We start from the raw sequence: 72,089 nt of genomic DNA, 5'->3' as shown, positions 1-72,089 counted from the left end.
CTTTTCTCAGATTCCCAGGGGCTGCTGACAGTGTGGAGTATGTGTAGAAAGCATGTTCATGATCTAGTTGGATACTTTTTTTTAATCATATGTGTACAGCCCTGAATTTTAGACTCCCTTAAACAATGGTAATTCTTTTTTTAAATATAAATTTATTTATTTTATTGGAGGATAATTACTTTACAATATTGTATTGGTTTTGCCATACATCAACATGAATCCACCACGGGTATACACGTGTTCCCCATCGTGAACCCCCCCTCCCACCTCCCTCCCTGTACCATCCCTCTGGGTCATCCCAGTGCACCAGCCCCAAGCATCCTGTATCCTGCACTGAACCTGGACTGGCGATTTGTTTTATATATGATATTATACATGTTTCAGTGCCATTCTTCCAAATCATTCCACTCTCTCCCTCTCCCACAGAGTCCAAAGACTTCTATACATCAGTGTCTCTTTTGCTGTCTCCATACAGGGTTATCATTACCATCTTTCTAAATTCCATATATATGCATTAGTATACTGTATTGGTGCTTTTCTTTCTGGCTTACTTCACTCTGTATACTAGGCTACAGTTTCATCCACCTCATTAGAACTGATTCAAATGTATTCTTTTTAATGGCTGAGTAATACTCCATGTGTATATGTACCACTGCTTTCTTATCCATTCATCTGCTGATGGACATCTAGGTTGCTTCCATGTCCTGGCTATTATAAACAGTGCTGTGATAAACATTGGGGTACATGTGTCTCTTTCCATTCTGGTTTCCTTGGTGTGTATGCCAAGCAGTGGGATTGCTGGGTCATAAGGCAGTTCTATTTCCAGGTTTTAAGGAATCTCCACACTGTTCTCCATAGTGGCTGTACTAGTTTACATTCCCACCAACAGTATAAGAGGGTTCCCTTTTCTCCACATCCTCTCCAGCATTTATTATTTGTAGACTTTTGGATTGCAGCCATTCTGACTGGCATGAAATAGTACCTCATTGTGGTTTTGATTTGCATTTCTCTGATACTGAGTAATGTTGAGCATCTTTTCATGTGTTTGTTAGCCATCTGTATGTCTTCTTTGGAGAAATGTCTGTTTAGTTCTTTGGCCCATTTTTTGATTGGGTCTTTTAGTTTTCTAGAATTGAGCTGCAGGAGTTGCTTGTATATTTTTGAGATTAGTTCTTTGTCAGTTGCTTCAATTGCTATTATTTTTTCCCATTCTGAAGGCTGTCTTTTCACCTTGCTTATAGTTTCTTTTGTTGTGCAGAAGCTTTTAATTTTAATTAGGTCCCATTTGTTTATTTTTGCTTTTATTTTCAATATTCTGGGACGTGGTTCATAGAGGATCCTGCTGTGATTTATGTTGGAGAGTGTTTTTCCTATGTTCTCCTCTAGGAGTTTTATATCTGGTCTTACATTTAGATCTTTAATCCGTTTTGAGTTTATTTTTGTGTATGGTGTTAGAAAGTGTTCTACTTTCATTCTTTTATAAGTGGTTGACCAGTTTTCCCAGCACCACTTGTTAAAGAGATTGTCTTTTCTCCATTGTGTATTCTTGCCTCCTTTGTCAAAGATAAGGTGTCCATAGGTGCATGGATTTATCTCTTGGCTTTCTATTTTGTTCCATTGATCTATATTTCTGTCTTTGTGCCAGTACCATACTGTCTTGATGACTGTGGCTTTGTAGTAGAGCCTGGAGTCAGGCAGGTTGATTCCTCCAGTTCCATTCTTTTTTCTCAAGATTGCTTTGGCTATTCGAGATTTTTTGTATTTCCATACAAATTGTGAAATTATTTGTTCTAGCTCTGTGAAAAATACCGTTGGTAGCTTGATAGGGATTGCATTGAATCTATAGATTGCTTTGGGTAGTATACTCATTTTTACTATATTGATTCTTCTGACCCATGAACCTGGTATATTTCTCCATCTATTAGTGTCCTCTTTGATTTCTTTCACTAGTGTTTTATAGTTTTCTATGTATAGGTCTTTAGTTTCTTTAGGTAGATATATTCCTAAGTATTTTATTCTTTTTGTTGCAATGGTGAATGGAATTGTTTTCTTAATTTCTCTATTTTTTCATTATTAGTGTTAGGAATGCAAGGGATTTCTGTGTGTTGATTTTATATCCTGCAACTTTACTATATTCATTGATTAGTTCTAGTAATTTTCTGGTGGAATCTTTATGGTTTTCTATGTAGAGGATCATGTCATCTGCAGACAGTGAGAGTTTTACTTCTTTTCCAATTTGGATTCCTTTTATTTCTTTTTCTGCTCTGATTTCTGTGGCCAAAACTTCCAAAACTATGTTGAATAGTAGTGGTGAAAGTGGGCACCCTTGTCTTGTTCCTGACTTTAGGGGAAATGCTTTCAATTTTTCACCATTGAGGAAAATGTTTGCTGTGGGTTTGTCATTTATAGCTTTTATTATGTTGAGGTATGTTCCTTCTATTCCTGCTCTCTGGAGAGTTTTTTATCATAAATGGATGTTGAATTTTGTCAAAGGCTTTCTCTGCATCTATTGAGATAATCATATGGCTTTTATTTTTCTATTTGTTAATGTGGTGTATTACATTGATTGATTTGCGGATATTGATGAATCCTTGCATCCCTGGGATAAAGTCCACTTGGTCATGGTGTATGATCTTTTCAATGTGCTGTTGGATTCTGATTGCTAGAATTTTGTTAAGGATTTTTGCATCTATATTCATCAGTGATATTGGCCTGTAGTTTTCTTTTTTTGTGGCATCTTTGTCAGGTTTTGGTATTAGGGTGATGGTGGCCTCACAGAATGAGTTTGGAAGTTTACCTTCCTCTGCAATTTTCTGGAAGAGTTTGAGCAGGATAGGTGTTACCTCTTCTCTAAATTTTTGGTACAATTCAGCTGTGAAGCCATCTGAACCTGGGCTTTTGTTTGCTGGAAGATTTTTGATTACAGTTTCAATTTCTGTGCTTGTGATGGGTCTGTTAAGATTTTCTATTTCTTCCTGGTTCAGTTTTGGAAAGTTGTACTTTTCTAAGAATTTGTCCATTTCTTCCAAGATGTCCATTTTATTGGCATATAGTTGCTGATAGTAGTCTCTTATGATCCTTTGTATTTCTGTGTTGTCTGTTGTGATCTCTCCATTTTCATTTCTAATGTTATTGATTTGATTTTTCTCCCTTTGTTTCTTGATGAGTCTGGCTAATGGTTTGTCAATTTTATTTATCCTCTCAAAGAACCAGCTTTTGGCTTTGTTGATTTTTGCTGTGGTAGCTTGTTTCTTTTGTGTTTATTTCTGCCCTAATTTTTAAGATTTCTTTCCTTCTACTAACCCTGGGGTTCTTCATTTCTTCCTTTTCTTGTTGCTTTAGGTGTAGAGGTAGGTTGTTTATTTGACTTTTTTCTTGCTTCTTGAGGTATGTCTGTATTGGTATGAACCTTCCCCTTAGCACTGCTTTTACAGTGTCCCACAGGTTTTGGGTTGTTGTGTTTTCATTTTCATTCATTTCTACGCATATTTTGATTTCTTTTTTGATTTCTTCTGTGATTTGTTGGCTATTAAGCAGCATGTTGTTCAGCCTCCATATGTTGGACTTTTTAATAGTTTTTCTCCTGTAATTGAGATCTAATCTTACACACTGTGGTCAGAAAAGATGCTTGGAATGATTTCAGTTTTTCTGAATTTACCAAGGCTAGATTTATGACCCACGATGTGACCTATCCTGGAGAAGGTTCCGTGTGCACTTGAGAAAAAGGTGAAATTCATTGTTTTGGGGTGAAATGTCCTATAGACATCAATTAGGTCTAACAGATCTATTGTGTCATTTAAGGTTTGTGTTTCCTTGTTAATTTTCTCTTTAGTTGATCTATCCATAGGTGTGAGTGGGGTATTAAAGTCTCCCACTATTATTGTGTTATTGTTAATTTCCCCTTTCATACTTGTTAGCATTTGCCTTACATATTGTGGTGCTCCTATGTTGGGTGCATATATATTTATAATTCTTATGTCTTCTTCTTGGATTGATCCTTTGATCATTATGTAGTGTCCTTCTTTGTATCTTTTCACAGCCTTTGTTTTAAAGTTTATTTTATCTGATATGAGTATTGCTACTTCTGCTTTCTTTTGGTCTCTATTTTCATGGAATATCTTTTTCCAGCCCTTCACTTTCAGTCTGTATGTGTCCCCTGTTTTGAGGTGGGTCGCCTGTAGACAACATATATAGGGGTCTTGTTTTTGTATCCATTCAGCCAGTCTTTGTCTTTGGTTGGGGCATTCAACCCATTTATGTTTAAGGTAATTATTGATAAGTATGATCCCATTGCCATTTACTTTATTGTTTTGGGTTCAAGTTTATACACCCTTTTTGTGTTTCCTGTCTAGAGAAGATGCTTTAGCATTTGTTGGAGAGTTGGTTTGGTGGTGCTGAATTCTCTCAGCTTTTGCTTTTGATTTCTCCTTCATATTTGAATGAGATCCTTGCTGGGTACAGTAATCTGGGCTGTAGGTTATTTTCTTTCATCACTTTAAGTATGTCCTGCCATTCCCTCCTGGCCTGAAGAGTTTTTATTGAAAGATCAGCTGTTATCCTTTAGGGAATCCCCTTGTGCGTTATTTGTTGTTTTTCCCTTGCTGCTTTTAATATTTGTTCTTTGTGTTTGATCTTTGTTAATTTGATTAATATGTGTCTTGGGGTGTTTCACCTTCGGTTTGTCCTGTTTGGGACTCTCTGGGTTTCTTGGACTTACTATTATCTCCTCAAGTGTTTTCTCATGGTCTTTCTTTTTGTCTTCTTCTTCTGGGACTCCTATGATTCGAATGTTGGGGCGTTTAACTTTGTCCTGGAGGTCTCTGATATTGTCCTCATTTCTTTTAATTTGTTTTTCCTTTTTCCTCTCTGATTCATTTATTTCTATTGTTCTATCTTCTACTTCACTAATCCTATCTTCTGCCTCCGTTATTCTACTATTTGTTCCCTCCAGAGTGTTTTTGATCTCATTTATTGCATTATTCATTATATACTGACTCTTTTTTATTTCTTCTAGGTCCTTGTTAAACCTTTTTGCATCTTCTCAATCCTTGTCTCCAAGGTATTTATCTGTGATTCCATTTTGATTTCAAGATTTTGAATTATTTTCACTATCTTTATTTGGAATTCTTTATCAGGTAGATTCCCTATCTCTTCCTCTTTTGTTTGGTTTGGTGGGCATTTATCCTGTTCCTTTACCTGCTGGGTATTCCTCTGTCTCTTCATCCTGTTTATATTGCTGTTTTGGGGGTGGCCTTTCTGTATTCTGGCAGTTTGTGGAGTTCTCTTTATTGTGGAGTTTCCTCTCTGTGGGTGGAGTTACACAGGTGGCTTGTGAAGGTTTCCTGGTTAGGGAAGCTTGTGTCAGTGTTCTGGTGGGTGGAGCTGGATTTCTTCTCTCTGGAGTGCAATGAAGTGTCCAGTAATGAGTTATGAGATGTCAGTGGGTTTGGAGTGACTTTGGGCAGCCTGTATATTGAAGCTCAGGGATGTGTTCCTGTGTTGCTGGAGAATTTGCATGGTATGTCTTGCTCTGGAACTTGTTGGCCCTTGGGTGGTGCTTGGTTTCAGTGTAGGTATGGAGGCATTTTATGAGCTCCTGTCGATTAATGTTCCCTGGAGTCAGGAGTTCTCTGGTGTTCTCAGGATTTGGACTTAAGCCTCCTGCTTCTGGTTTTCAGTCTTATTTTTACAGTAGCCTCAAGACTTCTCCATCTATACAGCACTGTTGATAAAACATCTAGGTTAAAGATGAAAAGTTTCTCCACAGTGAGGGACACCCAGAGAAGTTCCCAGAGTTACATGGAGAAGAGAAGAGGGAGGAGGGAGTTAGAGGTGACCCGAAACAGATGAAGTGGAATCCAAAGAGGAGAGTGCAAGCTAGTCAGTAATCACTTCCTTATGTGCATTCCACAGTCTGGACCAGTCAGAGATGTTCACGGAGTTATACAGAGAAAAGAAGAGGGAGCAAGGAGACAGAGGTGGTCAGGAGGATAAAGGGGTGGGGGGAATCAAAAGGAAAGAGACAGATCCAGTCAGTAATCAGTTCCTTAAGTGTTCTCCATTCTCCAGAACACACAAAGAGATTCACAGAGAAGAGCAGAGAGGAGAAGGGGGAGGGAGGAGATAGAGGTGACCTGGTGGAGAAAAAGGAGAGTCCAAAGGGGGAGAGAGCAGTCAAGCCAGTAATCTTGCTCCCAAGTAAAAATGGGTACTGAAGATCGGGTTCTTAAAGGTACAAAATTGATAACAAATACCAAAAAGCAAAGAATAAAAATCCAGAGTAGAGGTTGGATTTCCAAAAATACAATATTAAAGGAAAGAAAAAAGGAAAAAAAGTCACAAAAATTATATATATATATATATATATATATATATATATGAAGTTTGCTTTAAAAAATAAGGTCTTTTTCTTTTTTTTTTGCAAAGTAATACTAGGTTATAAAAATGAAAATTAACGGAGTAATAGAGGACTTAAAATTTTAAAAAATTTAAAAAAAATGATAGTAAAAATAGTAAAAATATATCTAGGACTTTCTCTGGTGTTGTTGTGGGCAGTGTGGGGTCAGTTCATTTTCGGCTAGTTCCTTGGTCTGGCTTATATTTGTCAACATCTATAGGCCCCTTCCTATGTAGTCGGTACTAACTACAGGGTTTTAATCTATTGCACCTGTCACTTCCAAGATGGTTCCCTCTGTTTTAGCTGCTTCTGTTTGCTGGTCTCTTCAGTGTCTGATTTCTGCCCTGACACAAGGGACGGTGGTGGACACTTTTTTAGGCTCACTTGTTCAGTCGCGCTGTGGGGAGGGAGGGACGCTGCAAACAAATAACACTGGCGTGTGCTCACAGTGTCTCAGCCACACTGGGCCTGCCCCTGCTCAGGGCACATGTGCCCTCCCTGCCCACACTGCTCAGGCTCTAGGTTGCTCCACCGGGAACCATCCGAGGCCGGCTCTGGGCTGCATGCACCTCCCAGGTCTAAGCCGCTCAGGTTCAGGTACTCAGGTAGTCCTCAGAGCCTCAGACTCCATTGGGCCTGCGTTTTGTGCCCTTCCCAGGTCTGAGCAGCTCAGGTGATGAGGTGTTTGGGTATTGCCTCTCCCATCCCTGCTGCTCGGTTTTCGGGGTGTACAACTGGTGCACCTTCTCAGGCGGATGTTAACCATCCAGAACCCCAAGAAGTCTTAGTTAGCAAAGAAGCCTGCTTGCAGTTTGCTAGATAATGCCTCTCTGGGGCTGTGATTGCCCCCTTTTGGTTCTGGCTGCCTGTGACCAGAGGGGGATGGTCTGCAGCCGGCTATCTCTGTTCAGTCCTTTGTTCTGTGAGCGGGTCTGATGGTATCTTAGGTTAGGGCTTTTTGTGTGGTAGCTACCCCACAGTCTGGTTTGCTAGCCCAAGTTAGTTTCCTCAGATTGCCCTCGGGGCATTCAGGCCCGGTCCTTACTCTAAGCAATGCAGCCCGTGCCTCCCTGCCCAGCCCCCACTTACTAGTGGCAGATGCAGGCATCTGTGCTGCTTCTCCGCTGGGGGAGTTACCGTTGGACACGTAATCTGTGGGTTTTAATTATTTATTTATTCTTTCTCCCAGTTATGTTGCCCTCTGTGGTTCCAAGGCTCGCCACAGACTCGGCAGTGAGAGTGTTTCCTGGTGTTTGGAAACTTCTGTATTCTTAAAACTCCTTTCCCGGGATGGAGCTCCATCCCTACCTCTTTTGTCTCTCTTTTTGTCTTTTATATTTTTTCCTACCTCCTTTCAAAGACAATGGACTGCTTTTCTCAGTGCCTGATGTCCTCTGCTGGCACTCAGAAGTTGTTTTGTGGAATTTACTCAGTGTTTAAATGTTCTTTTGATGAATTTGTGGGGGAGAAAGTGGTCTCCCCGTCCTATTCCTCCGCCATCTTAGGACCGCCTCCAACAACGGTAATTCTTAAATGTAATTGGAAAGAACAAAAGTATCTGGCATTGTAATATTCAGACTTCTCCAGCAATGTAGAAATACAGAATACATACATGTGTAATAAGTATAAATACATTCATAAACACAGAATATATGTATACACACATAAATACATAATATATAATTATATGTTTATTTAGTATATATTCTGGAGAAGGACATGGCAACCCACTCCAGTACTCTTGCCTGGAAAACCCCATGGATGCAGGGGCCTGGTAGACTACAGTCCATGGGGTCACGAAGAGTAGGACACAACTAAGCAACTTCACTTTCACGTTCATGCATTGGAGAAGGAAATGGCAACCCACTCCAGTATTCTTGCCTGGAGAATCCCAGGGACAGAGGAGCCTGGTGGGCTGCCGTCTATGGGGTCACACAGAGTTGGACACGACTGACACAACTTAGCAGCAGCAGTATATATTCTGTAGATACTAGATAAGAGTTTTACCAGTAAACCGTTTCTTGTGATCCTGGTGTCTGGTGTGTCTGATATTCAGAGGAAGGCTTTGATAATACAGTATTGAGGCAATATTTGCTTCCCTGGGAAACCTGTTTTGGGTCTTTAATTCTTCACTGGATTGAACAAGTTACTGTAACCTTCTTTAAGTTGGGGGTTGTACATGTGAGTCATGACCACCTTTTCTTTCCGTGTTGTTAATTTCCCTGACCACATCCAAGTCCAGCGGTTCACTCTGATGGCTCGGGAGACAGACGCCCAACTCTGAACCTATGGCTCTTAATCAGCAGCCCTGTGACTCTAGGCAAATTTCTCTCCCTCTGCACAGCAGAGCTGGACCGGGATGTTGGCCTGTTTCCTCAGCACTCGGCTAATCACTCGGGGAATCAGGCGTCCCCTCAACCTTCCTTCCCCTGAGTCGCCTGCCCACACGTAGCTCCTCATCAACTCCCACCCCGGACTCTTCTCACATTGCAGGAGGTTCTCGAAGCTTTCCAGCCTTCACTCTCAGTGGCCTCCAGTCCCACCCTGCTCCTGGGGCCCTGGGCACTACCAGGATCCGCCCCCTTGCCTCTGAAAAATCCAGAAAGTGAACCGGCGCCTGTGCAAGGCCCTGCCTACCCCAGCCCCACAGCTGCCTGGTGCAGCTGCACATGTTCCCGAGGTCCCATCCCAGTCTGTGCCTCTCTGCCCCCCAGCAGGCTGTGCACTACCCTGGAACGGGCTGGAAAGTCACCACCCACCCCTAGTCCTTCGTGGGTGAGGACTTACAGGTGGTGCACAGGGATCCGGTGATGCACGGTGCCCACTCTGCTCACGCACAGAGCTGCCCTTCCACCCCTCCAGCCTGGATGCTAGGTCTTGTCTCTCAGTCTCATCCTAACACCTCCCGGTGGCCGCCCTCTGCAAACACGCGAGGCAGGTTGGGCCCACGGCTGCAGCCAGGGAGGTTCTCCTGACAAACCCGATACCAAGGGCATGGCTTTAGCACTTTGTGTGCACCTTCCCCTTCCTCTTGGCCTTCTGATCGGTGAGTGAAGATGATCTTGGCTCAATGCGCTTCCATCATTGTGGTTAGAGCATAGTCACACCAAGGGCTGCATGCGAATGCGGGTTTTAGAACTGCCCCAAAGGGTAAACTGCTTTTTACTAAGTGTTCAAGACACATCCAGGTATTGTTCCACATGTTTTGATTTCACAGCGTGGTTCTCAGTAAGGGTCAGAGCACGTGATGACTTACCAGCTGTTCTCCCCAGAAGTAATACCTGGAGAGCCTTTCACAGGGCTGGGAGAATGGAGGAGCTGGGCTTATACCCTGAGTAATATTTCACTGAAGATGCTGAAGCATCATAGCATGTCTCAGGGTTTGGGCTGGGATGGATGGGATAGGGTGAGGGAACACGTCAGGGGTTACTTAAACTGAAACTCGAAAGCCCCCATGACAGTGAAGACACAGACATGAGGAGAGAAGGGGTACGAGTTTCCTGCTGTGACACTGAGCAAAAACTACTTCCTGTTAAAAAGAGAACACGTGAACACCCGTGGCGGATTCATGTTGATGTATGGCAAAACCAATACAATATTGTAAAGTAGTTAGCCTCCAATTAAAATAAATACATTTAAATTAAAAATGAAAGAAATGAACCATCAAAAAAAAAAAAAAGGGAGAGAAATAGCTAAAAATATAAGGAATTGGTTGCTTTGTGGTGTTTTCATGGTGCTATCCAGTGCAATGTTCTGTTCCCCTCATTGGTCCAGCGCTCTCTGAACACAATCCCGTGCTTACTTTCCTGGCTCTTACAGCAACTTAACTCTCCATTAGTCAACTCAGACCATCCCCAGTAAGGATGGGTGCCTGATCATGGGCCGGTCAGGTTCAGAGGGGTTGGGGAATTTGAGATCCTCAACTATATCTATCGAGGTATTCCCATCCAATTTTAGGGATTTCACTGACTATTAGGATTCTAACTTTGGCACAGAAGACTTGTTGAAGAATCCAGGCTTTTCTGAAATAGACCCACCTGTACAACAATTCTGCCTTCCTGCAGGAGACTGGGCTTAATCAGGGGATGCCAGAGGCCCCATGACTTTCATGTTCTGCCTGCACTGACCAACAGTTGCCCTTCAGTTCAGTTCAGTCGCTCAGTCGTGTCTGACTCTTTGCAACTCCATGAGCTTCAGCATGCCAGGCCTGTCCATCACCAACTCCCAGAGTTCACTCAAACTCATGTCCACTGAGTTGGTGATGCCATCCAGCCATCTCATCCTCTGTCTTCCCCTTCTCCTCCTGCCCCTAATCCCTCCCAGCATCAGGGTCTTTTCCAATGAGTCAACTCTTCGCATGAGGTGGCCAAAGTATTGGAGTTTCAGCTTCAGCATCAGTCCTTCCAATGAACACCCAGGACTGATCTCCTTTAGAATGGACTGGTTGGATCTGCTGGTTAGGGCCTGACAAAACGTGGTCCACTGGAGAAGGGAATGGCAAACCACTTCAGTATTCTTGCCTTGAGAACCCCACGAACAGCATGAAATGGCAAAAATATATGACATTGAAAGATTATCCCCCCAGGTTGGTAGGTGTCCAATATACTCCTGGGGAAGAGTGGAGTAATAGCTACAGGAAGAATAAAGAGGCTGAGCCAAAGCAGAAACAACGCCCTGTTGTGATTGTATCTGGTGGTGAAAGTGAAGTCTGATGCAGTAAAGAACAATATTGCATAGGAACCTGGAATGGTAGGTTCATGAATCAAGGTAAATTCAGTTCAGTGGCTCAGTCGTGTCTGACTCTTTGCGACCCCATGAGCTTCAGCACGCCAGGCCTCCCTGTCCAACACCAACTACTGGAGCCCACCCAAACTCATGTCCATTGAATCGGTGATGCCATCCAACCATCTCATCCTCTGTTGTCCCCTTCTCTTCCTGCCCTCAATCTTTCCCAGCATCAGGGTCTTTTCAGATGAGTCAGTTTTTCGCATGAGGTGGCCAAAGCATTGGAGTTTCAGCTTCAACATCAGATCTTCCCATAAACACCCAGAACTGATCTCCTTTAAGATGGACTGGTTGGATATCCTTGCAGTCCAAGGGACTCTCAAGAATCTTCTCCAACACCACAGTTCAAAAGCATCAGTTCTTTGGCACTCAGCTTTCTTTATAGTCCAACTCTCACATTCATACATAACTACTGGAAAAACCATAGCCTTGATGAGATGGACCTTTGTCGGCAAAGTAATGTCTCTGTTCTTTAATGTGCTGTCTAGGTTGGTCATAACCTTCCTTCCAAGGAGTAAGCATCTTTTAATTTCATGGCTGCAATCACCATCTGCAGTGATTTTCGAGCCCCCAAAATGAAGTCTCTCACTGTTTCCACTGTTTGCCCATGTATTTGCCATGAAGTGATGGGACCAGATGCCATGATCTTCATTTTCTGAATGTTGAGTTTTAAGCCAACTTTTTCTTTTTTCTCTCCTCTTTCACTCTCATCAAGAGTCTCTTTAGTTCCTCTTCGCTTTCTGCCATAAGGGCGGTGTCATCTGCATATCTGAGGTTATTGTTATTTCTCCGGGCAATCTTGATTCCAGCTTGTGCTTCCTCCAGCCCAGCATTTCTCATGATGTACTGTGCATATAAGTTAAATAAGCAGGGTGACAATATACAGCTTTGACGTACTCCGTTTCCTATTTGGAACCAGTCTGTTGTTCCATGTCCAGTTCTAACTGTTGCTTCCTGACCTGCATTCAGGTTTTTCAAGAGGCATGTCAGGTGGTCTGGTATTCCCATCTCTTTCAGAATTCTCCAGGTTCTTGTGATCCACACAGTCAAAGGCGTTTTTAGTCAATAAAGCAGAAATAGATGTTTTTCTGGAACTCTCTTGCTTTTTCGATGATCCAGTGGATGTTGGCAATTTGATCTCTGGTTCCTCTGCCTTTCCCAAAAGCAGCTTGAACATCTGGAAGTTTATGGTTCACGTATTGCTGAAGCCTGGCTTGGACAATTTTGAGCATTACCTTACTAGCATGTGAGATGAGTGCAATTGTGTGGTAGTTTGAGCATTCTTTGGCATTCCTTTCTTTGGGATTGGAATGAAAACTGATCTTTTCCAGTCCTGGAAAACTGCTGAGTTTTCCAAATTTGCTGACATATTGAGTGTAGCACTTTCATAGAATCATCTTTTAGGATTTGAAAAAGCTCAACTGGAATTCCATCACTTCCACTAGCTTTGTTTGTAGTGATGCTTTCTAAGGCCCACTTGACTTCCCATTCCAGAATGTCTGGCTCTAGGTGATTAATAACAGCATCATGCTTAACTGGGTCCTGGAGATCTTTTTTGTACAGTTCTTCTGTACATTCTTGCCACCTCTTCTTAATATCTTCTGCTTCTGTCAGGTCCATACCATTTCTGCCCTTTATTGAGCCCATCTTTGCATGAAATGTTCCCTTGGTATCTCTAATTTTCTTGAAGAGATCTCTAATCTTTCCTATTTTATTGTTTTCCTCTATTTCTTTGCATTGATTGCTGAGGAAGGCTTTCTTATCTCTCCTTGCTACTCTTTGGAACTCTGCATTCAAATGGGTATATCTTTCCTTTTCTCCTTTGCTTTTGGTTTCTCTTCTATTCACAGCTATTTGTAAGGCCTCCTCAGACAGCCATTTTGCTTTTTTGCATTTCTTTTTCCTGGTCATGGTCTTGACCCCTACCTCCTGTACAGCATCACGAACCTCTGTCCATAGTTCATCAGGCACTCTATCAGATCTAGTCCCTTAAATCTATTTGTCACTTCCACTGTATAATCATAAGGGATTTGATTTAGGTCATACCTGAATGGTTTAGTGGTTTTCCCTATTTTCTTCAATTTAAGCCTGAATTTGGCAATAAGGAGTTCATAATTTGAGCCACAGTCAGCTACCAGTCTTGTTTTTGCTGACTGTTTAGAACTTCTCCATCTTTGGCTGCAAAGAATATAATCAATCTGATTTCAGTGTTGGCCATCTGGTGATGTCCATGTGTAAAGTCTTCTCTTGTGTTGTTGGAAGAGGGTGTTTGCTATGACCACTGCGTTCTCTTGCCAAATCTCTATTATCCTTTGCCCTGCTTTATTCTGTACTCCAAGGCCAAATTTGCCTGTTACTCCAGGTGTTTCTTGACACCCTACTTTTGCATTCCAGTCCCCTGTAATGAAAAGGACACCTCTTTTGGGTGTTAGTTTTAAAAGGTCTTGTATGTCTTCATAGAACTCTTCAACTTCTGCTTCTTCAGCGTTAGTGGTCAGGGCACAGACATGAATTACCATGATATTGAATGATTTGCCTTAGAAACGAACAGAGATCATTTTGTCGTTTTTGAGATTGCACCCAAGTACTGCATTTTGGACTCTTGTTGACCATGATGGCTACTCCATTTCTTCTAAGGGATTCCTGCCCACTGTAGTAGATAAAATGGTCATTTGAGTTAAATTCACTCATTCCAGTCCATTGTAGTTTGCTGATTCCTAGAATGTCGATGTTCACTCTTGCCATCTGCAGTTTGACCACTTCCAATTTGCCTTGATTCATGGACCTAACATTCCGGGTTCCTATGCAATATTGCTGTTTACAGCATCGGACCTTGCTTCTATCACCAGTCACATCCACAACCGGGTGTTGTTTTTGCTTTGGCACCATCCCTTCATTCTTTCTTAAGTTATTTCTCCACTGATCTCCAGTATCATATTGGGCACGTATCGACCTGGGGAGTTCATCTTTCAGTGTCCTATCTTTTTGCCTTTTCATACTGCTCATGGGGTTCTCAAGGCAAGAATACTGAAGTGGTTTACCATTCCCTTCTCCCGTGTATTGCATTCTCTCAGCCCTCTCCACCATGACCCGTCCATCTTGGGTGGCCCCACACGGCATGGCCTAGTTTCATTGAGTTGGACAAGGCTGTGGTTCATGCGATTAGATTGGCTAGTTTTCCCTGATTGTGCTTTCAGTCTGTCTTCCCTCTGGTGCCCTCTCTCAGTGTCTACGGTCGTACTTGTGTTTCTCTTACCTTAGAGAAACCCAAGTTTTACATCGATGTTTTAGGAATCTGAACTAAAATGGATGAGAACAGGCAAATTTAAATCAGATGACCATTATATCTGGCTTCCTTGATTGCTCAGTTGGTGAAGACTCTGCCTGCAATGCAGAAGACCCTGGTTTGATTCCTGGGTGGGGAAGATCCATTGGAGAAAGGATTTGCTACCCAATCCTGTATTCTTGGGCTTCCGTTGTGGCTCAGTTGGTAAAAAATATCCGTCTACAATGCGGGAGACCTGGATTCTATACCTGGTTTAGGAAGATCCCCTGGAGAAGGGAAATGCTACCCACTCTAGTATTCTAGCCTGGAAAATTCCATGGACTGTAGAGTCCATGGGGTCACAAAGAGTCAGACATGACTGAGCGACTTTCACTTTCACCATTATATCTACTACTGTGTGCGAGAATCCCTTAGAAGAAATGGATTGGCCCTCATAGTTAACAAAAAGAGACTGAAATACAGTACTTGGGTGCAGTCTCAAAAATGACAGAATGGTCTGAGTTCATTTCTGAGGCACACCATTCAACATCACAGTAATCCAAGTCTGTGCCCCAACTACTATTGCTGAAGAAGCTGAAATTGAATGATTCTGTGAAAATCTATAAGACCTCCTAGAACTAACACTGAAAAAAGATGTCTTTTTCATCATAGGGGACTGGAATGTAAAAGTTGAAAGTCAAGAGATACCTGGAATGACAGTTAAGTTTGGCCTTGGAGTACAAAATGAAGCAGGGCAAAGGCTAAGAGAGTTTTGCCAAGAGAACACACTCGTCATAGCAAACACCCTCTTCTGACAACACAAGAGACGACTCTGCACGTGCACATCAACAGATGGTCAACACTGAAATCATCTTGATTATATTCTTTGCAGCTGAAGACAGAGAATCTCTACACAGTCAGCAAAAAACAAGACCTGGAACTGACTGTGGCTCAGATCATCAGCTCTTTATTGCAAAATTCAGGCTTAAGTTGAAAACAGTAGGGAAAACCACTAGGCCACTCAGATATGACCTAAATCAAATCCCTTATGATTATACAGTGGAGGTGATGAATAGATTCAAGGAACTGGATCTAGTAGATAGTGCCTGAAGAACTATGGACAGAGGTTCATAACATTATACAGGAAGTGATGAGCAGAACCAGTCCCAAGAAAAAGAAATGCAAGAAGGCAAAGTGGTTGTCTGAGGAGGCCTTACAAATAGCTGAGAAGAGAAGAGAAGTGAAAGTCAAAGGAGAAAGATACACCCAACTGAATGCAGTGTTCTAGAGAATAGCAAGGAGAGATAAGAAAGGTTTCTTAAGTGAACAAGGCAATTAAATAGAAGAAAACAATAGAATTGGAAACACTAGCGATCTCTTTAAGATAATTGGAGATACCAAGGGCATATTTCATACAAAAATAGGCACAATAAAGGACAAAAACATCAAGGACCTAACAGAAGCAGAAGAGATTAAGAAAAGGTGGCAAGAATACACAGAAGAACTGTACAAAAAAGCTCTTAATGACCCAGATAACCACAATGGTGTGGTCACTCACCTAGAGCCAGACATTCTGGAGTGTGAAGTCAAGTGGGCCTTAGAATGCATTACTACAAACTGAGGTAGTGCAGGTTATGGAATTTCAGCTGAGCTATTTCAAATCCTAAATGATGATGCCTCTAGGAACTTCCCTAGGCAAGCAGATTCTTTACCACTGAGCCTCTAGGGAAGCTCCTAGAGGCATCATCATTTAGGATTTGAAATAGCTCAGCTGAAATTCCATAACCTCCACTACCTCAGTTTGTAGTAATGCATTCTAAGGCCCACTTGACTTCACACTCCAGAATGTCTGGCTCTAGGTGAGTGGATAAGAAAGCTGTAGTACATATACACAATGGAGTATTACTCAGCCATTAAAAAGAATTCATTTGAATCAGTTCTAATGAGGTGGATGACACTGGAGCCTATTATACAGAGTGAAGTAAGCCAGAAGGAAAAACACCAATACAGTATACTAATGCATATATATGGAATTTAGAAAGATGATAACAATAACCCTGTGTACGAGACAGCAAAAGAGACACTGATGTATGGAACAGTCTTATGGACTCTGTGGGAGAGGGAGAGGGTGGGAAGATTTGGGAGAATAGCATTGAAACATGTAAAATATCATGTATGAAACGAGATGCCAGTCCAGGTTCAATGCACGATACTGGATGCTTGGGGCTAGTGCACTGGGATGACCCAGAGGGATGGTATGGGGAGGGAGGAGGGTTCAGGATGGGGAGCACATGTATACCTGTGATGGATTCATTTTGATATTTGGCAAAACTAATACAATTATGTAAAGTTTAAAAATAAAATAAAATTTTAAAAAAATTAAAAAAAAAAAAAAAAAGAATCTGCTTGCCAATGCAAGAGACACAGCTTCAATCCCTGATCTGGGAAAATCCCGCATGCCTTGGAGCAATTAAGCCCAGACGGCACAACTGTTGAGCCACAACTACTCAGCCCACGTGCTGCAACTACTAAAGCCTGAGCACCTAGAGCCCATGTTGTGCAACAAGAAAAAGCCATGGCAATGAGAAGCACCACAACTAGAGAGCAGCCCCCACTCACCACAGCTAGGGGAAAGCCCTCAGAGCAACAAAGACTCAGGACAGCTGAAAATGAGTAAATAAATAAAAAATTAAGGAAAAAAGAGGATGATTTAAAGGCTGCACTCAATATGCCAGCAAATTTGGAAAACTCAGTAGTGGCCACAGAACTGGAAAAGATCAGTTCTCATTCCAATCCCAAAGAAAGGCAATGCAAAAGAGTGTTCAAATTACTGAACAGTTGCACTCATTTCACATGCTAGCAAGATTATGCTCAAAATCCCTCAAGCTAAGCTTCAGCTCTAAGTAAACTGAGAACTTCCAGATGTACAAGCTGGGTTTAGAAAAGGCAGAGGAAGCAGAGATAAAATTGCCAACATACGCTGAATTATAGAAAAAGCAAGAGAATTCCAAAAATATCTACTTCTGCTTCATTGCCTACACTAAAGTCTTTGACTGTGTAGATCACAACAAACTGTAGAATATTCTTAAAGAGATGGGAATACCAGACCACATTACCTGTCTCCTGAGAAACCTGTATACAGGAAGAGAAACAACAGTTAGAACCAAACATGGAACAATCAACGTGTTCGAAATTGGGAAAGGAGTACATCAAGGCTCTATATTGTTACCCTGCTTATTTAACTTGTATGCAGAGCACATCATAGGAAATGCTGGGCTGGATGACTCATAATCTGGAATCAAAATTTCTGGGAGAAATATCAACAGTCTCAGACATGCAGATGATACCACTTTAATGGCAGAAAGTGAAGAGGAACTAAAGAGCCTCTTGGTGATGGTGAAAGAGGAGAGTGAAAAAAAGCTGGCTGGCTTAAAACTCAGCATTAGAATGCATTAGATGAAGATCATGGCATCTGATCCTATCAGTTCATGGCAAACAGATGGGGAAAAAGTGGAAACAGTGTCAGATTTCATTTTCTTGGGCTCCAAAATCACTGCAAATGGTGACTGCAGCCACAAAATTAAAAGATGCTTGCTGCTTGGAAGAATAGCTGTGACAAACCTAGAGAGTGTATTAAAAAAGGAGAGACATCACTACAGGGTTTTGTATACTGAAAGCTATGGTTTTTCCTGTAGTCATGTATGGATGTGAGAGTTGGACCGTAAAGAAGGCTGAGTGCTGAAGAACTATAATTTTTAACTGTGGTGCTGGAGAAGACTCTTGAAAGTCCCTTGGACAACAAGGGGATCAAATCAGTCAATCCTAAAGGAAATCAATCCTGAACATTTATTGGAAGGACTGGTGCTGAAGCTGAAGAGATACTAGTCTTTATCTTCTTGGTCTACTAACATTCCACTTCAAGTCATTATTCCTTGTTCCAATTGCTAGTCTACCAGCTTATTGACCTGTCCTGCAGCAAGAAGGAGCTTGGGCTCTGTAACATTTTAAGGGAATTTGGGAGACTTCTGTCGGAGAAGGCAATGGCACCCCACTCCAGTACTCTTGCCTGGAAAATCCCATGGATGGAGGAGCCTGGTAGGCTACAGTCCATGGGGTTACTAAGAGTTGGACATGACTGAGCGACTTCACTTTCACTTTTCACTTTCATGCATTGGAGAAGGTAATGGCAACCCACCCAGTGTTCTTGCCTGGAGAATCCCAGGGCCGGGGAAGCCTGGTAGGCTGCCGTCTATGGGGTCTCACAGAGTCAGACACGACTGAAGTGACTTAGCAGCAGCAGCAGCAGCAGGGAGACTTCTGTAAGCTAATGACCACTCAAGCCAATACTTTGGCCACCTGATCCAAAGGGCCAACTCATTGAAAAAGACTCTGATGCTAGGAAAGATTGAAGGCAGGAGGAGAAGGGGACAACAGAGGATGAGATAGTTGGATAGGATCACTGACTCAATGGACATGAACTTGAGCAAACTCAGGCAGATAGTTAAGGACAGGGAAGTCTGGCATGTTGCACTTAATGGGGCTGCAAAGGGTTGGACAGGACTTAGTGACTGAACAACAACAACAATATTAGCTAAAGGGTGGTGACACTTACTAAAATATGGTAATTCAGCTCAGGTTTCATTATAATGTCCCCTTTCACTTAGTTTCTCTCTTGGCTACATGCAGAAGTGCTCCTCTTCAAGGACTATTAACTCTCTGACTTCACATACCATGATTTAGACCCCTGTTTCAATTGCTTGTGTGTAATTATCAGGGTTTGTGGCTTGAGTGTGTCTGGTGCTTGATGCACCTGGTCTTCCTTCAAGCTAGTGTAGATTGTTGCTCGTTTACTGGATTCTTTTCTTGAGTGGTCATTAGCTTACAGAAGTCTCCCAAATTCCCTTAAAATGTTACAGAGCCCAAGCTCCTTCTGGCTTCAGGACAGGTCAATAAGCTGGGAGACTAGCAGTTGGAACAAGGAATAATGACTTGAAGTGGAATGTTAGTAGATCAAGAAGATAAAGACTAGCATCTCAAAAAGGCCATCTTCCCCGAGTCCCAATTTGGGGTCCTTTTATATACAAAAGGGAAAAGGGGAGGGGCCACTGTGGCACCAACCAATGGCTGAACAAGACCACTATTGGTCGCTGGGTGACAGTTGTTTACTAACTGGTCACGTGCTTGGGGGATGGACCCACTGCACATGACCAGTTAGCCAGTGGCTAAGCGAGGTTTCTATACCTGGTGCCTACCTCACTGCCACTGCACCCTGAGCAGAAGTGTGTGAATGACTCCAGAAATTGCCAGGTCTGAAGAAGTACCCGGCTGCTCCAGCAACGTTATCCTCCAGCCCTGGTGGAAGGAGGTATGCAGAGGCCACGGTGGCCATGTAGAGGCAACTGATGCACGTGTCAACTATGATCAGTGTCTGAGGTGGCAGGCACCATGGGCTCAGCCTGCCACTGGCTGCACCAGCCAGCCTGTGAGGGCTGAGCTGGCCCCAGAGCTGGTGCCCCCAGAGTGGAGCTCCCTCCTGTCTTCTTGTGCAGTGCTTGGGTGGCAGGCAGGAGTTGGCTGGTCTGGTGGACTAGGTGCAGCTGCACTTGAAAAGGTGTGGTAAGTTGGCCTCTGCCACAATGGACCATGCAGGCTAGTGCCAGGGCTCGGAGGGCCCATCAAGCCTCAGGTTCAGGCTAGGAAGGCCGTCACTACAAAAATTCCCTTCAGTCTTTAATCTAGTGGGGTTTCTAAAACAACTAATTAGTCTACTGCATCCCTATTATGTCCAGTGGCCTACAGACCACACTGATTTTCTTTTTTCATTTTTTGCAACAGACAGAAGGGGTTGGTTTCCCACCCTTTCAGATCTCCTCAGTGGTCCAGTATGAGAATTTCCTGGTCTTCCATGGGGAGGATATCTGAGAGTGTAACAGAGCACAGTGAGTGCATTCCATAGCTTGCAGCCATTGCTGTACGTCATTAGGGCTCACCCTGTTACCAGGCAATGAGTCCTGCTCATCCATTGGTGGATGCTTCAGTGGGCCCTGCCCACTGGCAACCAGCTGTCAGTGAGTGACTGTTAGTGGTTCTGCTCAGCCATTGGACAGCACAGCAGTGGGCCTCAATCACAGTTCAGTTTAGTTCAGTCGCTCAGTCGTGTCCGACTCTTTGCAACCCCATGAATCGCAGTACGCCGGGCATCCCTGTCCATCACCAACTCCCGGAGTTCACCCAGACTCACATCCATCGAGTCAGTGATGCCATCCAGCCATCTCATCCTCTGTCGTCCCCTTTTCCTCCTGCCCCCAATCCCTCCCAGCATCAGAGTCTTTTCCAATGAGTCAACTCTTCACATGAAGTGGCCAAAGTACTGGAGTTTCAGCTTTAGCATCATTCCCTCCAAAGAAATCCCAGGTCTGATCTCCTTCAGAATGGACTGGTTGGATCTCCTTGCAGTCCAAGGGACTCTCAAGAGTCTTCTCCAACACCACAGTTCAAAAGCATCAATTCTTTGGCGCTCAGCCTTCTTCACAGTCCAACTCTCACATCCATACATGACCACTGGAAAAACCATAGCCTTGACTAGACGGACCTTTGTTGGCAAAGTAATGTCTCTGCTTTTCAATATGCTATCTAGGTTGGTCATAACTTTCCTTCCAAGGAGTAAGCGTCTTTTAATTTCATGGCTGCAAGCAACCAACTATTAAGAAACAATGAGTGAGGGGATTCAGACAACAGTAGAGTAGTGGTTGTGAAGAGGAGAGTGAGCTAAGAGATGGATCCCAGCCTTCTCCCTGAGGCCCTCCAGCTCACCCAGCCTTTGGCCAACGGGTGAGCTGGGGGGCCCAGAGAATAGGCTGGGGGTTGTGTCCTGTGGGGCTCTAGAGCCCTAAACAAGGCCACCCATCAGCATTGGCCCATGCATTGAGGCATCGGTGAACCTCTCCTCCATCCTTGTCTCTGTGACCTCTTAGCTGAGGTGGTGTGCTGGGGTCACAGTCTGTGGGACATGATCTCCCCCAACTCTGGGCAGACTGAGGAGCCTTGAGGGCCAGTTGGATTGGGCGCCTGGCTCCTTCAGTGATGACAGCTGGGTAGAGGCTGGGGACCTGGCCCTGAGGGAGCTGCCAGCTGGCATCTGCATCCTCTTAGCCAGGATCAGGATTTGGAGGGTGAAAATTGTATCTTGGGACCTTCCCCTTTCTTGTCAGGACAAAGAATAACATTTGTGTGGTAGAGATTTACATCATTACTTGACCTGACCCCAGAAACAAAGGCTCTGACACCAAAAAGTTTGTAACAAATAACCACACCCCTCCCTCATCTTTTGTTTTTAAAGGGCCTGGCCAAAAGCTTTCAGTAACTTTGGGGTTCTTAGGGCATGAGCCACCGATCTCCTTGTATGAACCTCTAATAAACCTTTCTCTGTTCCAAACTCTACAATGCTTTAATATTGATCGGCCTCACTATGCGTTGGGGACATGGACTTGTGATTCAATAACAAGGATAGAGAATAACATTAATTTGGTAGAGATTTACAAGAAAGTCATTATCTGACCATGACCTGACTTCAAGAACAATGGATCTGGCACCAACAATGGATCTGACACCAAGCAACAACTAACCATGCCCTTCCCTCATCTTTTTACTTTAAAAGGACTTGCTGAAAGCTCCTAGTAACTTTAGGGTTTTTAAGGCATGAGCCACCCATCTCCTTGCATGTTCCTGTAATAAACCCTTCTCTGTTCCAAACTTCAGTGCTTTAGTATTGTTTGGCTCCAATGTGCATCAGGCACACGGACTTGTGTTATTTGGTGACAAGAGTTGCTATACTTATGGGCAAGCATTATAAACTGCCCAGAACACTTTGTCTCCTTTGATTCAACATCTTTGACCAGAAAGGTGTCATTTGATATTTGAAATGATACATTCCAAAGTCAAAATATGAAAAAAAATGTACAAAGCACCTTACAATTCTGCTCATTTCTCATGCTAACAAGGTTATGCTCAAAATCCTTCAAGCTAGGCTTCAGCAGTATGTGAATTGAGAACTTCCAGGTGTATAAGCTGAATTTAGAAAAAGCAGAAGAACCAAAAATCAAATTTCTGTGTCTACTGAATCATAGAGAAAGCAAGGGAATTCCAGAAAAACGTCCATTTCTGCTTCATTTTCACTTCATTTTCACCTTTGACTGTGTGAATCACAACAAACTGTGGAAAATTCTTAAAGAGACTGAAATACCAGACTACCTTATTTGTCTCATGAGATACCTGTATGCAGGCCAAGAAGTAACAGTTAGAATCGCACATGGAACAATGGACTGGTTCAAAATACAGTGTGTCAAGGCTGTATATTGTCACCCTGACTATTTAACATATATGTAGAGTGTATCATGTGAAATACTGGGCTGGATGAATCACAAGGTGGACTCAAGATTGTTGGGAGAAATATCAACAACCTCTGGTATGCAGATGATACCACGCTAATGGCACAAAGTGAAGAGGAACATCTTGATGAGGGTGAAAGATGAGAGGGCAAAAGCTGGCTTAAAATTTAACATTCAAGAAACTAAGATCATGGCATCTGGCCCCATCACTTCATGGCAAATAGATGGGGAAACAATGGAAACAGTGACAGATTTTCTTTTTCTGGGCTCCAAAATCACTGTGGATGGTAACTGCAGCCATGAAATTAAAAGACACTTGCTCCTTTGAAGGAAAGTGATGACCCACCTAGACAGTGTACTAAAAAGCAGAGATTATCACTTTGTCAATAAAGGTCCATATAGTAAAAGCTGTGGTCTTTACAGTAGCCATGTGTGGATGTGAGAGTTGGACCATAAAGAAGCCTGAGCAGCAAAAATTGATGCTTTTCAATTGTGGTGCTGGAGAAGATTCTTGAGAGTCCCTTGGAGAACAAGGAGGTCTAACCAGTCAGTCTTAAAGAAAATCAACCCTAAATATTCATTAGAAGGATTGATGCTGAAGCTCCAATACTTTGGCCACCTGATGCAAAGAGCTGACTCATTGGAAAAGACCCTGATGCTAGGAAAGATTGAGGGCAAGAGGAGAAGGGGGCGACAGAGGATGAGATGGTTCCTAGTGGCATAAAAAGAGATACTACTGGCATAAGACGAGGAGATAGAGGACAGGCAGGAAAAGTAGTCACAGACGTCCCCTACAGGATAGCATCACCTACTCAATGGACATGAGTTTGAGCCAACTGTGAAAGATAGTGAAGGACAGGGAAGCCTGGTGTGCCACAGTATATGGGGTTGCAAAGATTTGGACACAACTTAATGACTCAGCAACAACAGCAACAACCACAACATAAATTTTGGGATTATTCTAATTCTGTGAAAAATGTCAGGGTAATTTGATAGGAATTGCATTTAATCTGTAGATTGCTTTGGGTAATATGACCATTTTAACAATATTAATTCTTACAGTCAAAGAGCTTGGGATATCTTTCCATTTCTTTAAGTCATCTTCAGTTTCCTTTATCAGTGTTTTATAGTTCTCAGTGTATAAATCTTTCATCTTTTTTTCATGTTTATTCTGAAGTATTTTTTAAAGCAATTTTCAAAGAGATTTTAAAAATACTTTTCTGATATTTCATTTAGTTTAAAAAATGGAACTGATTTCTGTATGTTAATCTTGTACCCTGTTACCTTGTTGGATTTGTTTATCAATTCTAGCAGTTTTTGTCTGGAGTTCTTAGAGTTTCCTGCATATAGTATCTTGTCTTCTGCATATAATGACAATTTTACCTCTTTCCTTGGATATCTTTCATTTTTTTTTAATTTCTTTGTCTGATTGATATAACCTGGACATCCAGTACCATGGTGAATAGACGTGGTGAGTTGGGCATCCTGTCTAATTCCAGATTTTAGTGGGAAAGCTTTCAACTTTTCACCATTGAGTATTATGTTGGCTGGGGATTGTCATAAATGGCTTTTATTATGTTATGTTCCTTCTATACCTGCTTTGGTAGTAGTTTTTACCATGAATGTATGTTGAATTTTTACAAATGTTTTTTCCTGCATCTATTGAGGTGATCATGTAGTTTTTATCTTTTGTTGATGTGGTGTGTCACATTGCTTTGCATACATAGAACCACCCTTGTGACCCTGGGATGACTCTAACTTGATCGTGGTGTATGATCTTTCACTTTTTCATCTATATTCATCAAATATATTGGCCTGTAGTTTTCCTTTTTGCCTTTGTCTGCACTTGGTATCAGGGTGATGGTGGCTTCATAGAATGACTTTGGGAGTATCCCCTTCTTTTTGATGTTTTGAAAGAGTTGGAGATGAATTAGGATAAATTCTCTGTAGAACTGGTAGAATTCCCCAGTGAAGCCATCTAGTCCTCGACTTTTGTTTGCAGGGAGTTTCTTTCTTTCTTTCTTTTTTACTACAGATTATATTTCATTTCTAGTGATTGGTCTGTTCAAATTATCTATTTCTTTTTGATTCAGCTTGTAGGATTACATGTTTCTAGAAACTTTTTCATTTCTTCTAGGCTGTCCAGTTTTTTCGCATTGAGTTGTTTATGATATTCTCTTCTGGTTTTTGTATTTCTGTGGTCAGTACTTTTAATTTTTTTAAAGCCATTAATTTGGATATTTTATGTTTATCTTTTATTTGATCATATCACACAGCACATGTGGTCTTAGGTCCCCAACCAGAGATTGAACTCCTGCCCCCTGCGTTGGGAGCTCTGTGCCTTATCCACTGGCTTGCAGTCTTCAGTACCTCTAATTTTAATCAAAGATAAAGTTTGCATTTTTATTCCTTATTGCTTTGGAATGATTTTTGAGAGGAGAAAAGGCAAAATGTTCTCTTTATCACACTATTATAGAACATTAAATGTTATATTGTTTTTGATTAAACAATTTAAGGTATATTTCACAGGAAACAAAACTCCTTAAAATTATAGCCTCCAAGTCTGTGCTGTGCTAAGTCTCTTCAGTTGTGTATGACTCTTTGCGACCCCATGGACTTTAGCCTGCCAGGCTCTTCTGTCCATGGGATTCTCCAGGCAAGAATACTAGAATGGATTGCCGTTTCCTTCTCCAGAGGGTCTTCCTGACCCAGGGATTGAACCCAGGTCTCCTGCATTGGCAGATAGATTCTTTACCACTTCCAACAACACGAGAGGAGACTCTGCACATGGACATCACCAGATGGTCAATATGGAAATCAGATTGATTATATTCTTTGCAGCCAAAGATGGAGAAGCTCGATACAGTCAGCAAAAACAAGACCTGGAGCTGACTGTGGCTCAGATCATGAACTCTTTATTGCCAAATTCAGACGTAAATTGAAGAAAGTAGGGAAAACCACTAGACCATTCAGGTATGATGTAAATAAAATCCTTTACAATTATACAGTGGAAGTGACAAACAGATTCAAGGGATTAGATCTGATAGAGTGCCTGAAGAACTATGGACAGAGGTTTGTGGCATTGTACAGAAGGCAGGGATCAAGACCATCCCCAAGAAAAAGAAATGCAAAAAGGCAAAATGGTTGTCTGAGGAGCCTTACAAATAGCTGAGAAAAGAAGAGAAGCAAAAGCAAAGGAGTAAAGGAAAGTATACCCATTTGAATGCAGAATTCCAAAGAATAGCAAGGACAGATAAGAAAGCCTTCCTCAGTGATCAGGGCAAAGAAATAGAGGAAAACAATAGAATGTGAAAGACTAGAGATCTCTTTGAGAAAATTAGAGATATCAAGTGAACATTTCATGCAAAGCTGGACACAATAAAGGAAAGAAATGGTATGGACCTAACAGAAGCAGAAGGTGTTAAAAAGAGGTGACAAGAATACACAGAAGAACTATACAAACAAGATTTGAATGATCACGATGGTGTGATCACTTACCTACAGCCAAACATCCTGGAGTGCAAAGTCAAGTGGGCCTTAGGAAGCATCATTAGGAACAAAGCTAGTGGAGGTGATGGAATTCCAGTTGAGCTATTTCAAATTCTAAAAGATGATGCTGTGAAAGTGCTGCAGTCAATATGCCAACAAATCTAGAAAACTCAGCTGTGGCCACAGGACTGGAAAAGGTCAGTTTTCATTTCAATCCCAAAGAAAGGCAGTGTTAAAGAATGTTCAAACTACCACACAGTTGCACTCATCTCACACACTAGCAAAGTAATGATCAAAATTCTTCAAGCCAGGTTTCAACAATACATGAACCGTGAACTTCCAGATATTCAAGCTGCATTTAGAAAAGGCAGAGGAACCAGAGACCAAATTGCCAACATCCACTGGATCATCGAAAAAGCAATAGAGTTTCAGAAAAACATCTATTTCTGCTTAATTGACTATGCCAAAGCCTTTGACGGTGTAGATCACAATAAACTGTGGAAAATTCTTCAAGAGATGGGAATACCAGACCACCTGACCTGCCTCTTGAGAAACCTATATGCAGGTCAGGAAGCAACAGTTAGAACTGGACATGGAACAACAGACTGGTTCCAAATAGGAAAAGGAGTATGTCAAGGCTGTATATTGTCACCCTGCTTATTTAACTTCTATGCAGAGAACATCATGAGAAATGCTGGGCTGGAAGAAGCATAAGCTGGAATCAAGATTTCCAGGAGAAATATTAATAACGTCAGGTATGCAAGACACCACCTTATGACAGCAGTTGAAGAAGGACTAAAGACCCTCTTGATGAAAGTGAAAGAGGAGAGTGAAAAAGTTGGCTTAAAAGTGAACATTCAGAAAACTATGATCATGGCATCTGGTCCCATCACTTCATAGCAAATAGATGGGGAAACAGTGGAAAGAGTAAAAGACTTTCTTTTTTGGGGCTCCAAAAGCACTGCAGATGGGGACTGCAGCCATGAAATTAAAAGACGTTTGTTTCTTGGAAGAAAAATTACGACCAATCTAGACAGCTTTTAAAAAACAAAGACATTACTTTACCAAGAAAGGTCCATCTAGTCAAAGCTATGGTTTTTCCAGTAATCATGGATGGATGTGAGAGCTGGACTATAAAGAAAGCTAAGTACTGAAGAATTGATGCTTTTGAACTGTAGTGTTGGAGAAGACTCTTGAGAGTCCCTTGGACTGCAAGGAGATCCAACCAGTCCACCCTAAAGGAAATCAGTCCTGAATATTTATTGGAAATACTGATGCTGAAGCTGAAACTCCAATAATCATTGTATTGGAGCCTCTTGATGAAAGTGAAAGAGGAGAGTGAAAAGTTGGCTTGAAACTCAACATTCAGAAAACCAAGATCATGGCATCTTGTCCCATCTAGACCTGACTCATTGGGAAGGACCCTGACGTTGGGAAAGATTGAAGGTGGGAGGAGAAGGGGACGACAGAGGAAGAGATGGTTGGATGGCATCACCAACGCAACGGGCATGAGTTTGAGTAAGCTCTGGGAGTTGGTGATGGACAAGGAAGCCTGGCGTGCTTCAATCCATGGGGTGGAAAAGAGTTAGCCATGACTGAACAACTGAACTGAATGAAGCACCACCTGGGAAGTCCCCAAAGTCTGATTTCGCTAATTGGCTGGGAAGTGCAGATGATAATGACAAGCTTGTATATCACTGGGAATAGTGCTGTAAGCTTTTCTGAACATGTTGGTAACAGTTCCTTTTCTTCCACAGTCACTTCTGTTTTTATCCAACTCATTTTTCCTCTTTATTTTCTGGCTTTTAGTTAAAGTAATATATTTTTTTCCTACTCTCTACTTTTATTTCTATTCTTTAAAGAATACCCCTAATTTTTAACTTATATTTAATTTTATATTTTTGTAACAAAACCTCAACATAGTCAACATCACTATCTTTTTTTTTCATCACAGCACTGAAAGGTTACACAGCATGTATACATAAGGTGTCCAGTTTGTATGGGGATTCCAGCAATTTATGGAAGTTTTCCTGGCATAATAGGACCCCTTTGCCTGCTCAAAAGTGAATTGGTGGTCTCCAAATTTAAATTATCATGCCATCTGACACTATTTCATGTGTTTTGTTGTTGCTGTTGTTTATTTCCCCCACTAGAATGTAAATTCCACAAAAATAGGCCTTTTAACTCTTTATTCATTATCCCTGAAGTCTGCAACAGTTTCTGGCATGTATTAGCCACTCTATAATGATTTTCTGAACTAACCGAATGAGTAGACTAAGGCAAGACCCTTAATATGTTTGAATTACTCCCTGAAGTTCTTTCACCGATCTTACTACCTACAATATTTGTCCTGTTTGTAAACATAAGCATTATAGGAGCTATTGTTTATCATCTGGAGTTGATTTATTTCACCAGTTTCTATGCTGTCAGTGATCTCTTATATCCCAACCCTTCACTTTGTCTCCATCTTGCTAAAGTATACCCTTCAGTAAATCTTTCAATGAGGTTTTAGGGTAAACTGTTAGTTTTCATATGTCTGAAAAAAATATATCTTCCATTTTTAAATGACTGAAGGGTATAATGGTTTCTAGTCATAGTTTTCCCCTGTACAACTTGAGGACACTGCTTAGTATTTGCCAACATATACTGCTGCTGAAGACAAATCTACTTTCAATGTAATTATTATTTTATAGTAGATGGCATGTTCTTTCTGAGTTTTGAAATTTTGTCTTTGCTCGGTTGGAGGTTTGCTTTGACTTCTCTAGGTGCAAGTTGATTGATTTATATTACATAGCACTTGTTACATGTTTTCAAGCATGTAACAAGATGGTTCATATCTTTCTTTGATCTGGATGTTCTCAGAAGTGATCTGATTCTCTACCATTTCCTTAGGTTTCTCCTGTAGAAAGCCTCACAGATGGGAATCTCACAGTCTGTTCTCTGTCTCTTATAACTTCTCTTCCCAATTTAAAAATAGTTTCTCTTTCTGTAATATGATATGATCTCAATGAGTTTCTTAGCACTATCATTCAGATTAGTAATGGTCTCTTGGTTTGTGTCCTTCTAAAATCACTTGCTTATAGGATGTTTTTTTTAATCTCAGTGATGGTATACATTTCAAATCCTTTATAGGTACTAAACCTGATTATTATTAAATCATTTATGTTTTAAGCTTTTTATCTTATATTAAGGTATAGTAAACAGTGTGCTTGAAGAACTATAGACTGAGGTCCATAATATTGTACAGGAGGCAGTGAACAAAACCATCCCAAAGAAACAGAAAAGCAAGAAGGCAAAGTGTTTATCTGAGGAGGCTTTACAAATAGCTGAAGAAAGAAGAGAAGTGGAAAGCAAGAGAGAAGGGGAAAGCTACATCCAACTAAACGCAGAGTCCCAAAAAGTGGCAAGGAGAGACAAGAAGGCCTTCTTCAGTGAACAGTGCGTAAAACTAGAAGAAAACAGCAGAAGGGGAAAGACTAGAGATCTGTTCAGGAAAATTGGAAATACCAAGGGAATATTTCACCCACAGATGGGCACAATAAAGGTGAGGAACGGTAGAGACCTAGTAGACACTGAAGAGATCAAGAGGAGATGGAAAGAATACATGGACGAACTGTACAAAAAAAGATCTTAATGAACCGGATAACTATGATAGTGTGGTCAGTCACCCAGAGTCTCACATTTTGGGGTGTGAAGTCAAGTGGGCCTTAGGAAGCACTGCTGTTAATAAAGCTAGTGGATGTGATGGAATTCCAGCAGAGCTGTTCAGAACTTCAACGGATGATGCCATCAAGGCATTGCATTCAATATGTCATCAAATCTGGAAGACCTAGCAGTGGCCACAGGACTGCAAAAGGTCAATCCTCATTCCAATTCCCAAGAAGGGTAGTACTAAAGAATTTTCTAACCATCGGACAATTGCACCCATCTTCCATGCTAGTAAGGTCATGCTTAAAATCTTGCATGCTAGGCTTCAGCATTATGCAAACCAGGAACTTCCAGATGTCCAATCTGGATTTAGAAAGGGCAGAGGAACCAGAGATCAAATTACCAACATTTGCTGGATCTTAGAGAAAGCAATGGAATTCCAGAAAAACACATACCTCTGTTTCATTGACTATGCTAAAGCCTTTGACTGTGTGGATCATAACAAACCATGGAAAGCTACTAAAGAGATGGGAATACCAGACCATCTTACCAGTCTCCTGAGAAACCTGTATGCGGGTCAAGAATCAACAGTTAGAACCCTGTATGGAACAACTGATTGGTTCAAGATTTTGAAAGAAAGGAGTACAATAGGGCTGTCTGCTGTCATCCTGTTTGTTTAACCTATACGCTGAGCACATCGTGAGAAATGCTGGGCTGGATGAGTTATAAGCTGGAATCAAGACAGGCAGGAGAAGATCAACAACCTCAGGTATGCGGGTGATACCACTCTAATGACAGAAAGTGAAGAGGAACTAAAGGGCTTCTTGATGAGGATGAAGGAGGAGAGTGAAAGAGCTGGCTTAAAACTGAATATTAAAAACTAAGATCATGGTATCCAGGCCCATTACTTCATGGCAAATAGAAGGGGAAAGGTGGAAGTAGTGACAGATTCCTTTTCTTGGGCTCTAAAATCACTCCGGATACTGACTGCAGCCATGAAATCAGAAGATGATTGCTGCTTGGCAGGAAAGCTATGACAAACCTAGATAATGCGTTGAAAAGTAGAGACATTACTCTGCCGACAGAAGTTCCTATAGTCAAGGCTGTGGTCTTCCCAGTGGTCACATATGGTTGTGAGAGCTGGACTGTAAAGAAAGCAGGGCAACAAAGAATTGATGCCTTCAAACTTTGATGCTGTTGAGGGTTGTGAGCTATTTGTAAATTTTGGAGACTAATCCCTGTTTGCTGCATCATTTGCAAATATTTTCTACCAATCTGTGAGTTGTCTTTTCATTTTGTTTATGATTTTGTTTGCTATGTAAAAGCTTTTGAGTTTCATTAAGTCCTATTTGTTTATTTCCATTACTCTGGGATACAACTGCGATTTTGGTCAGAGAGGGTTTTGCCTGTCTTTCTCTAAGAATTGTATAGTGTCTGGTCTCACATTTAGGTCTTTAATCTATTTTGAGCTTATTTTTGTGTATGGTGTCAGGAAATGTTATAATTCCATCTTTTCTACATGTAGCTAGCTGTCCAGCTTCCCCAGCACCATTTATTGAAGACACTTTCTTTTTCTCATTGTATTGTCTTTCCTCCTTTGTTGTAGATTAATTGACCATAGGTGCAGCCGTTTATTTCTGAGCTTTCTATACTCTTCCATTGATTTATATTTCTGTTTTGTGTGTGTGTGTGTGTGCACACGCCAGTACCATATTGTTTTGATGACTATAACTTTGTAGTTCAGTCTGAAGTCAGTGAGCCTGATTCTTCCAACTCCATTTTTCTTTCTCAAGATTGCTTTGAATATTCAGAATCTTTTGTTTTCATATAGATTTTAAGATTTTTTGTTCTAGTTCTGTGAAAAATTCCATTTGGTAATTTGACAGGGGTTGCATTGAATCTGTAGATTGTTTTAGGTAATACAGTCATTTTGACATTATTGATTCTTCCAACCCAAGGACATGGTAAATCTTTTCATCTGTTTGTGTCATTTTTTATTTCTTTCAACAGCGTCTTACAGTTTTTGGAGTATAAGTCTATTGTCTCCTTAAGTAGGTTTATTCTTTTATCGGAGCATTTAATCCATTTATATTCAAAGTAGTTATCAATATGTGTGTTCCTATTACCATCTTCTTGTTTTGTGTGGTTTTGCGGGGCTTTTTCTTCTCTTGTGTTTCCTGTCTAGAGAAGTTCCCTTAGCATTTGTGGTAAAACTTGTTTGGTGGGGCTGAATTCTCTTAGCTTTTGTTTTCTGTAAAGATTTTGATTTCTCTGTCAAACCTGAATGAGATTCTTGCTGGGTAGAGTAATCTTGGTCATAGGTTTTTCCTTTTCATTGCTTTAAATATATTATGCCATTCCCTTCTGGCCTGCAGAGCTCTGAAAAATCAGCTGATGACCAACCATTTTGCCAAAAGTTTTCACTTTTGTCTCAGATTCAAAGGATTTGTTAATAAAATAAGCCAAAATAATAAGCCAACAAAATAAAATTTGTTGTAATTAAATAAATAATACCAACATTTATTAGAGAATTATTTAGCTTACTTTTTATATACTAATATTAAAAGAAAAGAAAAAGAGAAAAAGCAGAGGATACATCACCAAACTGGGTTCTGACCAACATCCAGACTCAAACAGTGCTGGAAAGTCCCATGTCGCAGCACGTCTGGAGTCCAGTTGGGAAAAGGTCCCTGGTAGCACCTCTGTTCCGTGGGTGGGTCTTCAGAGCTTGGAAGAGATGGGAGATGGGCAACCGGGAGCATCCCTCAGGTTACAGTCCTCTCCTCCCCAAAGGAGGCTGGCTTTCTAACTACCGAATTAATCTTCATTTTTTTGAGATCGATTTAAGTGGAATTATACACTATGCCCTCCTTAAGTCTGTCTTCTTTCATTACACTTGTTAGAATTATACCTATTTTTCAAAGTGGCTGTAGCCAGTTTTCATTTTGCATAGTATTCTATGATAAAGATATACACCATAGGCAAAAATAAGTCAAAATGTTTGATCCATTAAAGATTTACATGTGAGACACAGCACTGTTAAAGTCCTAGAAAAAAACATAGCAGGAAATCTTAATGACATTGCATTTGGTGAGGACTTCGTGGATATGAAAACATAAGCACAAGCAACGGAAGTAAAAATAGGTAGCATGGACTCTATCAAAAGCAAAACTTCTGAGCATCAAAGCACACAATAGAGTGAAAAAAAAAAAAAAAAACCCTGTGGAATCAAATAAGGTATCTGCTGAATTATATATCTAAAAAAGTCAATAACTATTAATAGAAAACATAAAGAACTCCTATGACCAGGGATCCCCCTCTCTGCCCTGCAGCCAGAAGACCTGAGACGTGCAGGGCCCTGCTGCCAGTGCCCCAGACCCAGCCCTGCCCGCCAGTGGTCAGCAAGCCAGAGGATCTCTGCTGTTCCTGGGGGACTCAGCTGGGGAACAGGAGAAAGATATCAACAAAAAATTTTTAAATTTTTTTACTTTTTTGTGTGCAAAATGTGACTTGAACATGTATTTGTCCAATCCACAGATATGGCCTCTATAAAAAGCATCTTGCATGTGAGCTAACATGGGGTTGGGCCTGCATCCCTCCCCAGGCTTGGAGGAGTGAAGACATGTTTTGTGCTCTCCTCCAGGAGGTGGTTGCCCTCAGGTGTCCTCCCAGAAGCCTCTCTCACTGGCCCCCTGACCTGGGACACTTGCCTCCACTTGTGCCTTGTCTGTCTGGGAGCCTGGAGCTCATCCAGCCCTGGGCAGGCAGCTCCCTGCTGAACTTTCTCAACACCTACCCAGGACCAGGCACTGAGCTGAGCTTTGCAGATGCTTCCTGTGAAGCATCAGGTACTAATAGACAGAAACACATGTGATGACATAGAATTATTTTACCTACAAAACACAGTCCACTCAACTAACTGGCCCTGCCTGACCAGAAGGTGGAGGTTATTCTTATGGGTCACCAGATGGATGGCTAGGGAGCTTCTCACAGGCTTTTCCCCTTCTGCCGGGTGGAATCCCTGAGCACTGGCCCAGGGAGAAGCAGGATGATTTGGTTTTATTTTTATGATGAAGCAGAAGATTTTTAAAGAGGCATGTAAGCATCTTGCAGAATGGGTTTCTGTAGATGTTGTTTGGATAACAAGTGTCTAAATTATCAAAAATAGGGTACAAACTTCATGTGGGGACAAGCAGTGGTAAACTAGAAGTGGAGGCCTTTCAGAGCCTGTTTCAAGTTTGTGACAACCCCCTTGAGTTTGGGGTGATTGAGGGTGATGGGGAAGGAAGTGGGAAACAGCTTTGGGTCAGTAGGGGGTTGAGGCTGAGTGACACCTTGTGGGACCTAAAGCATAAAACTTACATAGTTTGGGATGGTGCATTTTTAAGGAAAAGAATCCAGAATAATGTGTGGGATCTAAGAAGAGTCTGAGCAAATGGTTTCAGCCTTCATAACTTCCCAGAAAACCCGCCTCTGGTGATGAAGTAAACCCAGGATTGTAGTAAGAACATCTTTGCCTGCATGTCTGCTCTTCCCTAGTAGACTGTGTGACCTTGACCAGGTCACCTCTCTGGATTACCATGTGCCATGTGATGGTGCGTTAAGACCTTGTACACTTATAAGAAAAGGACCATGACAGCGCTGAGGATTTGCTTTCCAGGAAGAGATGAAAGATGTGAGGTTGTTTAAACACTGCACCTTATTTAAATACAGTTTTGACTCACAGTCACATTAAGCTACTTATTACCTGTCCAATGTGTCTCTTATTTTTGCTTCAGAGCTCATTGCATATCAGGCAAAGATGCCAGTAATGAGGGAAAACCTCCCATTTGACAGGAGCAGCCCTTTTTTATGTTGGCTGGACCGCCCCACCCACCCACTCACCCATCTCCACCATATTCCTTACTATTCTGGGCTGGACCATGTATGCCCATGTGCTCACGGGCACATGTGGGTGCGACAGGCACGCTCTTAAGGTTTCTCTTTCTGCACCCTCCTGAGTTAGTGCTGAACATGCTGACACATGCAAGCCTCAGTGTCCAAGCTGGTGCCCTGCTTTGATGGCTTTGGTCCTAAGTCAACTATGGCCCACCCCCATCAAAATCAAGTCAGCTTCATGTTCAGCTTAACCTTGGGCCTCAAGTGATGACATTAGGAGTTACATTATCTCTGGTTTCCATGTTGGCCTCACTCTCTGGTCAGTTAGCTGATATAGTGGCTGTGGCAGCCCCCTAGAGGGGAGAAAACTTCTCCATTCACAATAGCTCCAAGTCTTGGCACAGATTTCCTGGAACCAGGTCACATGTCCACCCTTGAGCAGATTACTGAAAACAAAGAAGATGACATCTGTTCATTTCCTGGTCTAGGTCATATGCTCAGCTTTTGATTCTTGTGTTATAGAGTGTAAACTTTTTTCAAACCACATGGACTAGGGAAAGATGGTGGTGTGGTGGTGGGGTCTGCACAGGAAAAAGAGGTACTACTGGAGGAGATGATGAGGAGACAGAAGACAGGCAGGAAAAGTAGTTGCAGATGTCCACTACTCCACCCAGGGTAGTGGAGCATCCTAGAATCTAAAGGGATAAGTTCTTCCCACATGTAATGCAAAACCCAATCAGAACCCTAAGTACCACATACATCAAGGGTCATGGAGCCTGGAGTTGAGAGCCAAATGGAGACAAGACCTCAAGAAGACAGAATGAAAACAATCACAGGCTGTCCTACCAAGGCTGTTGACCTGGGAAGATGAGTTTTAGGCAGAGGCACAGGTGCCCAGGGGCTGTGTCAGTCTAGAGCCCAGACATTGACAGGAAAGAGCAGGATGGATGAGAACCCCTGAGGGAATCCTTTGTGGATCTTGTTAGATGGAAATGCAGCCTCATGGGCCCCACTCCAGATTTCCTGATTCAGAATCTGACTTTTAATCAGATCCTCAGATGATTCATGTGCATTGCTCATCTAAAGATGCATGTGTTTTCTCATAGCCCTCACATTCATGTATGGTGGGACTTATGTCAGGTCTTCACTCAGACTTTCTGCAGTGCAATGTGGGCTTGTTTATGGAGGAGCCTTAAACATACTCATGCTTCATCATGGAGCCAATATTTCTACTTCTGAGACATTAGAGAACAAAATCAATAGAGGCTGGGATAAAGCATGGTATGCGCAGAGATGTTCATTGCAGTATTATGTATAATCAGAAGATATTGCCTGTCTACAAACAGGGAAGAATGAAGTTAGGTATGGCATCTTATACATTAACTGTTCTGTTATTGTTTGAAGTTGTGTTTTAAAAGAAATCTACAGAGACTGGGCAGGGAATACAGTGATAAACAAGACAGACACAGTGTCTGCCCTCTTGAAGCTGACATTCTACAAGGCTAGACAGGCAATAAGCAAGTGGACAAACAGGACATTTTTGATTGTGATGTGCACAAAATGAAGACAGGGTAATGTGGTAGGGAAACATGAGTGGGTTGTAGCAGGTTACTTACATAGGTAACAGGAAAAGCCAGGAATGGAAAGCTAGAATTGAAAATGAAATCCAAAAGTTGAGAAGGAACCAGCAAAATGAACAACTAGGAAAAGATATTCTAGGCAAAAGAAACAGGAATTCACAAGACTCTGGGGTTAAGGAGCTTGGCTGTGAAGGGAAAGTGATGCAAGATATGTGGCTGGAGCAGGATAGGCCAGTGGAAGCTCTAAGTTGAGGAGGGTGGAGAAGTGAGTGGGGCCAGGCCACTCAGCCTCCTGGGGTGTGAGTGAAGTCGGGTTTAGTTCTGAGGGCAAAGTGTTACAAGAGTGCATCAGGAGACAGAGTGTTATCCATAAAATGACAGAATAGGAAGTTCTAGCCAGCACTGCCTCATAGAAACACTAATGTGAAAACCACCTACAGACAAAAATACCTGTGTGAGAACTCTGGAGGCCAGTTGAGGGGTTCAGCCACGCTGAAAGGGGAGAAAGAGCAGTGTCACTTTGCTTGCATCACCGCTGCTCTAGGCTGACGAAACTCAGACCCAAGAGAGATCTGGGGCCCCAGCCCATGATGTCTCCCTGAAGAAAAAAGAGAGAACAGGTGACAGTCTGACTCTCCGTCCTTTTGGGGCAATGTGTAAAAGCTCTGCTTATTTTGCTGCACCCAGAACACTGAAGTAATCAGCATGGCTGGATTGTCTGGAAGCAGCAAAGAATGAAGACAAGGGTGGAGGTTCATAACCACCAACATATACCCCCAAAGCCACAAGTCCCTAAAGATGGTGCCCAACACACTCCCACAGATGGAACATGAACCTTAGCAACCACTGAAGACCTCAGCAACTAGCTTGACTCTGCAGGACTGGGGGAAGGTGCACAAGTTGGAGACTGCTCCTTCAGGAGGGAAGGACAGAGTGGGATTGAGTTCATTATTCTGGCAACTCAGTGTACTGCCCTATGGAAAAAGGGTGGGTGAGTCCTGGCGTTCAGCATGGCTCTGTGGGAAAGGGAAATGGCACACAATTCTAAGACATGCCTTTCAACATGGAGGGATAAATTGGTGCTTGCACTCCATGCCCTGGCCCAGCAGGGCACACCCTAGAGAAAAAGAATAGGCAACTTTCAGCACCTTACACTTCTCTATGGGATCAGGCAAAGGAAGACAGTCTTAAGTCTAGCCTCTGAAGGAGGAATGAGAGGAGTACAATGGGCACATCTACACAAAAGTTTGATAGATTCCCAGGATCTCTAGCTGGGTGAAGGTATTTCCATTCCCAAGCCAGTGCATATGGACTATAAGGGTTGACTACTTCTTTAAGTGTACAGACATCAACACAAGATAAACTGAGGACAAAAAATTAGGGAAACATGTCATCACTAAAGGAAAAAACAAATCCAGTAACTGACCCCAAAGAAATGGGAATCTATGAATTGCTGGACAAGGAAGGGAAAATAACCATCTTAAAGATGCTCATTAAGCCATAAGAGAATGCAGACAGACAACTAGACAATACCAGAAAAAACAATACATGATCATGATAAGTTTTTTTTAGGGTTTCTCAAGAAAGCCCCTGAAAGAGTCAAAGCGTAAATTCTGGAGCAAAGCATATAATGACTGCACTGAAAAATTCAATAGAGAGCTTCAACAGCAGACTTCATCAGTCAGAAGAAAGAATCAATGAACTTGAAATCAGGTCACTTGAAATGCTCTACTCAGAGGAGTGGGGCTTCCTTGGTGGCTCAGTGGTAAAGTATCTGCCTGCCAATGCAGGAGATGCATGCTGGATCGCTTAGTCAGGAAGATCCTCTGGAGTAGGAAATGGCAACTCACTCCAGTATTCTTGCCTGGAAAGCTCTATGGACAGAGGATACTAGAGGGCTACAGTCCACAGAGTGGTAGAGTCAGACATGACTGGCTGACTGAGCGTACACACACACACACACACACACACAGTCTCAGAGGTGCAAAAGTAAATAAGAATAAGAAAGAGTGAATAAGGCTTACAGGTCTCATAGGACACAGTCAAGAAAAACAATAAAACATAATGGAGTTCTAGGAATATAGAAAGGGAAAGAAAGCTTATTTAAAGAAATAACAGCTAATATTTTTTCCCCAATCTAGGGAAGGAAAAGGACATGTAGATTCATAAAGCCCAAAAGACTTCAAAGAGGTTGACCCTAAAAAAGGTATACCCTAAGACACATTAAAATTAAATTGTCAAAAGTTAGAGAATTTTGAAAACAGCAAAAGAAAAATGATATCACATAAAATGAAACTCCATTAAGATTATTAGCAGAATTTTTAGCAGAAAGCTTGAAATCCTGGAGAAGTAAGATGATCTTTTCAAAATACTGAAAGACAGAATTCACCAACCAAGAATACTATGCATGGCAAAACTGCCCTTTAAAACTGAAGGACAGAAAGACTTTCCTAGACAAATATTGAGTAAGTTTGTTATCACTAGACCTGCCTTAGAAGAATTGCTAAAGGGAGTTTGTCAAATTAAAAACTAAGGACACTAAACAACCACACAGAAACATAGCCAAGTATAAATTTTACCGGTAAATATATAGGCAAATAAGGAACAATGCAATACTGTCATGGTGGTGCACAAATCACCTTTAACCCTATTTAAAAAGTTAAAAGATGAAAGTATTGAGAATAACTATAACTATAATAATCAATAGTTACTTTAAATTTAAAAGGATTAAAGTCACTAATCAAATGACATTGAGTGAATGGATAAAACGATAATCTACAACTTATGCTGTGTACAAGAGGCTACGCTTTAAAAACACTCAAAGAATGAAAGTAAAGGGATAGAAAAAGACATTGCATAAAAATGTTAACCAAAAGAACACAGGGGTGGCTACTTATATAAGACAAAATAGACTCTGAATAAAAAATAGCTCCATGAGACAAAAGGGTTTATTTGACAAGAGGATAGCACAATTATCTATCACCCATTCTGCTCCTGTGCAGATGTCTGAAAAAAGCAAAAACACAACTTCAAAAAGATGCATGCACTCCAATATTCACAGCAGCGTTATTTAAAATTGTCAAGACATGGAAGCAACCTAAGTATCCATCAACATTTGAATGTATAAAGACAGTGTGGTAAATATATAATGGAATACTACTCAACTGTCAAAAGAATGTATCATGAATGAACTTATTATGGTAAATGAAATAAGTCAGACAGAGAAAGACAAATACTGTATGAAATCACTTATATGTGGAACCTTAAAACATACAACAAACTAGTGAATACAACAAAAAAAGAAGCAGACTAACAAATACAGAGAACAAACTAGTGATTACCAGGGTGGGGAAGGGGCACTATAGAGGGAGGCGAGTGGGGGGAGCAAAATACTGGCTGAGATATTGGCTCAGGGATGTGCTGTACAATACTCAGAATATAGCCAACACTTTGTAACAACTAAAAATACAAAGTTACATTAAAACATTTAATACAGACAAGAAATTTGGGGTTAACATATACATGGTACTGTTTATACAGTAGGTAGACAACATGGACCTACTGAATAGCACAGGGAACTATATTGAATATCTTATAATAACCAATAATGGAAAAGAATCTGAAAAATCACACACACACATATCACTTTGCTGTGAACCTGACTCTAACACAACATTGTAAGTAACTGAACTTCAGTTTTCTAAAAGGTTATAAAAATAAGTAAATAAAAATATGTGTCCAACATCCAAGCTCCTAAATATATAAAGCAAATAGCTTCAAATCTCAAGGGAGAAGTAAATGATACAGGGTGCTTGGGGCTGGTGCACCGGGATGACCCAGAAGGATGGGAAGGGGAGGGAGGTAGGAGGAGGGTTCTGGAAAGGGAACACATGTACCCCCATAGCAGATTCATGTCAATGTATGACAAAACCAATACAATATTGTAAAGTAAAAAAATAAATTAAAAAAATGGATGGAACATTCAGACAAAAATCAATAAGGAAACAGCAGAGTTGAGCATCCCTATGAAGCAGTGGACCAAACAGATATTTATCAAACATCCAGCAACAGCAGAATGTACATTCTTCTCAAGGTAACATGGATTCTCCTGGATAAATCATATTATATATCACAAAACAGGCTTTAACAAATTTAAGGAGATTGAAATCATCCCAAATGTCTTTTCTAACCACGGTGGAATGAAATTAGAAATCTGTAACAGAGGAAAATGGGGAAATGCATAATTACATGGAAATTAGACAACGTTCTCTTGCATAATAACATTGGATCAAAGAGAAACTTAAATTAGAAAATATTTTGAGACAAATGGAAAGTACCAAGTGATACCAATAAATACCTACATCACAAAAGAAAAATCTCAAACAATCTAAATTTATACCTCACAGACTTAGAAAAAGAACAAATCAGGCTGCAAGTGAAAGAAAAAAGGTGACAGCATAATAAATAGAATTGGGAAACAGAAAAACAATAGAAAAAAATAGATTAAAAGGTGGTTTTTGAAAAGATAAAATTGACAAACCCTTAACAAGTTTAAGGAATAAAGAAGACTCAAAATCATAAATGATAAAGAAGACCTTACAAAATGCCACATAAATTTTAAAAATCATTAGAAATTATTATGAACAATTATATATCAATAACCAAGAAGAAATGGATAAATCCTAGAAACATGCAATTGAAAGCTTGAACAGACCAATAATAAATAAGAAGATTAAATCAGGAACCAAACACCTCTCAGCAAAGAAAAGCTCAGGGCCAGGTCTTCACAGGCAATTCTACCAAACTTTCAAGTAGAATTAATACCAATTCTTCTTGAACTCTTCCAAAAGTGGAAGAAAGAACACTTCCAAACTCACTTTATGATGCCAGCATTACTCTGATACCAAGGCCAGACCCAAAATTAGAAATAAGAGCTACCATATGCTCCAGCAATCCCACTTCCAAGTATATACACAAAGGAATCGAAATCAAAGTGGTACCTGCATTCCCTGTTCACTGCAGCATTGTTCAAATAACCAAAACCTGGAAGCAACCTGAATGTGCATTGCCTGAAGACTGGCTAAAGAAACTGTGGTATGTACACCAATGGGATATAATTCAGACTTTAAAAAAAGAAGGAAATCCTGCAGTTTTCAATAACATGGATGAACCCGGAGGACATTATGCCAAGTGAAGTAAACCAGACACAGGACAAATACTATGTAGTATCACTTACACGAGGAGTAGTCAGGCACTTAGGAGAGAGTAGAAGGGTGGTTGCCAGGGGCTGGGAAGGAGGGGATAGAGAGCTGATGGGCAAAGGGTATAGAGTGTCAGGTGTTCAAGGTGAGTAAGTTCTAGAAATTCACGTGGCACCGTGCCTGTAGTTACAAAGCCATATTATATACTCGGAACTTGGCTAGGAGGATAGGTCTCCTGTTAAGTATTCTTACCACAAATAAAGAAGGGGAGGGAACTTGGACATGATGGATATATTTATGGCATAGACTGGTGATGGTTTCACAGTTGTAGAATCATCTTCAGAGTCATCAGAGTGTATACATCAAACACGTGCAGCTTTTTCTGTGTCAGTTGTACATCAATGCTGTTGTTTAGTCACTAAGTCATGTCCAACTCTTTGTGACCCCACGGACTATAGCTTGCCAGGCTCTTGTCCATGAGGTTTCCCAGGCAAGAATACTGAAATGGGTTGCCATTTCCTTCTCTAAGGGATCCTCCTGACCCAGGGCTCAAACTCACATCTCATGCATTGGCATGTGGATTCTTTATCGCTGACCCACCAGGGAAGCCTTGGACATCAATATGGTGGTTTAAATAAGTGAATAGAACCTGATTTGGTCTAGGGAGCTGAAGCTGCGTGGACAGAGTCACACATTTATGATCCTCATTAAGTCAGCAAAAATGGCAAAGAAAAATACCAGTTGTATCATTTTGACTATAGAAACAATGGAAAACACACAAAAATATTAACAGCAATTACCTCCAGCTGATGGGATTACAGATGATTTTTACTTGTTTTTCTTAAATTTTCTGTATTTCTTCTGCACAAGAAAACAATAGAGGTGATTTTGGAATCTGAATTTGTGTCTATCACAGTTATTAGTTACAGTCAACAGAATCTGCTTTTTATGATTTGAGCAAAAAAGGGGCTTATTTATAAGCGTTAAGGCTGAGATTCCAGGACTACCAGGGAACTGAGAGAGGAGGCCCCACAGCCCAGGACAGCACAGCTGAGATAATCACCTAACTCCAGTGGATACTGTTGTCATGTCGTACTCAGCCCCAGACACTGGGGCTGCTGCTGTGGGAGAACCAGACCCTTCTGTTCCCTGCCAGCCAGGAGCTCCATCCCTCCACCACCCTGTGTTGCTCGCTTCTACATTTGAGGTCTCGGGCAGGCATCTGTCCAGAGAAGCTGAGGTCACCTAAAGAACCCTATCTGCACAGGTGTCTGGGAAACGTAGGTTTCAGATTTTCTAGAGACAGAAGGCATGGAAAGCAGGGGGTTATACACATGTCGAGTGATTCAGTCTGTATGATCCATCATAGAAGTGAGACAAGGGTTACAGAATAATTACAGGTACCCTTGACCTTCTGAAGTCCACATGATGGCTCAGCTATACATGGTCTTATAAGAACAGCAGGAGGGTGTCTCTCAGTCCAGGGAACCCTGGCTGCTAGAGCCCCTTGGCCTGGCCTCCTTACACTTCCAAATGTGAGCATCTGTCTGCCTGGAGACTTCTGCTGCTGCTGCAAACTGTTTGACCTCCTTGGGTCAGGCTGCAGTGTGAGGCTCAGCATCTCCAGGAGCAGACTCAGGCAGGGCCACGATTGCCTCTGCGCTGGCTCCCAGGCTCCCTGGTGGACTGATTCCTATTGCTCCGTGGGGGCGTCCTACAGTGGGGGGATCATGCAGTGGGGCCTCCCCAGAGGTGGGGAGCTTGATAACAACCATAATTACTCGCCTTCTCTTCCTCTTCTCACTTCCCTACACTCTTGCCTTGTCTTCACTTCCCAAATAAATTCCTTGTGCCAGGATCCTTATTTCCAAGTGTGTCTAGGGCAGCCCAGACTAAGACATCTCTGGCCTGAGTGTGCACTCAGGTAAAGCCTCCTCCTGGCTCTGGAAGACCTGCTGGGACTGTCCTCTGGGGCTGGGTTAACAGGTGTGAGGCTGCTTCTGTGACCGCGCATCCATGCATACCAGCTGGGAAAGTCATCATGTTCCTGCTTTTCATCCTGATGGACAGGAGAGCAGAGGGCTCTGAGATGCCCCCACCACCTGCTGCTGTGTCCACACTGAGGCCACCATGTGCACACACAGGGGTCCCCATCCCAGCTCTGCCCACGTCCTCTCTCCATTAGGCACTGCTCCTTCTTCCCTAGGACCCACAAGAGTGTCCTCTGAACATGCTATCTTTGGTTTAAATGTGACTCTGCTGTTAGTGTCTGAGATTTGGTCAACTCTGGGTGCAGGCAATGGACATTTCCCTGGAGCCTGCTCGGTGCCAGGCCTTACATCACCCCCCACAGAAGTCTCCCTTTCCTCTGTGCCCCACAGGGCTGCCAGGGCAGGGAGCTCACATTCTCAGTTACACCTTCATGCAGTGGATGAGAGAAGTGGCTTTATCCATCATCCCCTTCTTGCTGTACGTCTGCCTTCTCCCCTTCCATATTCTTGGGATTAATTGTTCCTGTCACCTTCGATACAAAGAAAAGGCTCCTGGAGGTTGAGTGCCATTCTGGGCCCTCTTGGCAGGCGGTAAAGGGTGAGGCTGGGCAAGAACCAGGAAGATCTGCTCAGGGTCCCTTCCTGTTCCCTGGTGAGTCCTGGCTTCTCAGACACAGGCTGTCCCAGGACAGCCACGGGGTTCCTGGCCTTGCTGCGTCACTGCCCCTCAGCCATTTAGCAGGGAGCCTCTGCAAGTCTTAGCGCTGAAGACTGTGGTGCACCTAACATACACCTGATCTTCAGGGAGGAAGACAGAGCAAGAGTGAGGAAGCAAGAGCCACCTGTCCCTTGGCAGGTTGGGCTTGACCCTGGCAGGAGCGTCATTTCTGCCATTGTTGAAGTCACAGCATACAGGTCATCTGCTGGCCACTCACATCACAGACCTCAACATTTTTTCTTTAATATAAGTTGCATGGCTTTCAGGTGTACCGCATGCCACTTTAGTGTCGTGTACATAGTGGAGTGATCACTACAGGCACACTAACCTGTCCTTCTGCTCAGATATCTGTCACTTTTTGGTGTGGTCTGTGCTCTCCTGGGGAGTTTCCCCTACAAGATGCAGAGCCTTAACTGCAGTTATCCAGTTCTGTGCTGTCTCTAGACTCACTCAGTCTACAGACTGTAACTTTTACCCTCTGACCGACCTCTCCCACTTCTCTCACCCCTCTCTGGTAACATAGGACCTTGTCTTTTCTTGGCAGAGTACTTCAGGAAACATAGTACATCTCCTGTGTTTTATCTTCTTGATCTTGAAGAGCATATTGGCCAAGTCTTTCCCCAAGCCAGCACAGCCCAGAAGGTTAAAAGACAGAGGACTGGGCACACAAAGGCTGTGAAGTCAGAGCCAGCTGACCAGATGCCCCCGCTGCGTCTGCTTCCTGTGTGGCCAGTGCACACAGGCTCCATGACTGGACACGCAGGTGAGCATGTGCAAGTTGACCATGAGTGAGGTCCACGGCTTTGATCAGATTCTCTGAGGGTCTCTTACCACCCAGGAGAGGGTACGTGATCATAAGGATGGTCAGATTTGAATTCATCTCTCTGTCTTAGTTGTGAGGATGGAAGAGGTGCATGGGCAGGGTGTGGAGAGAGGGCATCCCACACTCCACTCCGAATCTCCACAAATTCACCAATCTGGAAGCTCTCCAAACCCCATCCTTCTGGGGCTTTAAGAAGGCTTCAGCAAATGGGCTGACTGGTTAAATCACTGGCTGTTGGTGATGGAGTCAAACTCCAATCTCCCAAGCCCCCTGGAATCAGGGGATGGTACTAAAAGAAAGTACAAAGATTTTATAGGACCAGATTCAAGTCACTGGACAAGGAACCTGTCTATCTAGCTGTTTTACAAAATCCCTTTGGGGACTATCTAGAAGATGGACTGGATATATTGAGGAGTGGATGGGTATCAAGGTGATGCTGGTCTCATAAAGAGTTCAGTATAGTTCAGTTGCTTAGTCGTGGCTGAGTCTTGGCAACCCCATGGACTGCAGCACACCAGGACTCCCTGTCCATCACCAATTTCCAGAGTTTACTCAAACTTATGTCCATTGAGTCAGTGATGCCATCCACCCATCTCATCCTCTGTCGTCCCCTTCTCCTCCTGCCTTCAATCTTTCCCAGAATCAGGGTCTTTTCCAGTGAGTCAGTTCTTTGCATTGGAGTTTCAGCTTCAGCATCAGTCCTTCCAATGAATATTCAGGACTGATTTCTTTAGGATGGACTGGTTGGATCTCCTTTCAATCCAAGGGACTCCCAAGAGTCTTCTCCAACACCACAGTTCAAAAGCATCAATTCTTTGGCACTCAGCTTTCTTTATAGTCCAACTCTCACATCCATACAAGACTACTGGAAAAGCCATAGCTTTGACCACATGGACCTTTGTTGGTAATGCGTCTGCTTTTTAATATGCTGTCTAGGTTGGTTATAACTTCTTCCAAGGAGCAAGTGTCTTTAATTTCATAGCTGCAGTCACCATCTGTGGTGATTTTGGAGCCCAAAATGATAAAGTCTCTCATTGTTTCCATTGTTTCCCCATCTATTTGCCATGAAGTAATGGGACCAGATGCCATGATCTTAGTTTTCTAAGTTTAAGCCAACTAAGTTGAGTTTCAAGCCTACTCTTCACTCTCCTCTTTCACTTTCATCAAGAGACTCTTTAGTTCTTTGCTTTCTGCCATAGGGTGATGTCATCTGCATATCTGAGGTTATTGATATTCCTCCTGGCAATCTTGATTCCAGCTTGTGCTTCATCCAGCTCAGCGTTTCTCATAATGGTACTCTGCATATAAGTTAAATAAGCAGGGTGACAATATACAGCCTTGACGTACTCCTTTCCCGATTTGGAATCAATCTGTTGTTCCACATCCAGTTCTGTTTCTTCTTGTCCTGCATACAGATTTCTCAAGAGGCAGGTCAGGTGGTCTGCTATTCCCATCTCTTGAAGAATTTTCCACAGTTTGTTGTGATCCACACAGTCAAAGGCCTTGGCCTAGTCGATAAAGCAGAAGTAGATGTTTTTCTGGAATTTTCGTGCTTTTTGATGATCCAGTAGATGTTGGCAATTTGATCTCTGGTTCCTCTGCCTTTTCTAAATCCAGCTTGAACATCTGGAAATTCATGGTTCATGTACTGCTGAAGCTTGGCTTGGAGAATTTTGAACATTACTTTACCAGCGTGTGAGATGAGTGCAATTGTGCGATACTTTGAGCTTTATTGGCACTGCCTTTCTTTGGGATTGGAATGAAAACTGACCTTTTCCAGTTCTGTGGCCACAGCTGAGTTTTCCAAATTTGTTGGCATATGGAGTGCAGCACTTTCACAGCATCATCTTTCAGGATTTGAAATAGCTCAACTGGAATTCCATGACCTCCACTAAGTTTGTTCATAGTGATGCTTCCTAAGGCCCACTTGACTTCACATTCCAGGATGTCTGGTTCTAGGTGGGTGATCACACCATCATGGCTATCTGGGTTGTGAAGATCTTTTTTGTACAGTTCTTCTGTGTATTCTTGCCACCTCTTCTTAATACCTTCTACTTCTGTTAGGTCCATACCATTTCTGTCCTTTATTGTGCCCGTCTTTGCATGCAATGTTCCCTTTGTGTCTCTAATTTTCTTGAAGAGATCTCTAGTCTTTCCCATTCTATTGCTTTCCTCTATTTCTTTGCACTGATCACTGAGGAAGGTTTTCTTACCTGTCCTTGCTATTCTTTGGAACTCTGCATTCAAATGGGTGTATCTTTCTTTTCTCCTTTGCCTTTTGCTTCTCTTCTTTTCTAGCTATTTGTAAGGCCCTGTCAGACAACCATTTTGCCTTTTTGCATTTCCTTTTCTTGGGGATGGTCTTGATCCCTGCCTCCTGTATGCTGTCATGAACCTCTGTCCATATTTCTTCAGGCACTCTATCAGATCTAATCTCGTGAATTTATTTCTCACTTCCACTGTATAATCATGGATTATAGACTTGGATTACTGTGATATTGAGTGGTTTGCCTTGGAAATGAACAGAGATCATTCTGTTTTGAGATTTCATCCAAGTACTGCATTTCAGACTCTTGTTGACTCCATTTCTTCTAAGGGACTCTTGCCCACAGTAGTAGATATAATGGTCATCTGAGTTAAATTCACCCATTCCAGACCATTTTAGTTCTGCAGATTCCTAAAATGTCGATGTTCACTCTTGCCATTTCCTGTTTGACTACGTCCAATTTGCCTTAATTCATGGACCTAACATTCCAGGTTCTGATGCAATATTGCTCTTTACAGCATTGGACTTTACTTCCATCAACAGTCACATCCATAGCTGGGTGTCGTTTTTGCTTTGACTCCGTGTTTCCATTCTTTCTGGAGTTATTTCTCTACTGATCTCCAGTAGCATATTGGGCACCTACCGACCTGGGGAGTTCATCTTTTAGTGTCTTATCTGTTTGCCTGTTCATACCTTAAAGGAGTTAGGAAGTGTTTTGTTTTGTTTTGTTTTCTCCTGAATTTATGGGGTGATTTTGAGGAGGATTGGTGTTTGTTCTTGTCAAAGGTCTGGTAGGATTCACCAGTGAAGCCATCAGTTTGGTCCAGAGGTTTGTCTGTGGAGGGGTTTTGATTAGTGATCCAATCACCTTACTAGCTGTGAGTCTCTATTTGTTTGTGACTCAGTCTTGGGAGGATTTGTAGTTCTAGCATTTTGTCCATTTTATCTAGTTATCCCATTTGTTAGAGGACAATCATTTACAGTACTCTCCATAATCCTTTTTATTCCTCCATGTTCATTTCTCATTTCAGTCATTTGTCTTCCCTTTTTAAAAAGTCAGTCCAGCTAATAGCTTGTCAACTTTGTTAATTTATCCAAAGAGTCAACTTTGTGTTCTTTATTTTCTTTGCTTTTCTATTTTGTCTCTGGTACTAATCTTCATTACTACCTTCCTTCTGTCAGCTTTGGGTTCAGTAGTTTGTTCTTCTTTTTCTAGTTACCAAAATTACATGGAGTTACTGGTTTGAGATTTTTATGTTTTTAAAGCTATAAATTTCCCCTTAGCACTGCTTTTCTGTTTCTCATAAGGTAGTGCTTCACTTTCCTTCATCTCTAAGTATTTTTAAATTTCCCCTATGCTTTATTCTTTGCTACATTGGCTAAAGTGTGTTTAATTTTTGCAAATATGTGAATTTTCCACTTTTTCTTCTCTTGCTGATTTCTAACTTTATCGCATTGTAGTTAGAGAAGATATTTTGTATGAGATCTGTCTTGTCAAATCACTGAGATAAATTGTAGCCTAACCAATTGTCTGTCCTGGAGGAGGCCCTAATGCCCTTGGGGAGAACATGTGTTCTGCTGGTGTGTTTGTCGTTAGACCTAACTGATTGTGCTGCTGAAATTTTCTACCTTTGCACTCATCTTGCCTGATTATCCATCAATGAGAGTGGGATATTGGAAGTTCCAAGTGTTGTATGAATGGTCTATGTCTCCCCTCAGTTCTGTTCATTTTTCTTTCATGTGTTTTGATGGTGTCATTAGGTGTGTAAATGTAATTTTATCACTATATTGTTGAATTTCCGATTAACATATAATATTCTTTTCTCTTGTAACCTTTTCTCATTTAGTCTATTTTGTCTGATATTAGTACAGCCACAACTGATATCTTTTGGTTACTGTTGTCATGGGTTTTCTGTCTTCTCATGTTCAACTTTTTTCTGTCTTTGGATCTAAAATTAATCTCTTATAGATGGCAAATAGTTGCATCATATGCATCATTCTGCCAGTCTTTGGACTGGAGAGTTTAATCTGTTTACATGTAATGTAATTACTCATATAGAAGGAGTTACCTCTGTCATTTTGCTCTTTGTTTTCTGTATGGCTTAATGATTTTTTTGTCTCTGATTTCCTGCATGACCACCTTCTTCTGCATTTTTGGTAGTGCAACATTTTAATTCCCTTCTCATTCCCTTTTGTGCATATTCTATAATTATTTTCTTTGTGGTTATAATTAGATTATAAGTAACATCCTAAAGATATAACACTCTAATGCCAATTTAAGCCAGTTTAATGTCAAGAACATAAAAAAACCTCTGCTCCAACAGCTCTGACTTGAACTTCTTTTAGTTACTGATTATACCTTTTGTGTTGTGTATCCAAAACCCCTTCATGGATCACAGCCTTGTTGTGGCAAAGGGCTTGCATAACTCAATGAAGATCTGAGCCTTGCCATGAGTCACCCAAGATGAATGGGCATAGTGAACAATTCTGAAAAAATGTGGTCCAGTGTAGGAGGAAATGACAAGCCACTCCAGTATTCTTGCCTAGAGAAACCCAAAAGCAAAAGATATGACACAAGAAGATGAGCCTTCCAGGTCAGAAGGTGCCCAGTATTCTACTGGGGAAGAGTGGAGGGCAATTACTAATAGCTCCAGAAAGAATGAAGCATCTGGGCCAAAGTGGAAACAACACTTAGTTGTGGATGTGTCTGGTGATGAAAGTAAAGTCCAGTGCTATAAAGAACAATATTGCACAGGAAGCTGGAATGTTAGGTTCATGAATCAAGGTAAATTGGATGTGGTAAAGCAGGAGATGTCAAGATTAAACATCAACATCTTAGGAATCATTGAACTAAAATGGACAGGAATGGGTGGATTTGATTTAAATAACCATTATATTTACTACTGTGGGCAAGAATCCCTTGGAAGAAATGGAGTAGCTCCCACAGTCCACAAGAGAGTCCAAATTGCAGTATTTGGGTGCAATCTCAAAAACGATAGAATGATTTCGGTCTGTTTCTAAGGCAAATCATTCAATGTGTTGGTAATCCAAGTCTTTGCCCTAACCATTAATGCCAAAGAAGCTGAAGTGGACTGGTTCTTGAAGAAAGAACTAACACCAAAAAAGATGTCCTTTTCATCATAGGGGACTCTAAAGCAAAAGTAGAAAGTCAGGAGATACCCAGAATAATAGGCAAGATTAGCCTTGGAACACAAAATAAAGCAGGGCAAAAACAGTTTTGTTAAGAGAACACACTGGTCATAGCAAACACTCTTTTCCAACAACCCAAGAGACAATTGTACACATGGACATCACCAGATAATGAATATCGAAATTAGTATATATTCTTTGTAGCTAAATATGGAGAAGCTCTAAACAGTCAGCAGAAACAAGACCTGGAGCCGACTATGACGCAGATCATCAGCTCTTTGTTGGCAAAATTCAGGCTTAAATTAAAGAAAGTAGAGAAACCACTAGGCCATTTGGCATGACCTAAGTCAAATTCCTTATGATTATACAATGGAGTGACAAATATATTCAAGGGGTTAGAGCTGGTAGACAGAGTGCCTAAAGAATTATGGACAGAGGTTCATAACAATGTACAGGAGGTGGTGGCCAAAACCATCCCCCCAAAAAGAAATGCAAGAAGGCAATGTGGTTGTCTGAGGAGGCTTTACAAATAGCTAAGAAGAGAAGTGAAAGGAAAAGAAGAAAGGGAAAGATACACACAACTGGATGCAAGGTTCCAGAAAACAGCGAGGCGGTAAAAGAAAGCCTTCTTCAATGAACGATGCAAAGAAAGAGGGACACAACAGAATGGGAAAGACTAGAGATCTCTTCAAGAAAACTGGAGATATCAAGGGAACATTTCACACAAAGATGGGAACGATAAAGGACAGAAGTTATAAGGACCTGTCAGAAGTAGAAGATATTAAGAAGAGGTGGCAAGAATACACAAAAGAACTATACAAATAAGATCTGAAGGACCCAAATAATCAGGATAGTGTGATCACTCACCTAGACCAGATATCCTGGAGTGTGAAGTGGGCCTTAGGAAGAAGCATTATTATGAAAAAAGCTAGTGGATGTGACAGAATTCCAGCTATTTCAAATCCTAAAAGATGATGCTGTTTAAGTGCTCTCAATATGTCAGCAAATTTGGACAATTCAGCAGTGGCTACAGGACTGGAAAAGATCAGTTTCCATTCCAATCCCAAAGAAAGACAGGGTTAAGGAATGTTCAAACTACTGTATGCTTTTGCTCATTTCACATGCCAACAAGATTGTGCTCAACATCCTTCTGGCTAATCATCAGCAGTACGTGAATTGAGAACTTCTAGGTGTACAAGCTGTGTTTCAAAGAGACAGTGAAACAGAGGTCAAATTTGAAACATTCATTGAATCATGGAGAAAGCAAAGGAATTCCAGAAAAGCATCTACTTCATTGATGAAAGCCTTTGACTGTGTGGATCACAACAAATTGTGGAACATTCTAAAACAATGGAAATACTAGACCATCTTACTTGACTCCTGGGAAACCTTATGCAGGTCAAGAAGGAAGAGAACCATACATGGAACAATGGACTGGTTTAAAATTGGGAAATGAGTATGTCAAGGCTGTATGTATCACCCTGCTTATTTAACTTATGTGGGGAGTGTATCATGCGAAATGCCAGGCTGGAGAAATCACAAGCTGGAATCAAGATTTCCAGGAGAAATATCATCAACAACTGATATGCAGATGATACCACTCTAATGGCAGAAAAAAAAAGAGGAACTAACATCTTTTGATGAAGGTGAAAGAGGGGAGTGAAAAAACTGGCTTGAAACTCAACATTAACAAAACTAAGATCATGGTATCCAGTCCCATCACTTCGTGGCAAATAGAAGGGCAAAAACTGGAAGCAGTGACAAATTTTATTACCTTGGGGCTCCAAAATCACTGTGGATTGTGACTGCAGCCATAAAATTTAAAAAACACTTGCTCCTTGGAATGTAAGTGATGACAAACCTCGACAATGTATTAGAAAGCAGAGATGTCACTTTGGGACACAGGTCCCTATAGTCAAAGCTATGGTTTTCCAGTAGTCATGTATAGTTGTGAGTTGGACCATAAAGAAGGCTGAGTGAGGAATTGATGCTTTCCATTTGTATTGTTGGAGAAGACTCTTGAGAGTCCCTTGGACTGCAGGGAGATCAAACCAGTCCATCCTAAAGTAAATCAACCCTGAATCTACATTAGAGGGACTGATGCTGAAATGGAAGCGCCAATACTTCAGCCACCTGATGTGAAGAGCTGATTTACTAGAAAGACCTTGATGCTGGAAGACTGAAATAATCAGAGAAGGTGGCATCACAGTATGACATAGATAGCCTCACCGACTCAATGGACATGAATTTGAGCCAATTCAGGGAGGAATGGAGGACAAGAGGAGCCCAGTGTGCACAGTTCATGAGTGCCGGGGACCAGCCCTGGCTGATCCAGGGTATTCGAAGGAGAGACGGAGTAGGCGACTATTTAAATATTCATCAAAGATATAAAGAGTAATAGAATGAGGATAGCTCAGTAGGAAAATTCAGGGGAGAAAAGAGGCTGAGTAGCTTGGTTTACGCGGAAAATCAATATAAGCTGTGACACCAGGTTAGCTCTGACTATGGAGGCCGCAGGCGCCCTGTTGAATAGAGGAAGGTGCCCCACCTTAGACACCTTCTCGAGTGGGTCTTAGAAGCCCAGGCAAATAAATGGTCTCAGAGGACCTCCGTGCTCCAGATGGAGACTCAGCTGGAAGTTAAGGAGAAGAATGACATGGGGAGACCAAGCGTTGGTGAGCAAGGCCCGTAGCTTTATTTTCAACAGGGGCTTTTATACCCTAAGTTACACATGGAGGATAATAGGGGATGCAAAGTCAGCAGTCTTTGATCCTTATCAAAAACCAGGGTTTCTATCCTGCAAATTTATCATATACAAATGGTTTAGGTGATTTACATCATCTTCTGGCCAGAAGGCCTATTAACATTTTATGACTCTTGACAAAGACTTATTTTCTCTAAGAGTAATTATTTTAAGGTTTGGCGCCATCTTCCGAAGGTGTTAGATAAAATTGCATTCCTATAGGGCAGAGGCGTAATGGGTTTACAACAAAGGACAGAATTTATTACCTTAAGGGTCTAAAGTTGCTAGCACCAAGGCCACTACTTATTTTTTCTACATACCAACTATATTAATTAATACACATTCAAGGATACAATACAGGGGATGTGGAAACTTGGCAGCAAGCATTGGCTCATCAATGAAATCTTTTACTAGTTTTATTCTGACAGTTTCTAACTCTCTGAGAGGCTCTAAGCTATTTGAATATCTTAAGCTTCCCATGCCTCTCGAGGCTGGGAGACTGTAAACAATCGTATGCATAGCTGTAGGAGTCCGGGTAAACTTGTCAGGTGAGTTAGAGAGCTATCTGAGGGGTTTGGATCTAAACACTCCTAATTGCCCAGGAACTTTATTAATTGGAGCTGTAAGTTAACTCTTTGACAGAGAGAGTGAGATGGTGGTGGGGGACAGCCCCCAGTAAAGTCAGAGGTGAGAGCACAAAGCAGTAAAGTAGGCAGACTCTGGTTTTTTGGGGGTAGATGCTCGAGAATATCCAGGGGGACTCCTGAGGCTTGATCCTGCCTTTGCATATGCCGAGCCTCCTTCCTCGTGACCTTTGTCACAAGTGGAATGCCTCTTGCTGGCTCCTGGCACATGAGGTCACAGAGAACTGGACACGGTTTAGTGACTGAACAACAGTAGTAACTCATAACCACACTAAAAATGGTGCTTAATTCTTTTTATTAACCTCATCTATCAGAGAGAAAATAAAATAGTGGAGCTACAAACCACAGTTACAATAGTAAATTTTCTAATTGCTTGTCTATCTACTTTTACCAGAGATCTTTATCTGTTCATAACATTTTGAGCTGCTATCCAAAGCCTTTCACTCCAACCTGGAGGACTCCGTGCTGCAGGAGTATAGTTAGCATAGTTAGCATTGCTAGTTAGTGCTGGCAGTCAGTGTAGTCAGCAGATCACCATGATGCTGGGCCTCACAGCCATCTCAGGGGACAAGGCTTCTATTGAGAACTGCGATTCTTTACATTATTGGTAAAGGTTGATTTGCCAAAGTGGGCCCGGTACGTTCTGACTGGGACAGAGTTGGCCATAAAGGTCATTAGGAAGAGTCAGCAGAGCTCCTCCAGCCTCCAGGACTCTTCCAGGAAGTGAATAGTATGAAGGCTCTAAACCATGAAAATATCATCAAACTACTGGAGGTGATTGACACAGAGACCACCTTGTTCCTGGATGGAGGGCCTCAGCGAGGGGGACACGTGCAGCCATTTGGAGGACCGTGGGACATGGACCAAATGACAGAGGCTGACGCCCGAGGCCGCTGGGACAGCTGCTCTCTGCCCTGCAGCACGGCCACCAGGGGCACGTCCTGCGCTGGGACCTGAAGCCAGGGAACCTCCTCTTTGACACCGAGTAGCACGTGAAAATCACAGACTTTGGCCTCAGCAACGAGTGTGATGAGAGTGGGAAGCTCAACACTTTTTATGGTAGCTGCACTTACACTGCCTTAGAATTCTTCCTGGGACAGGGCTCCGACTGCCCTGCGGTGGATGTGTGGAGTCTGGGAGTAGTTCTCTACTCCATGGTGACCGGGACCCTGCCTTTTGGGGGATATGACTTTTCAGAGCTGTGGCTGTGAATCCTCGTAGGACAACAACACGTTCCCCTGTGTCTGTCATCAGAGAAAGAATTTGCTAAAAAATATGGTCCTCAACCCCAGTGACAAAAGCACCTTAAATGACTGATGAGGCCTCCATGGGTGAACCTGGGCCAGAAGGAGCCACTCAGGCCATTCTGTGCACCACCCTGTGACAAGGACCCAGGGGTGACAGTGGTAAGGACTCTGGTGTGGAGGTGGGACCTGATCCATGACTCAGGGAACAGGCAGCAGGCATTGCACTGTCAGCTCAGGGGAACACAAGGTGGAGGGCTGCTCCATCACTGCGAGGCTCTCCCCTTCCACTGACCTCAGCAGCCATAACGTGAGCCTTCTCCAAGGCCTGAGGTGTCCACACTCATACCACGTGGCTCAACCAGGGAGAGAACGTACAACTGCACAAGGACCAGAAGTCAGAGCAGAAGATGAGGGAGCCTGCTGGTCTCCACCTGGCCTGGAGCAGAGGCCCACCATCCCCAGCCCAGCGCCCTGTGTGGCCCTGAGGCCTTCCCTCCGCCAATAGCACCAGCAGCAGGACTGAAGTCCCAGAGGGAAGCAGCTGCCCCTGGGTGTGTCCAACACCAGGAGCTCCTCCCACACTGGGCAGCCTGAGAGTGTCCCCAGACACTTTCCTCTGGCCACAGCCAGAAAGAGCAGGGTTCACCTGAAAATATGCAGATTTATAATAGTCTGCCCAGCAAGAGGCAGCATAACAAACGGAGCCCAGGTAAAGTCCAAGGATGCCCCACGATGAAACGCCAGGATGCAGTCCCTGGCAGTGATTGAGGGGTTGAATCCTCTGACAAGATTCAAATCAGGAGGGTATCCCACACCTCCACGGCCTTCAGAAGCATCGTATCCAAAACCCTGGCCAGGTCAGAGGATGGTCTGCAGCGGCCTGGGCGAGCAGAAGAGGGCCCGCCTGGCTGCAGGCCCACCCCTCGGCTCTCACCTGAAACTGCAGAGACTGGACTGCCTCTCCTGGGTGTGTCTCCCTACCCCACTCTTCTGTCCTGCATGTGAGAGGGGGAGGCGGAGAGTTGTTGTCAACTCTTTGGTTCTTCCAATTCCTTTTGATAAACTTGATGCTCCAGAAAGGTGGATCACACTCTGTTTTGCATCCTCGCTGCACAGAATTGAGGCTGTGTATTTTCCAGTCTAAGAAGCCTGCAGTCATGTGGTACTAGAAGTAAATCAGAACTAAATGCAAAGACAACTGAGAGAATTAGGAGGATGACTCCCAACAGCAACAGTTGCTGCCCTGCAGGGCCGAGATGCAGAAAGCATGTATGACCTCCCTGCACTGACATTACCCAACATCTTCAGAAGGGCTGAGGGGAATTTTGGTCCCTGGGGCCTGTGTTAATCATGACTGAGATGCCCATAAACGGGATAAAGTGAAAGTGAAAGTGAAGTTGCTCAGTCGTGTCTGACTCTTTGCGACCCCATGGACTGTAGTCTATCAGGCTCCTCCGTCCATGGGATTTTCCAGGCAAGAGTGCTGGAGCGCATTGCCATTTCCTTCTCCAGTGGATCTTCCCAACCCAGGGATTGAACCTGGGGCTCCCACATTGCAGGCAGACGCTTTACCGTCTGAGCCACCAGGGAAGCATAAACAGGGTAAAGTCCCATGAAAGCCTGTGGGTGGTGTGGTCAGGTACCGGTGCAGCTGAGTTTCCTGACTCTCATGCAGAAGTCAGGATCTCCCCTTCCACATGGTGGGGGAGTTGTCCTGATATGTGGGTGTGACCACAGGGACTGGAGAGCAGGCCATCCGGCAGGAGGAAGCTGGAGTGTCAGGCACACACAGGACAGAGGTCAGGAGCCAGGCTGGGGAGAGGGGGCTGAGCCGGCCCCCTTGCTTCCAGGACCATCCACACCGGTGCTCTGTGCTCTGTGTCTCCAAACTGAAACATCCCCACCTCAGGGCTGGAAAGTAGTTGACTCTGATGACGGAACGTTGTGCTCACAGACTGTCTCCTCTTCTATGAGGTGTGGGCTGGGGCTGGCTGGGCCACGGCTGCCTCATCACTTTATTTGTCCATCAAGGTCCCACAGGGAGGGTGTGGGTTTTGTATTAAAGAGCAGGGCACCCATGAGCAGGGCGGGACACAGTCACCTTCCACTGGACGAGATGTCTCGGGCTGCCGGTGCCCAGTGGGCTCTGCAGGAAGAGGGTGGGGAGAAAGCCTCAGTGTCAGTGAGGGAGCCCCACCAGCAATTTGCCAGCAAATCTCACAAGAAGCACCCACTTTCCCATGATCTTCAACTGTTTCCTGAATTATTAATTCCTTAATACAGTTGACCTAACGGACAATCTCATAAAATGTGAGCTCAGGGTAGAGATGGGTCGGGTGGTGGGAGGGAGCATTAGAGGCGGTGGGCTGAGGCATCCAAGGGCTCCCAGTACCTTGTCCACTCCCAGGTCACCAGAAACCCTCCTTTATCTGGTAACTGGCCGCCCAGGACTACAGATTTCCCGGCTACTCTTCATCGAGGCTGCTTGTGTGACCAACCTCTCCCTCCAGGGGGATGGGAGTGATTCGCACAAACTCTAGAATGTATCCTGGGAGAGCGAAGCAGGCCCTTTCTGCTTCTCCCTCTGTCCTGATCTGGAAACGTCAGTTCTGAGGTTGGAGCTCATTCTGCCCTGTGGACAAAGCAACTCCTCTGGATTGAAGGGCATCAGGGACAGGAAGCTCCGGACCAGCCCTGGACTGTCCGCCTCCGGACCCAGTGCGAGGGGGGCCAGCTTCCCTTTGCCCCTCAGCCATGAGCCCCGAGTTACAGCTGCTGAGCCTTATCCTAAGCTGGACAGCAGGCTTGAAGGGGACCTTTCCTGTGGCTCCCAGGGTCAGGCTGCTCCCAGGATCACAGCTGTCTGATGTTTCCCCCCTCAGGACCATGGGGGACAGCCCAGCTCAGCTCCAGCCCACTATCCCCTCTGGGGGCTTCTCTGGAAATCTAATGACTAAAAGATTCAGGAGAGATACATTCCAGGGCACCACCCCCACTCCCTCCCAGAGACACAGCTTGTTTTGAAACAGTGAAATTTTCCCTGTTACCATCTGCGGATTCTAACCAAATAACTCGGGGAAAAGGCCGTCTCACATGTGGTGCAGCTTGATTACTGCCGGACAGATGAGTTGGAACCGAGAACTTTTCTGCTAAGCTGACAACTGTAAAAGCTTAATTGGAAAAACCAGCCAAATTCCACTCAGTTTTAAGTCAGAGACTTGGACTCGGTCAAGCCTGGGCCCGAGCCCTCAGTGTGGGGAGATGGGTAGTTAGGACCTCGTAGAAGTCTGGTCCTGACTACATGATTTTTATATTCCCTCCACCCTGATGGAGCCTGTGGTTTTATGGGAAAAGGAATTCCAATACATGTTAAGGTATTACCACTTGATTTTGTAAAAGGGTGTGTAGTTCACTTGTTCTTCGTTTGTTTACTCTGTCTGCAAAGTGTCTTGTAGGCTGGTTTAAAATAGAATATTTAGTGGAAACTTTGAGGGTCAGTAAGGCTAACCAATCCGGAAACAACCGCCATTGAAATGAAAGTTTCTCCTCACAGTCCTGGAAGAGGGGTTTTACCATGCAGGGAGCATGGGGAGAGCAGGAGGTGGAGGAGCTGGACCTGTGGACGGAGGGAACCTTCATCATGTTGCTGAGAAGGGAACGGCAGGCAGGGTGAGCAGGCTGAGGACTGGCCGGGCTGAGCAACTTCATGGGCTCTGGGGTGAGGGGACCCTGAGTGTCCTGGAACCCGATGCTGGGGAGCAGGGCAGGTAGACAGTGCTGGAGTATGAGTCCAGTTAAAGGGGAGGTTGGATTGTATTTGAAAAGTGGGCCTTGGGGGAATCCCTTGGTGTGCAGGGGTTAGGACTGGGCATTTTCTCTGCCAGGGGCCTGGGTTTGATCTCTGGTCTGGCAATAAGATCCTACAAGCCATAGGGTGCAGCCCCCACCCCACCCCAACCCCCGCAAAAAAAAAAAAACAAAACAAAACACAAAATCAGTGGGCCCTGGAAGGACTCCTCTGTGAGGGGAGGGGGACTGACAGGCGGGGATGAGGGGCCAGGTTGAAGTGCCTCAGAACAGGGGGCGTCTTGCAAAAGCAAAGCATCAAGTTGACAGAAGGTAGAAGTGGTCCACACAAGGCTCATCTGAAATATCACCTCCTCAGAGCAGCCTTCCCTGCCTGTGCATCTACAGGGAGACCCTCCTCAGGGCTCGCCGGCTTAATTTCTGCACAGCGTCGGGGCCCAAACCCCTGATCCTCACCAGCTGTGCCTCCTTGCACGCAGTGCAAACACCCCCACAGAGCCTGCAGTTCCTGCATGGTCTGGTCTCTCCATTTCTCCCCCACATTGTCCCCACTCACCTCAGCCAAAGGTGTAACTAACTGATACAGCCTTCAAATCTCGGTTGAAATTTCTCTCTCCTTAAGCAGTTCCCCGGGCAGACTTGGGTCTCTGCCTCTGCTCCACACCCTTCACCCACGAAAGCAGCTCAGGCTCTATGACTTGCGGCCCGGCTGACTTGTCTATATGTGGTCTGTGAGCGCCTTCCGGGAGGCTCTGCCCTCTCTTCTTTGTGCACCCTGAGCCTGCACATAGTGGGCCTTCAGAACCTCAGGAACCTCACCCCACCCCGCGGCTGGAAACCTGAGCTGTCAAAAGGCCTGTGGATTCAGTTTGGCCCAAGCACTGCTTCCAGACCCTGGGGGCTTCTACAGCCTCTATAGTGTGGAGAGAGAGGTCCCTTGTAAGCTGAGCTTCCCAGCTGTCAGATCTCACCTCTCAGTTACCTTCCTGTGCTGTCAATTCATTGTCAGTTTGGTCTCTCCTGGGCACCACGGGAGGCTACATAGTGGAGAAAGGAGGACCGGAGCCGAGTTTCAAGGGAGACATGAAAAGGACAGTGATGGATGCCTCCTGTTAAACTGAGTGAAGTTCCCTGTATATTCTGGAAAAGTCCTCTGGAGTGCAAGAGGGGAATACAGCCCCGAAGGCCCCAAAGAGGAAGTCCCCTGGTGGGGGCAGTGGCAAAAGCTCTTGGCCTCCCCTGTAACAGCTCCAGATGAGAGCCAGTGAGCCAGAGACTGCCTATGTGGTCACATGAACGTGATTCTGTAATTGTCATGCAAAGCAAGAGTGAGGGTACAGAGCTGAAGGAGTCAGGAGGGGGTGGTTGTGGTGAAGTAAGGTCCCGCTACCTTCAGCGTGAGTTGCTTTTGTGAGTGACAGAGCAGCCACATGGCAGTTTCCAATCCTTAGGCCCCCCCACAGCAGCCAGTGTGGGGCTGGGTGCCTTAGCGCCTTCACATGGACAAGCTCCAACCATGTGGCTTCCCAGAGTTCAAGGAGCAGGGGTTCTGTTGGCTGCACACCTCCTTGCTGTAGTCTGGCTACCTCCCTTCTCTGAACCTCCATCTTGTCCTCTAATTGGGGACAGGTGTTGCTACCTTAACAGGACTAACCCTGTGAGAACTAATTAGGGGAATCCTAGAGTTAACAGCTAGCTCCAACAAATACTGCTTGAGTTCATTCAGATCTCCAGATTAAAGTCTTGCAATGTTATCTGGAATTTCTTCCCTGAAACTAGACAAAACCCACACTGTTGCAGTTCTCTGGACTCTACTTAGCCAGCTGAAAGGAAGAGTCACAATTTTTTGGAAAGCGGTTATAGAAAACCCATAGTGGCTTAAATAAGCAAGTCAACAAGCAGGAGGAAATGACTTAAATAACTAAGAGGTCCACAGGCAGACAGTTTCTGGCAGGACTGTACCTGGATCTCAAGGACCTGAGCGGAAATTCTCTCTCCCCAACTTCTCAGCTCTGCATACTTCTGTTGTCCTCCTGCAGGGGTCTCTGCCTTTATGGGAGCAAGATGGCCACCAACTGCTGCAGCTACCTCCCATCCCCTCCAACTACCACAGGCTGAACTCACGTCCCCACCAACTGCCACAGGCTGACCTCATAGCCCCACCAACTGCCACAGGCTGACCTTTGCCCTGCTCCAAACAGAAATAAAGCTCCTCTTCCCCAGGATTCCAGCAGGAGGTCTGCCCTGAGTCCTGATTGGTCATTTGCTCAGCTCAGAGCCAATCACAATGGCCAGGGAGGGGTGAAACATGCTAATAGGCCAGGTTGAGGTCATATGCCCATCCTCTCCAGGAAACCTGTGCCCTGTTCACCCTGCTTCCAGAGTTAGAGACAGTGTGATGCCCACAAGCAGGAGTTAGGGTGCAGCTGCTGCGTCCTCTGTGCTCAGTTTCCTGGGATGTGCCTGCTCACATCCTCTTCCCACATGTCCTTGGTTTACCAGATAATTTGTAACACATCGTTTCCCTTTCCAAACCCTATTTCACTCACCCATACCAAAAAGGAGAGACCTCCTGTTTGAAGACAGGATTGGGGATCTCCTCCCAGCCTCAAGGCTTGCTTTCAGTGTCTGATTACAGTCATTTATTCAGTCAACAAACACCCACTGAGCACCACGATGTGCTGCTCTGGGTTTCAGGACTGTCAGTTGTTCTGAGTAGTGGTCATTGCCCAGGGGCCTCCCAAAGAGAGTGAATTTTCTTTGAAGAATCGCCTCATATACTGTATCACTGAATCACTGAGTCACTTTGCTATGCTTGTGCAACTAACACAACTTATTAAGTCAACTATACTTCTATTAAGAAAAAAAGATATTCCCTCGTGAAAAATTGTCCTTAGAGTTGTAAGTTTTCCCTTTCAAATATAAGTTCTTAATGTATCTAATTGCTTTTGGTGGTGTTTCCTTACATAGGTATCCAGCTTTGTTTTCCAGTTGGATGCCAAATTGTCCCAACACTATTTAGTCAATGGGCCTCCTTTCTCCATTTACACATTAAGAAACCTTTTTCAAAATCCTAAGTATTAAGGACCTCAGGTCTTTGGTAATTTGTAGAGCCCCACGGTCATGCTCCCATCTGTGTCTTCTCCTCTCCTTTTACCATTGCAGTTTCTACTATTCACAAGTGCCCCAGAAAGCCCCATGTAGTGACCTGTGGATGTCTTTGTGAGGACAGGGGATGTGAGCATGGAGGAAGGGCTGAGTCCTTAATGACCATGTGACCATGCTCTGTGATCCCAACAGGGGGTCTGGCTTCCTAAGGCAGGGTCTGTGTGTCTTCTTCTTGGTGTCCTGATATGCACATTAGGGCTGGTAGATTGGGATCTGCGGCTCTGGGGCTGGGAGTGGAGAGACTAGACTCCACAGGCTGCGTTTCCATTCATTTGCCTCCTATTGTTCAGTTGCTAAGTCATGTCTGCATGAACTGCATCATGCCAGGCTTCTGTGTCCTACACTATCTCCCTGAGTGTCCTCAAACTCATGTCCTTTCTATCAGTGAAGCCATCCAACCATCTCATCCTCTGTCACCCCCTTCTCCTCTTGCCCTCAATTTTTCCCAGCATGAATCTTTCTAGTGAGTCAGGTCTTTGCATCCGGTGGCCACAGTATTGGAGCTTCAGCTTCAGCATCAGCCCTTCCAATTAATATTCAGGGTTGATTCCCTGTAAGATTGACTGGTTTGATCTCCTTGCTCTCCAAGGGACTCTCAAGAGTCTTCTCTAGCACCACAGTTTGAAAGTGTTTGCCTTCTGTGCTCCTATGGGCTCTGCCTGCCTGGTGTGGAGACACTTGTGACACCCTTCTCCTGAAGGATGGAGAAGTGCTCGCTTCTTGTGCTTTCATCCCCTGCCTTATCCTTCCTTGTGTCATGCTGAAAGTAAGGTACCTGTTGTTATATTATGTGTTTTAATCACAATTAAAAGAATGTAGGACTGACACATGCTGCAACATGGATAGACAGTGACAGCTGACAACGTCCTCAGTGAAAGAAGCCGCCAGGAAAGGCCGCCCAGGTCACATGCTCATCTGTGCTTTAAATCCATCAGGGATTTGAATGTGAGGGTAAGTCTCAATCATGGTTCCAGAAAAAAAAAAAAAAAAGAAAAGAAAGAAAGAAAACTAAATTCAAATGAAAAAAGACAATTCCATAGAGTTGGGGCAGCTGGTGAAAGCTGAAGTGGGCCTGTGGTTGGATTACTATAAGATCATCTCATGATGCTCATTCGGGGGATATATGCTGGGTTCCTTGGAGAGTGTCCTTGTTTGAGGTAAAACACTCTGGAGTATTTTGTATGAAGGGGCAAATGTGAGTACTTTGAGTCTTGCTATTGAAAAATTTCTGTATGTTTGAAATGACTGAAAAATAAATTACTTCTCAAAACAACCATGTGAACAGAAACACAGAAAAGTCAAGACAACATCAAACACGGCTAGAGAGGCCAGGCCCCACCCAGATCCTGCTCACCCCAAGTGACTAATCAAAACCCACAGGTTTCCACATCAAGCCCTTCCTCTGCTGGGTCCTCTGAACACAGTGCCCCTCCAGACAGCCAGCCAGGCACAGGAAGCTTCTCGCCACTGTTTCTTCACCTCTTCTTCCCATGGTCTCCTGACTAAACTGAGCTCCTGAGGGAACTGAATTCCTCTCCGTGTGGATGCAGCCCAGTCCTGTCCCAAAGCCAAAGCCTGGGTGGGTCCTGAGGAGGCCTAGCTGCAGAGCCAAGTCTGGTGATGAAGTAGGGAGGCCCTGCGCTGGTGAGACAGGCGGGATTGTCATCCTCTGCTGATCAGCTGGGAAATGCAGGCCGCAGACACTCCCAGATCAGGGGAGGCCTAGTTTCTTGCTGGTGATCCTACTGAATCCACTGCATGTTGGAAATTCAAATGGATGCAGGCAGATATCCCAGGACTTCTGGAAAAACAGTTATAAAATAATTATAAAACATACACAATGAAATGCAAGTAGACACAAATTGACAACTTTAAAAAAAGCCATTCACCTTGACGATGGAAAACTTTAAAATAGTAAACTATAAATGATACAGAAGAAAACCTACATGACCATTGGTTTCGTTGCATAGATCATGAGCTTTGACACTCCAGATACAGCACACACACAAAAGTAAAAAAAGGTAACAGGCAGCCAAATACTGGAGAAAAAATGTTTACCAAACACTTCTGATAAAGAATTTATATTCCCATTACATAAAGAAGATATGTGTGTTTATGTGTATGTATACATACGTAAAGCACACATGTGTAAGGCAAACGCCTGCATGAAAAATAGGTAAAGATTGTAACAGACACTTGACCTGGGAAGAAATACAGATAGTAAAAAGTGAAAGAAAAATATGATTAATATCATATCCCATTAGGGGATTATGGATTGAAACAACGAGAGAGCACTACATACCTATTAGAAAAGCTAATCTCCTCCCCAAATGGCAATACTGATCACGGGACAATAAGGAACAAGAGCAGCTCTCCTTCATTGCTGGTGGAATGCTTCAACAGCCTCTTGAGATACAGTTTGGAACAGTTTTCAACCCAAACAAGTCTCACACCTTCAGATCCACCCATCACACATCCAGTTTTCACACAACAGCATTGAAAAACTATCCAAGCAGAAACAAGGACCCTATTCTGCATTGACCCTCTACTCATAATGTCTAAACCTTAAAAGAATCAGAGTGTCTTTAGCAGATGAATGCATAAGCAACTCGGGGTACAACCATGTGAAGGGGAGCAGGATACAACACAGCAAAACATGCAATTTCAGGAAACATCAAAGAGCTAGGACAGAGTTTCCCTGGTGGCTCAGTGGTAAAGAATCTGCCTGCCAAAACTGGGCACATGGGTTTGATCTATAGTTTGGGATGATCCCACATGTTGGGGAGCAACTAAGCCCATACGCCACACTATTAAGCCTGGTTGTCGCAACTACTTAGCCCATGTGCCACAACTGCTAAAGCCCACAGATTCTAGAACCTGTGCTGTGTAACAGGAGATGCCAGTGCAGTGAGAAGCCCACGCTCCACAACTAGAGAGCAGAGCCCATTCCCCAGAACTAGAGAAAAGCCCAATCGGCAAGAAAGACCCAGCACAGCCAAAACAAAAAGGCTAAGACAGTTTTTGAAGAGGAAATCAAAGTTGGAGGTGCTCACTTCCAACAACAGTTAGAACCAGACATGGAACAACAGACTGGTTCCAAATTGGGGAAGAAGTACGTTAAGGCTATATATGTCACTGTGCTTATTTAACTTATATGCATGCAAAATGCTGGACTGGATGATGCACAAGCTGGAATCAAGATTTCAGGGAGAAATATCAATAACCTCAGTTATGCAGATGATATCACTTTTATGCCAGATGGGGAAGAGGAACTAAGGAGCCTCTTGATAGAAGTGAATGAGGAGGGTGAAAAAGCTGGCTGAAAATCAAAATTCAAAATTTAACAAAATTCAAAACTTAACAAAATTTAAAATTCAATAAAACAAAGATCATGGCATCTTGTCCCATCACTTCATGGCAAATAGATGGGGAAACAGTGGAAACAGTGACAGACTTTGTTTTCTTGGGCTCCAAAATTGCTGCAGATGGTAATTGCAGCCATGAAATTAAAAGACACTTGCTTCTTGGAAGAAAAGCTATGACCAACCAAGATAGCATATTAAAAAGCAGAAACATTACCAACAAAGGTCCGTCTAGTCAAAGCTATGGTTTTTTCAGCAGTCACGTATAGATATGAGAGTTGGACCATAAAGAAAGCTGAGCACTGAAGAATTGATGCTTTTGAACTGAGGTGTTGGAGAAGACTCTTGGGGATCCCTTGGACAGCAATCAAACCAGTCAATCCTAAAGGAAGTCAGTCCTGAAATATTCATTGGAAGGACTGAGGCTGAAGCTGGAGTTCCAATACTTTGGCCACCTGATGCAAAGAACTGACTCATTGGTAAAGACCTTGATGCTGGGAAAGATTGAAGGTGGGAGGAGAAGGGGACGACAGAGGATGAGATGGTTGGATGGCATCACTGACTCGAGGGACATGAGTTTGAGCAAGTTCAGGAAGTTGGTGATGGACAGGGAACCCTCACGTGCTGCAGTCCGTGGGGTTGCAAAGAGTCAGACACAACTGAGCAACCGAAGTGATCTGACCTGAAAGAGCTGCACACGGAACACTTTCAGACGTTGATGAAGAAAATGAAGACGACACCAATAAATGGAAAAATATCCCATGCTCATTGAATGGAAGAATCCGTATTGTTAAAATGTCCATTCTTCCTCAAGCAATGTCCACTGTGAATGCAATCTCTGCCTAATTTCCAATGGTATTATTCACAGAAATAGAGTAAAGCTCCTAATCATCATGTAGAAACATAAAGGACCCCAAATAGTCAATGAAATCCTCAGAAAGGTGAACAGGCTGGAGGCATCTCATGTTCTGACTTCAGCAATATCAGAAGCTACAGTCACCAAAACTGTGTAGGACTGGCAATGAGGCAGGTGCACAGACCAGAGGAACAGGATGGGGGCCCGAAAATTCAGCCCACATGGAGGCGGTCCATTCATTTATGACAGAGAAGCCAAGGGCACATGGGAGGAAGGACAGTCTCACAATAAACAAGACTGGGGACCCTGGATGCCACATATGCCATGCCTTGTACACTGCACACAAAGCTGACTAAAAACACAATTTTCCATATGAGGCCCTTCCTGCGTCCTCTGAAGACTGTACTCCCTCACACCAGCAGTCAGTGGCTCACAGAAAGTACCCATCACTTTTCCGCATTTCTTCATTTCCCTCACTTTTTCCCCCTGGCATCGCCTAACCTCAGGAAATGCAGCTCCTGTCAATGTGAATACAGCCCCACTTTGTCTGGAAGCCAAAGGCCTACTTGGTCCTAAAGAACTAGAGTCCTTTTAGAGGACGCAGCCTCGTGTTGTCCTGAAGCAAAACTCCAGTGAATCCTAAGGAGAATGAGTCCTGTCAGCAGCGACGCTGACCCACAGTTTCCCAGCCCAAGCCCGGGTGGTTCCTGAGGAGGCACAGCTGTTTTCAGTCACCTGAGGAGCCAAGTCGAAGGGTGGAATGCGCATATGCCAGTGGGTCAGAGAGGCGGGCTGAGCCCCTCATGATCAGTGTGGGAACTTTAGGCCCTGCCTACTTCATAGCCCACTAAACAGTGCTCCCTGCTTTCAGAACTGCTCAATCCATTCAACTTTGGGACCGTCACACTGAAATGGAGATGTGTTTGCATGCCTGCTTAGTTGGTAAGTTGTGTCCACTCTTTGCAACCCCATGGCCTGTAGCCCACCAGGCTCCTCTGTCCATGGGCTTTTCCAGGCAAGAATACTGGAATGGGTTGCCATTTCCACCTCCAGGGAATCTCCCTGACCCAGGGATCAAACACATGACTCTCTCATTGACCAGGGGGGTCTTGACCATTTAGCCATGTAGGAAGCCCTGAAATGGAGACAATGTCCCATAACTCTTCTAAAAATAGTTAAGTAGCAATTAACTGGAAACCATTTTGTGTGAAATCAATGCAGTTGCAAAGATTACAACTTGTACCAAGTTCACTCAAAGTTATTCACAGACACATTTTTAAATGCAAATTCAAAATTATAGGAGGAAACAAAGAAGCAATCACTGTGAGCTTGGGCTTGGTCATATAGATCATGAACTTTGATGTTTAAGACACAATGTAAAAAAGGCTATCCACATAGAAAAACAAGGGATACTGCGGACTTCATTATAAAGTCGAAGATTTCAACTCTGTGAAAGACCTTTTTCAGAAAGTGAAAAGACAAATCACCAACTGGGAGAAAAACAGTTGCAAGAACTTAACCTGGTAAGTTCAGTTCAGTTGAGTTGCTCAGTCATGTCCAACTCTTTGCAACCCCATGAACTGCAGCATGCCTGGCCTCCCTGTCCATCACCAACTTCCTGAACTTGCTCAAACTCATGTCCATCAAATTGATGATGCCCTCCAACCATCTCATCTCTGTCATCCCCTTCTCCTCCCATCTTCAATCTTTCCCAGCATCAGGGTCTTTTCAAATGAGTCAGCTCTTCGCATCAGGTGGCCAAAGCATTGGAGTTTCAGCTTTAACATCAGTCCTTCCAATGAATATTCAGGATTGATTTCTTTTAGGATGGACTGATTGGATCTCCTTGCAGTCCAAGGGACTCTCAAGAGTCTTCTCCAACACAACAGTTCAAAAGCATCAATTTTTCGCCACTCAGCTTTCTTTATAGTCCAACTCTCACATCCATACATAACTACTGGAAAAACCATAGCCTTGAACAGACGGACCTTTGTTGGTAAAGTAATGTCTCTGCTTTTTAGTATGCTTTCTAAGTGGGTTACAACTTTTCTTCCAAGGAGTAAGTGTCTCTTAATTTTATGGCTGCAGTCACCATCAGCAGTGATTTTGGAGCCCAAGAAAATAAAGTCTGTCACTGTTACCGTTGCTTCCCTATGGGACCAGATGCCATGATCTTAGTTTTTTGAATGTTGAGAGTTTTTTTTAATATATTGGAAAATTTGTTTTATTCTTTTCTTATTTATTAATTGAAGGATAATTGCTTTATAGAATTTTGCTCTTTTCTGTCAAACTTCAACATGAATCAGCCATAGGTATACATATATCCCCTCCTGTTTGAACTTCTCTCCCATCTTCCTCCCCATCCCACCTCTCTAGGTTGATTCAGAGCCCCTGTTTTCCGAGCCATACAGCAGATTCCCGTTGGCTATCTATTTTATATATGGTAATGTAAGCTTCCATGTTACTCTTTCCATACATCTACCCTCGCCTCCCCTCTCCCCATGTCCAAAGGTCTATTCTCTATGTCTGTTTCTCCGTTGCTGCCCTGTAAATAAATTCTTCAGTACCATTTTTCTAGATTCCGTATATATGTGTTAAAATACAATATTTATCTTCCTCTTTATGACTTCATTCTGTATAATAGGCTCTAGGTTCATACTGAGTTTTAAGCCAGCTTTTTCACTCTCCTCTTTCACCTTCATCAAGAGGCTCTTTAGTTCCTCTTTGCTTTATGCCATAAGAGTGGTGTCATCTGCATATCTGAGGTTATCAATATTTCTCCCAGCAATCTTGATTCCAGCTTGCACTTCATCCAGCCCGGCATTTTGCATGATGTACTCTGCATAGGAGTTAAATAAGCAAGGTGACAATATACAGCCTTGATGTACTCCTTTCCCAATTTTGAACCAGTCCATTGTTCCATATCCAGTTCTAACTGTTGCTTCTTGTCCTGCTACAGGTTTCTCAGGAGGCAGGTAAGGTGGTCTAGTATTTCCAACTCTTTTAAGAATTTTTCACAGTTTGTTGTAATCCACACAGTCAAAGGCTTTATCATAGTCATTGAAGCAGATGTTTTTCTGTAATTCCCTTGCTTTCTCTATGATCAAACAGATGTCGGCAATTTGATCTCTGGTTCCTCTGCCTTTTCTAAATACAACTTGTACATCTGGCAGTTCTCCGTTCACATACTGCTGAAGCCTAGCTTGAAGGATTTTGAGCATTACTTTGCTAGCATGTGAAATGAGTGGAATTGTGTGGTAGTTTGAACATTCTTTGGCATTGCCCTTCTTTGGGATGGAATGACTGTGTTGACATATAAATAAATGTATTAATTTCTAGGCAGTGACATGAGCTCACGGCAGCAAAGTCATTTCTCCCCCAGCCCTTTGTAAACAACTAATTAGATAGACACACAGGAACTAAAGTACTTAGCACCCTAGGCCAAGGGACTCAGAGGGCTATCCAAATATAAATCCCAAAATAAATAAACGAGACCTTGGTAAGGGCTGTGGATTCAAGGAGTCAGAGAGCCTTCCCCCAATAAGTCAGGAGAGTTCTGACCTGGGCAAGTACAGGCAAGAGATTCTGTGCAAGCCCAGCCTGTCTGGAGACAGAGTCCAGCAATGGAGAGAACCACTGCCATGGACAGACAGATGGAGGACTGTACCAGAACTACCCCCTTCCCAGGACACTGCCTGGGGAGACGGCAACTGCAACCTCTCCTGAGAGGAGGTGGAAAGTGTAACCACCCAGCTACCCAGTTTAGGGATTATGGTGAGAAACTTGTTTCTCCCCAACAGCACCCTGGTTTCTGGGGGGAGGATGGAAAGAAAGCAGATAGAAATATTAGAACATTATATGAGCAGGTTACTGCTGTCTGCTTCAGAAGTCAGCAAGGGATCTGCCCACTAGGCTTGGATTACCACACATAAGAATCTCCACCTGGCCTAAAGACACCCTCAAAGCCCCAGTGCTAACCCCACACCTCCCCCCATCCTGCTGTCAGCTCCTGTGTGTACCCCCAGTGCCACTGTGAGAGAGGCATCCAGGGCACAGGGAGCTTGCACAGGAAACAGACCGCAAACGGTGGGCAAAAGCGAAATCACAAACTTGACTTACAGCGCCACCTTCTGGAATACAAAATAAATGCTTCTAGTAGCCGTGGTCCATTGTGGCTCAGACCGTAAAGAACCCGCCTGCAATGCGGGAGACCTGGGTTCAATCCTTAGGTTGAGAAAATCCCCTGGAAAAGCAACCCACTCCAGTATTCTTGCCTGGAGAATCCTCATGGACACAGGAGCCTGGGGTCTCAAAGAGTCAGACACGATTGAGCGACTAAGCACAGCACAACACAGTTTGTAAGAACCAAAGTAAACATAAATCCTTAATTAAGAAAGGTGTTTGCTACTTCAAATGTGAATGCACAGTTGCATATATGAAAACACTATGAAAACTCAGGGAAATATGTTATCACAAACAGAAAATTCACCAGCAACTGAACACAAATACATGGAATATTATGATCTGACTGATAAAGCATTCAAAATAGCTATTATGAAGAAATTCAACAAGCTACAAGAAAACACAAGAAGGCAATTTAATAAACCCAGAAATAAATAAAAATGTAAGGATGTCCTTAGCAAAAACTTTGAAATTATTTTTAAAAATCTGGACTGAAGGACTCAGTGAATGAATGAGATGAAGAATACAATGGAGAGCATCTGCAGCAAGGCAGACCAGGGGGAGGAATGGTCTCCTGGAGGACAGGGCTATAGAAAGAATACACTTAGAAGAATGGAAGACTCAATAATAGCGAAGAAAGCCTAAGAGTGCCATTGGTTTCCATCAGAAAGGCAAATATCCAAATAACTGGGATTCCAAAGGAGGGGAGGAAAGTAGGGGACAGATAGTTTATTTAAAGAAACAGCAGCTGAGGGACTTCCCTGCTGGTCCAGTGGTTAGGACTCGGCACTTTCATCGCCATGGACCTGGGTTCGTTGCCTAATGGGGGAACTGAGATCTCACAAGCCAAGTGGTGCAACCGAAAAAAGAAAGAAATACAGCTGAGAACTTTACAAACCTGGGGAAAACATAGACATGCAGGTCTACAAAACAACTAAAATATTCTACCATTCCAGTGCAAAAAGAGACCATCCCTGTGTCTGGAAGATTCTCCGGAGGAGGGTATGGCAACCCACTCCAGTATTCTTAGCTGGAGAATCCCATGGACAGAGGAACCTGGCAGGCTGCAACCCATGGGGTCGCAAAGAGACACAACTGAAGTGATTTAACACGCACATGCACGTGGGTTTTTCTAGTTTCAGCCAGCAGGTGGCGCATAGGCTAAACTAAAATACTAGGTTAGTTTCAGGTAAACAACAAAGTGATTCAGGGATAAATATAGAAAGTTACATATTCTTTTCCAGATTTTTTACATTATAGGTTATTATAAGATCTTGAATATAGTCCCCTGTGCTATACAGTGAGTCCTTGTTTATCTATTTTAAATGAAGTGGCATCTATTAATCTCATATTCCTAATTTACCCTTTCCCCTTCCCCTTTGGTAACCATAAATTTGTTTTCTATGTCTGTGAGTCCATTTCTGTTGTAAATAAGTTCACTTGTATTAATTTTTAGATTCCACATACACATGATGTGATATTTGTCTTTCTGTCTGGCTTCA

The 72,089-nt window shown here is 43.2% G+C and overlaps 1 long non-coding RNA gene across 1 annotated transcript; it reads right to left on the bottom strand.

Annotated features, from left to right (window-relative positions):
- Window positions 1-30,938: 30,938 nt before the first annotated feature.
- Window positions 30,939-62,790, bottom strand: LOC133240282 (uncharacterized). Its single transcript, XR_009734175.1, has 4 exons — window positions 60,982-62,790; window positions 42,431-42,491; window positions 36,880-37,027; window positions 30,939-35,295 (listed from the first exon to the last, which is right to left on the bottom strand). It is a non-coding gene; the product is annotated as an uncharacterized LOC133240282 (long non-coding RNA).
- Window positions 62,791-72,089: the final 9,299 nt, after the last annotated feature.

Source organism: Bos javanicus, chromosome 28 (genome assembly GCF_032452875.1).
Source record: "Bos javanicus breed banteng chromosome 28, ARS-OSU_banteng_1.0, whole genome shotgun sequence".
Taxonomy (NCBI): domain Eukaryota; kingdom Metazoa; phylum Chordata; class Mammalia; order Artiodactyla; family Bovidae; genus Bos; species Bos javanicus.
Note: the sequence above shows the minus strand (reverse complement) of the source record. Positions and strands in the feature narration are given on the sequence as shown.